The sequence below is a fragment of the Saccostrea cucullata genome, unplaced genomic scaffold (assembly GCF_032062105.1).
Source record: "Saccostrea cucullata isolate Sc308-1 unplaced genomic scaffold, CSIRO_AGI_Scuc_v1 ctg193, whole genome shotgun sequence".
Taxonomy (NCBI): domain Eukaryota; kingdom Metazoa; phylum Mollusca; class Bivalvia; order Ostreida; family Ostreidae; genus Saccostrea; species Saccostrea cuccullata.
Window position 1 is genome coordinate 74,692 of NW_026926125.1, and position 56,980 is coordinate 131,671.

The 56,980-nt window shown below is 33.1% G+C and overlaps 2 protein-coding genes across 11 annotated transcripts; both read right to left on the reverse strand.

Moving 5' to 3' along the window:
• Nucleotides 1-11,095: 11,095 nt before the first annotated feature.
• Nucleotides 11,096-24,382, reverse strand: LOC134270861 (integumentary mucin A.1-like). Of its 2 annotated transcripts, XM_062753105.1 has the most exons (5): nucleotides 24,271-24,382; nucleotides 16,458-16,475; nucleotides 13,384-13,449; nucleotides 12,712-13,047; nucleotides 11,096-11,361 (listed from the first exon to the last, which is right to left on the reverse strand). In XM_062753105.1, the coding sequence occupies exons 3-5, from the start codon at nucleotides 13,439-13,441 to the stop codon at nucleotides 11,276-11,278; spliced, it is 480 nt and encodes a 159-aa protein (XP_062609089.1). In that variant the 5' UTR covers nucleotides 13,442-13,449; nucleotides 16,458-16,475; nucleotides 24,271-24,382; the 3' UTR covers nucleotides 11,096-11,275. The 2 variants fall into 2 exon arrangements, with proteins under 2 accessions (XP_062609089.1, XP_062609090.1); XM_062753106.1 differs by lacking the exon at nucleotides 16,458-16,475 and having other exon boundaries at nucleotides 24,271-24,364.
• Nucleotides 24,383-30,331: 5,949 nt separating this feature from the next.
• LOC134270862 (uncharacterized) lies at nucleotides 30,332-54,185 on the reverse strand. Of its 9 annotated transcripts, XM_062753107.1 has the most exons (5): nucleotides 54,108-54,185; nucleotides 53,853-53,992; nucleotides 52,918-53,166; nucleotides 42,726-42,795; nucleotides 30,332-35,592 (listed from the first exon to the last, which is right to left on the reverse strand). In XM_062753107.1, exon 5 carries the CDS (start codon nucleotides 34,755-34,757, stop codon nucleotides 32,376-32,378), a length of 2,382 nt encoding a protein of 793 aa, XP_062609091.1. In that variant the 5' UTR covers nucleotides 34,758-35,592; nucleotides 42,726-42,795; nucleotides 52,918-53,166; nucleotides 53,853-53,992; nucleotides 54,108-54,185; the 3' UTR covers nucleotides 30,332-32,375. The 9 variants fall into 9 exon arrangements, with proteins under 9 accessions (XP_062609091.1, XP_062609095.1, XP_062609094.1 ...); XM_062753111.1 differs by lacking the exon at nucleotides 42,726-42,795; XM_062753110.1 differs by lacking the exons at nucleotides 52,918-53,166; nucleotides 53,853-53,992; nucleotides 54,108-54,185 and adding an exon at nucleotides 52,282-52,302.
• Between the last annotated feature and the right edge of the window lie 2,795 nt (nucleotides 54,186-56,980).

Genomic DNA, 56,980 nt, shown 5'->3' on the forward strand with positions numbered 1-56,980 from the left:
TAAAAAGTTTGTTTCCTCCATTTTTTTTTTTATTTCTTAATAATTATTTTCTTGCGTATTTGATTGTGTGTTTAAGATTTGCAGAATGATACTTTTGTGTTTTTTTTAAGTTTGTCTTTAATTAACAAACATAAATATTCTTCTTTTAATGATATACATCTACACTTTGCACAAATGCAATCAATCTAGCAAAATTATTCTAAAGTAATGTCACAAATGTTTTAGAATCTTACATGATCGCATGTTGTCAACCATTTTATACAAGCTAATGTCAAAAATCTATTTTAACTTTTGCCTTAGAATTCCATTCAGTTATATTTAATACTTATTAAAACAAGCTAATTCATAGAATTCGTGTCCCCCGCATAGGGAAAAAGTCGGATCCCCCTGACTGAATTTGTAGAATCATTAAATGTATACATGTATACTTAAGCAAATAAAATATGCCAATATGGATATAAAGATTTGATTGCTTATTCTTTTTTATGTGTATAGAAGATTCTTTTTATATGGAATATTTATCACACTGTAATGATGTTTTTATGAGTTTGTACAAGCCAGACCTCATAAAATTTTCATTTCACATGCTGAATACTATCATTTAGTAAAAAAAAAGTATTTCGAAAAAAAAAAAAAATAAATTGGATCGTCCGGGATGCGAACCCGGTGCCCTCTCACATGTGAAGCGAGAGACATACCATCAGACCACGGAATTGCTTTACACTGGCACAAATTATATGCAAACATGAAGTCACATACATGTACGAGGGTTGTCCCGTAAAATCGTGGACAAGTTGTCTATTTTGAAAAATAATCATCACTGCGTTCTGAAATTTTCACCACTTTTTAGTAGATAAATTATGAATATACATAGCAAATTTCAAATAGATATATGCATAGGTAAACAAATTGTGATATTTTATGTTATGTACTGTATCGACCTACGGCGCACGGATGATAACGTCAAAGTGTCTAAAACAGCGTCACGTTTCATCTTTGCTAAACTTAAAGTTGGATAAGGCCCACTTAAATTTAGAAATTTTATTGATTTACATATGTGAGTATCTATAACCAGTTAAGAAACCAATGTGGCACACTCATGCGATCTTCTGAATATTTATTAGCAAGTTACAGACAGTATTCTCACCATCATTCAACTAAAAGAGAATCTCACATCGACGGTCGACAGTGACAGCTTCCTTTGCTATTACAAATGGCAGTCTGTCCATATGTTTTGTACTATCTGGGGACTCGACCACGAAGACTTCACTAAGAAAACTTTCATTTCATTTATATACTAAAGATCTGGGGATATTTTTCATATTTTCTTTCTTCTGTATTCATTTAAAGTCTCTTAAGGCGTCATTACCACATCCTAATCTATCTGAACTGCTCTCCGGTGCGCCGTAACGTCATAAAAACTCGCCATTTTTCGTGCATTGTGTTTATTAGTTTCCCATTTCAAATGCTCGGGAAACTGCTAAAAATCAACCAAATGCCTTGAAATTTTTAAAAAGACGACAGAATTGATTAAGGAATGGAATTAAGATAATTTTCATCCTAATCTTATGTATTGAAAACTTTTATTACGAATTAATTCTTATGTCTTGTCTAATATAACCTTGCTATTTTTACCGTGCGCCGTAGGACCGTACCTTGTGCACATTCAAGCAGAAGAAAATCTTTATTTTTGAATATATATTATCAAAAACATTATGATTCACTTAAATATGATGAATAAACATTTACTGAAAATTTCAGTTTAGTGCGCCCATTACTTTTCGAGAAAAACGCTTTGTCCACGTTTTTATGGGACAACCCTCGTATATATTCACGTTCGATATTGTCAAAATTTTACACAATGAATGGTGTCTAATATTTAACCTTTATTAAACATTTCTAATAGATGTAATAAGAATATAAAGTCCACCGAGAACCTGTTTTATACGTAATAACTCTTCTCATGCCCCAGTGCTAAAAATAGCGACATGTAATACAATACAAACGGGACGGGACACTTTGAGAGGAGTAAGAGAGGTCCTAGGGAGTTTTGGTATAAAATTACATTGCAAAAGCTCAAAATCTTCTTGAAATATCGCCCGGAAAGGATTATAGTGTTTCATACAGACAGAATGTATAAATTTACGACCTTGAACTTTGACCTTTTGACCTCAAAATCAATAGGGGTCTTCCTTAGGCCACAGGGAGTTGTTATGTAAAATTCATTGCAAAAGCTCAAAGGGTTCTCGAGATATCGCGCGGAAACAAAAGTGTTATAACAGACCGAATTTGCGAATTTATGACCTTGACCTTTTGATCTCAAAATCAATAGGATTCTTCCCTAGTCCATAGGGAGTTGCTATGCAAAATTTCATTGCAAAAGCTGAAAGGGTTATCGAGATATCGTGTGGAAACGAAAGCGTTACAGACAGACAGAATGAAGTACGGACGGACGGACAGACAGCTAGACAGACGGACGGACAGACCCAAATTAATATCCCCTACTTTTTAAGCGGGGGACAATAATCAGATAACTATAGAGTTTGGTTTTCTCTATCGCCACACGGAAGAAATGTTACGACATTATGATGTTCCTTTTGTTCTTTGATTACAAGAAGCATACGGCGGATGTGACCGGTCGACAGGGGATTCTTATTCCCCATGGCACCCGATCCCGATTCTATTGATCTTCATTTGGTCCCTGTTTGCTCTGCTCCAAATTAGTATTGTTTTATGGACTTTAAGTTTGAATACTGTTCGTTATCTCCCTATTTATTGAAACAACCATTTATCTTTGAGGTGGACATTCTGTCCCAAAGGATACTTGTCGTTCGGTACATATTCATTCATGAAAAGTACATAGCATAGTGAAAAGATACTGGCAGACACGTGACCGGGTATAAAAAGGCATCACTCGGTCAAGTCTACATTGGAGAGATTGTTAGGGTTCAATAGGTGTTCCTCGGATAATTTTCATGGATATTTAGTCTATATATACCATGTAAGCAATCTTCAGATTCCCAGTTTGATATAAAACTAACAGTTCATACAAAAATGGAATGCTAAATTTCTATTAGAGATATATTTGAGGATTCCTTTTCCGTTTTCATGTGTTTTCCCCTCATATGTTCTACCACAAACTGTAAAACCTGCGACGTTTTGATTACAAACTCTTCGTTTTCTATATCCTACTGCACAGGGCGCCTATATCAAACCTTGGGAAAATCTGAAAAGCAGTAATGTCGTCTACATTATAGAATGTACCCTTCGAGGGCATGTTGGTGGAACCATGGGTTATCTTAATTAAAGAATATTGTTGCACAGATTTCAAATTAACAATAGAGGCCAACACCAAGCTATCCTAAACAAAGAAAGGGTTACCGTCATACTAATAGCCTATCAATGAGTACACCTTTCTGTAGACAACGAGAAGAATACCGGATTAAATAAACTATGCACGGTAGCAATGACAATGCCGGTAGTGTTGGAATCTTCCATGCTCACAAGGCAGCAATATGAATGTAATGTAACTGTACACAAATACGTCAGCATAGACATGGACATTGCTCTTACAATAAACGCCCCGTGGGGATCCGGGTTAGAATAGGTCCTCAGTACCCCTTGCTTGTCGTAAAAGGCGACTAAATGGGGCGGTCCTTCGGATGAGACCGTATAAACCGAGGCCCCGTGTCACAGCAGGTGTGGCACGATAAAGATCCCTCCCTGCTCAAAGGCCCTGAGTGCCGAGCATAGGCCTAAATTTGCAGCCCTTCACCGGCAATGGTGACGTCTCCATATCAGTGAAATATTCTGGAGAGGGACGTTAAACAGTATATAATCAATCAATCATCTTACAATAAACCTATTATACATGATGAGGGTATATATTGCTTAATTAACAATATACCATTTTCATCTGCATATGAGGTTTATGTTTCCAAAATGATTCGATACGCAAGAGCATGCATGTACGATCAATTTTCAAAATGACTTAAGCTGTTACCAACAAATGATGATACAAGGATATCAATAATCTTGTAATCATTTCGCATGTTTTATTGTAGATTCAATGATCTTATCAGCAAATAAAATCTATCATTAGATCAAATGCTGATTCATGTTTTTCATAGTAATAGTTGGGCCATAATATACCCACTGTATTTTCTACAGATTTTTTTTTCGCTCATCCGATTATGACAAGGAGAACATAGCGGGTGCTACTGGTCGATAAGGGATGGTTACTTCTCCATGACATCTGATCCACCTCTGATGTTTTTGGAGGTCTGTGTTTGCTTTGCTCCAGATTTGTTGTATTAAAATGGACTTTGAGATTGAAAACTGTTCGATATATCCATATTTTACTCATTCTCCTTTCATCTGTTAATCTTGAAATAAATTCGTCTTCTTTTATATAATTTTTTGCTATATCTAAGACGTCTTGTTAAATTATGGTTTTTGAGTAATTTTATATTGTCCTAATATTTTTTTCTTTTGCCTAGATCTCTCTATCACCAGATTCAAGATTAGTTGAAATGTTGAAAATATAAGTTGATGTGTTGTAAAGATAATCCGACTCAACGTTCGACTTAACTTTGGAATCATTGGCAACTTATACGGTAAATAATTAACATTATTAATGTAAGAAAGTTGAAAAGTGAAGGATGTGGAGATAACGAACAGTATTCAATATCAAAGTCAATAAAACAAAACAAAATAGGGGCAGAGCAAACAAGGACCTCCAAATTATCAGATGTGGGATCAGGTGTCATGGATGAGTGAGCATCCCCTGCCGACCGGTCACGCCCACACGTGTGTTCCTTGTCATGATCGGGGAACAACGGAAAAAATCCGTCGTCAATTCAGTGTATAAATAATGGACTAACAATTAGTATGAAAATCTTCAGTCAGCATTTGACTCAATGATTGTATTTGCTGACAAGGTCATTATATCGACCATAAAATTTCCGAAATGATGACTTTAAACAAAACTGCTGATATTCTTGTTTCATCAACTTGTTTGTCAATAATTTGCCTCGTTTTAGAAATTGTTCATACGTAGAGCATGTCCTTGCGTATCGAATCAACTGAGATATATAAACTCCCTAGGCAGGTGATGAAGGTATATTGCTGCATAAGTAAGGGAATTTGACGATAGAAAAGTTAAAGTTATCACGTTTATCGTAGAGCTTGGTTAGATTGCCATTAATGTCTTTTTCAAGTTAAATATCCAAGTGTGAAACAGATGTGTCAGACTCTGTGGTATTTTTTACCTCAAGCTCACCAGGATATATCGTATCGACATAGGGATGGAAATTACCATATGTTGTAAATGAAAATACGTCGTCGATATATCGAAATGTCGAGTTGAAGGCCACAGCAAGTGTTTTCTTCTTTTCACGCATAAGATTTTGTACAAATTCTGCTTCATATGAATACAAAAATAGGTTTGCTAATAACAGAGTGCATTTGGTACCCATGGGAATTTCAATAGGTTGTCGGAAGACCTAGTTTCCAAAAACCACATAGATATTCTCAATCAGAAACTCAAGCATCTTTTTGATGTCAACTTCAAAGTACTTGTGTGTGCAATTAGAATGTGTTTTAACAAAATAATTTTGCAAATGACCAGGTAAGTAAATTTCAATTTGTCTGGATATGTGAAGATCCATTCACCAGTTTAACATTTTAAAAGGCAGTCCGGTCAATCCGGATATCGGAAAAGTCCACTGTACTTTAATTTATAGTAAGGAATGGTTGTTTATAAAGTTGAAAAGGCGTAGGTTTTAAGCTGTTGATTTTGATAAAATGTTGTGATTTCAAATTGTCCAAACGTTCTTGGGAATTTTTGAGTATCTACATCTGATTCACATCACTTCTTGAATATATTGTTGAATAGTACTCTTGAAGTTTTTCCTTCACTATTGTCAATATCTTAGTGAGGAGTAAAGAAAGAGGCTTGGTTGAACATTTATTGGAACCCGCAATGTATCTTTGTTTGTAAGGATTCTTATAAAGTTTCGGAATCCAAGATATATATATGGTAGTTCAAATTCATTTTGGTTCTTAAGTATATTATAAATATTCAATACTGACCTATGATTTTGAAGAATTTCTTCCTTAGAAAGGGAACTATGAGTATAAGTTGGAATACCAGTTGTAGAATTAAATCCAAGTTCTTCTAAAATATAATTTATATAATGAGCCTTACAAACAAAGACAATGTTGTTACCTGCTTTGTCAGCAAGGACCAGTACGTACTGATCATATCATATATCTAATTCTTTTTTCACTTCTGGATTATTGAATACAGAATGACAGATGATTTTCATTTTGTCCCTCAATCTTTTAACACGCTATAGATGTTTTCTAATTAAGTAAATGGAGGTCAAAAGATGGACATTTTATTGGGAAAAGAGGTCCGAGGAAAAAAGCCTTTCACGTCACTACCTATGAAGTTAGAGCTAGATCTAAATATACGCACAATGAAATGCAAATGCATTTAGAAAGTTCAAAGAATTTTTAATATAGTTTTAAAGCTAGACAATTCACCAAAAGTTTGGAGTATACCTGAAATAAAACGTTCAAATGAGAAATTTAAAGACTTATGGATAGCCTGGAAATGAGACTGAAAAGTAACATCATAACGTTCGGTGATAGACAAAATCTATTTTCTTATATATATTTTAAAAGTATTGCTTATATCTAAGAGAAATATTTGGACAAAAATTCTAAAAATAATGGTATAAGTACAATAGTTTCCGTTACTTCCCGATCATGACAAGGAGCACACGGCGGGTGTGACCGGCCGACAGGGGATGCTCACCCCTTCATGGCCTCTAATCCCACCTCTGATGTTTTGGAGGTTCGTGTTTGCTCTGCTCCTATTTTGTATTGATTTATAGATTTTTGAGCTTGAATACTGTTCGTTATGTCCATAACATGCATTATTATTATAAGAATTTTTTCTCTCATATGGAGACTCCTTTCAAGTTCGTAAATACAGTCTGTTCGTTATCTCCATATATTTCATAAAAATGCACTATCTCCTGCACTTTTACGTTCGTCATCTTTGTTCTGATTTGAACAAATGTATATATATTTGTTGCACTTTAGCTATTTCTTTATCTGTTGCACTTTTCCAAGTTCCATTTATGAACCGAAAAACAAATAGAAAACGTCAAATAACTGCGTTTTCTTTGCTTTTGGTGTTACAAATACCTTTTCTCTTTGGCATTCTAGGCAGCCGATGGTCAGTTTCTTCCAGCCTATTTCTATATATACTCCCTTATCATAAGTGCAATTGCTAATCAAAATCTCAACTGATGACACAAAATAAAAACAGGACAAACGAAATGACTAGGGGGGTCTCCGCCCAACCTGTCGGAAACTAAAGTCAGATAAGACTGTCTTAATATTCTGATAATGAGAACAGAGTTTTTGTCAATATTTGACAAAAATTTAAACGTGAGTATATGACGCAAATTTTGTCGGCAAACATGAATACCAAGGCCTTTCACACTCTTGGTAGATAAAAGTTAGGTGGAAGATACTGGTGACATAGTATTGCTTTGTACATCTCTTGCTGATGAAATGCGGTATAATTTTATTCTTTAAAAAATGTTAATTTTAAATGATATTTATAAAATGGCATTTTACTAGTATATAACAAATTATTTATTTTTCAGATATTGATATCTTTTTCCTTTCGTCATTTGTATATTAGCGGCATGTGTTGTCAGGTTTCATAACTTGATTTATTATTATCGTACATGTATAAGCTTTTTGACGATTTCTAGAATCCCTTTATTTCTTGTGCAGATTTACGTACTTATTGTTATTTTTTAATTTATACAAAATTTTGTTCACAAATAAAAATTAATTGGATTTTGCAGCAGGCAAAGATATTTTAGTCCTCTCTTTTCAACAAGGTTGAATTTGATTTTTTTTTCTTTCATTAATTAAAATTTCCTTAACTTACAAGGTAAAAGATATAAAACTTATGTGGAGCAAGTTATTTCATTATCGTATTTTATACGTATAAAGAAAAAATATATTTTTAGTTAAAAAGGCTAATAAAAAAGAAAATAATTCGAAAACCATATATGGCGACTGGTGTTTTTTTTATTACGTAGAAGAATTCTTGGTTAACACTACAGGACTTGCACAATACACAGTTATAACGATAAAAAATTCTTGTATTGCTTTGACCTAGCACTGAAAGGACTTTATACGTACAGAAATGATTGACCTCCACAATGCATGTTACTCATTGGAAACCGAAGACAGTTCAGACCCTCTCGTAACCTTCCATATACTTTTGAATTCAACCGTAAGAGATAAAGTTCCATATATAGTTTTCAATGTTAAAGGTGTCATTTACTAGTCCTTACTCTACATGTATATCTCTTCAAAATTGTTTCCTTTTTTTCTCTGATTCCTCGTCTAGTTTATCATAAATTTACCCGGATGATGCTTGCACTTCGTGAAATGTTATGGTTTGTTTTCATTGTGCATGAAAGGGGGAAAACATTACATTTTTTCTATTTAAAATTAGGTAACATTTTATTAATGTTCTACTTTTAGCAGAGCTGAGTGAATCATTTTAATATTTTACGTCGTGAAACTTAAAAAAAAAAAATCATTTCTTTCCAATTCAGCTGTGAGTAATTTTCAAACTTGTAGGTTATAGATTGCATATATATGCCTGATAAATATTACCTACTTTCGCCGATGCACAACTCTGCACCAAACATATGTTAAATTCTCAGACCTTATAAATGACCGAATCTTTTACTGAGCAAAATGAACTTGAAATTTTTAGAAACAGTTAAAGTTTAATAATCATATTTGACAAATGGATCGGATATTTTTAATTATGAAGGTCATGACTTCCATTATCTTGTAGTAGGAGTGACAAACATGTGACTCAAACAAATTAATGTTCGAAACTTTCAACTATTGGACAGGCGTAACTTAAAGAAAGATATGTTATTTACAGGAAAAATTGTTTTGCATTATTTATCTACTCGAATGGTATTTATATGAACGTGACAACAAATAATTAGGGGGGCGGGGGGTTATATGCCCCCATTAATCGTAGTTTAAAATATCGTGGTCTGTGTCTCAACTTATTTGCTACGCGAGAGCTTGCTCTGAATATGATCAATTCTTAAAGCGAGGATTGCTGCTGACTTATAAGTTGATGTTACAGGGTATTCAACAGCCAAATCAGTATATCTCGTAAACGCTTTGGTCGTTATAATAACCTTGTTGTCAGATATAATTTAACACTGGGTCGTATTTCGGCTACATGACTTGTTTTATGCCAATTGTATGGCTTTGTTTTTAAAATGAATTTGAAAACAGGAAGTTCCGTCTACCAGATCAATACATAGGGCGCACGGCAGGTGTGATCGAGCAACAGCGAATGCTTGTAACTCCTCGTAAGCACCTGACCACTTTTGAATAACTATGTCAAAAGTGTTTTAAAATTCATTTAAAAAATATCGCCTCTATTCAACTAGTATTAAAATTGCGACTATTATTGAAATAGCTGCATTGTATTTCAAATGTTAATGTGGTGAATGTAGCATTTCAAAAACAGCTCTACATTACATTCTATCAACTATGGTTATAAGAGTAATTTTAGCTAAACCTTTCAATAGTGGTTACTACCAGTGTTTTGTATTGAAATGCACTCTCGCCCACTATTGAAATAATTATTTCAACAGTGGTCGTATTTCAGTAGTGGTTGCAACAGTGCACAATGACACTATGTAATTAAGAATCTTTGAAAATCTCATTGAATTTCATTCAGTTGTGGATAAGAGGGTGGGCACCCCAAAGCAGAACGGACGGACGTATAGACGGTCGGACATCCCGGTCACTATATACCCTCCCACTTTGCAAGCGGGGGGATAATAATTTCTGCAAAGCTCTCGAAATGATACTTCTGTACGTATCCAGTTCAATAATGTGCAATGTGTTAGTTCTCCTCGGAGAAAAGACCTGGGTAAAAAAATCAATTTATTTACAACAATCAAACCTTTTTTGGGCGTTATCTAAAAACGGTGGAAAGAAAGACGTCATTATAATGAAAATAGAGATTTAATTAATTCCCAATATCTCATACTATATGGTGTAAATCTATGTTTCAAAGTTATGACTTTTGCAGTTATCTTTCTTTCCTCGATAGCTCTAACTTTACTGTCATCCAAAAAATTGGCTGCATGGAAAGATATCTTTTTTTTATATCCCCACTTGAAAAGTGTGAGGGTATACAGTGATCGGTATGACAGTCCGTCTGTTACGCTTTGTGGTACCTAGCTCTTGTCCGCAACTCCTCTTTGCCACTGAACCAAATTTAATGATACTCTTGCAGAATCTTTGTTAAATGGTGCAGTTATGCACCTCCTATTTTACTTTTTGGTTTTCAATGCAAAAGATGGACACAGCCTTCATTCTACAATATTGAAGGGTATCCATCTCATATCCGCAACTCCTCCTTTACCATGGAATAAAATTTTTAATGACATTTTCAGATTCTTCAGTACGTAATGCCATTGTGCACCTCTTAATTTACTTTGTGATCTGACACTTATTTCGATTCTCCCAAAGCAAAAATTAGTATCTTCATATTTTAAATTTGTATATAATTTTCATATAAAAATTTAAATTGAAAAAAAAAAATTGTTAAGTACTTTCAAAAGTGAACGTTTTTCCTCTTCATCCGAGAATTATTTCGTCTCAATTAAAAGTCAACGTATTATCCCTAAATTATTGCAGGATTCTCTCAAATAGCCATGTCATCGTCTCAAGCCACGGTTCGGAGTCCACATATATAATACACGTAGCTCTCCGAAAAAAGACCGTACATCTTGGCCTTCATTTGCGACGAAGATAGCCATGCGTGATTTCATTTTTCCCTTACCTTTTCAGGATTTCCTTGTTTTTCATTGATTGAGTTTAACGAACTACAATTAACGGTTGGAAAATCCTCACTTTTGTCATTTCAAATATCATCAGTATTAAATTTTAATTAAATTTGAAACATTCAAATATTAACCAATTTTTTTTTTTAAAAATAAAATTTATTTTCAAGGAAAAAAATCAAATTGATCAATTTTCAGACTGTACTTTCAAGACAAAAAAAACATTCTTCTCATGTAGAGCAGGCATTTTGAAGAGTTTTACAAAAATCAAAAAGCGAAGAAATTTCATTTTGATAAAGTCAGTTGTAAATAAGTATTTCTGCATTCTTTAATTAAGGATCTCATCAATGGTTGCACATCCAAAGTCTGAGAGCTACAAAAACTGTGGCTAACAGGGGAAAATTCACGTTATATATGCATCCACCATTATCTGAAAAAGAAAAGTTTGAAATATAAGTTAAAACATATAGTCTAGTATACTAGTATAGAAAAAAAATATGATGAATTTCACTGATAATTATAAAAGGTTCTAAAAGAAGACCTGTCACCATTTAAAAAAAATAAATAAAATAAAACAGTCTCTTAGCAACCTGCATGATGACGTGTTGCATTTAAACTTCTTGAAGGAAAAGGAAGTTGAAGGCATGTAAAAAAAAAAAATCCTGTTCGACTTTTTTAGTCTAGTAGAGATATTTTCCACCAATTTTTTTTTCATACTTTTCCCCAAATTGCTCATTGTCCAAAAATTATGTTAGGACCCAAAACGGCGGCCTCTCATTGCCATAAATAAAAAAATCTTGTAATAAAATGCTGCAATCGATACCAAATAAATGTCGAATTGTTTTGTTTCATTGTGAAACATGCATGGGAAATTAAACAGGGATTTTTCTTAAGGAAGTACTGTCTAGTCTGATGGTATGCCAGGGACATCAACGATAGTTGGAAATTTTGGATAATTTATGCATAACGGACAGCCCGTTATGCATAAATTACCCCCACGTTTCCAACTATCGTTGATGCCCCTGGCATACCATCAGACTAGACAGTGATTCCTTATATTTCCAATTCATTGTGAAGTAACATTTATGATTTAGATTTAAACAATGTTGTCTAATAGATTTAAATTACACGAAGCCTTTCATGTCAAATTCAAAAGTCCTGCCCACTGACGTCAGACACAAAGACAGACGCACGAGATCTCAGCTCCTGACATTTCGCTTGGCAAAATTTACATTTTGGTTGAATTATAGAGAAATCAATTCACCTAACTTTCAAAGTTATCACAGAGGAACCAAACAGAGATGGAAATATATCATTTTTAGAGATTAACTTATTGTGACGTTTGAATTGATTCGAAAAGTAATTCATTGAATTTGAAGGTGATCAATGAAAATTTTAAAGAATGGTTATTAAAAGAAAAAATTAATTCTTTCCGATTTTGCGATCATCTTAATTGTGTAAAATTATATCTTCGTTAAATTTGAAATTGCTGTTGCTGCCATGTCAATATACTAAATGTACTTAAACTCGATGGTTCCTATCAAAGCAGAAGATTTGGGGGAAAAGAAAAATCATGGACAAGCTAAAATCAATTTGAACGAATCTAGTGTTAAAGCCCGGAAATTCACGTATTTTAGGTATAAAGCAAAAATGATATCATGGTACTGCGAGACGGAATATAGCAGGTAACTGAAGTTTCAAACAGGTGAATTAGAAGCAAACACACAACCTGAAACCACAAAAGTACTTTTAATATCTAAAAGTCTGTTTCTGTGTTTACCAGGTTGATTTGCAGATGTTCCGTTCCCGCTTGTGGTGCTCTGAACAGCTACGGTTGTCTGAGATGCCTGGGTGATAGCCTGAGCAGTGGTGGATTCCTGAGCAGTGGCCGTGGTAGTTGTTTGAGTGGCAGACTGAGCAGTGGCCGTGGTAGTTGTTTGAGTGGCAGACTGAGCAGTGGTAGGTGGTTCAGTGGTTGTTGTGGGTGTTGTAGTGGTAGATTCAGCAGCCGCTGTTGCTTGTTCAGTGGTAGTGGCAGCAGCGGTCGTGGTGGTGGCTTCTTCAGTGGTACTCGCAACAGTTGTAACAGATTCTGTGGTGGTGCTAGCACACACAACTTTGAAAGAAGAAAAATATTGATTCAGTGAAGATATTCAACGAACGTTGTTTGCGTTTGACTTTATATAACGTGACAAAATAGCTTGTCTCATTGGCACATACATTTCTTGAAATTCTATTCTGAAGTGCATTGTTATTTGAAAATTCTTCAATACTGTTCCAAGCAATAAAATATGAGTAATGTCATTTTTGCGAGTCTGAATTTTTTTTTTCCTGTAAGTGTAAATCAAGTTGACATTAAATAAGTTCTGACAAAGCAAGCAACATTATTGCTATGTTAATTTATTCTGTAATAAGTACAAGAAGTTCTTTTTAAAATTCTAAAATTACTTACATTCGTAGAGCACTAATGAAGAAATTACACAAACAAATAAAATTGGTCGTGGCAACATCTTTGGAACTGAAAAATAATGAAATATATCGGTTAAACTTTTCAAACCGTTAAAAAAACTTCATCGTCTTGTGGCAGCCACGAGTAGACTCATGACCCTTGACGATGTGACAAACACGAGTAGACCCAGGACCCTTGGTGTTGCCACAATCATGTGTAGGCTTATGGTCCCTAATTTTGGGACAGCCACGAGTGGACTCCGAAGTTCTGACGTTGCGATAGCTACGAGTATGCTCGGGATCCTCGACATTTGAGGATGCAAATACATGTAGAGAAATAATTGTTATTTCAGTCCCATACTTGACGCAGAAATGCATCTTTTAAAGTGTTTATTTGTTTAAAATAATGGCAGAACAAAAATTAAAGATTAAACTTCTGTTGCAATGAAAAACTCGTACATGTAACAGTGGCTACATCTTCGCTTATCAAGTGTCCAATTCGTATCCCACCAGTTCCTTCTTGACTGCCAAGTTTCAATGTTCACACGCTGTCGTTTCAGGGCATCCACTCATATGCATGAGACTGATGAGACAAACTCACATGAATTCATTTCTTTGGAAAATATAATATATTTGATTGGCTTAAAGTTGTTGCAAAGAATGATAACTCGATGAATTCGCTATAGATGTATCATAACAAAAATTGCAGTAAATACTGCGTATAAAAATAAAACAGATTTCATGAGTTTGCACTATTCGGCTTAAAGAGATGGCGGATGCAAGATCTGAAGATAAAAATCATCGGAATCAATTTATTTATATTTATTTGTGTATGTAAAGATGTACATGTATTTGGTTAGAAGTAATTACAATGTAAAGAGGCTGACCAATAGAAAGTAAACTTTTAACTTAGACGGTCCCACGAAAAAAATCATGGGAATGCAACTGTTACTTACTTGTTTATGAAGATGTATTTGGTTAAAAGTAATTAAAAATGCTGACCACTATAAGTTAAACTTTTCACTCGGATAATTCCAAGGAATAAATCATTGGGAAGCTAGTTATTTATTTGTTTGTGAAAAGATGGATTTGGTTAGGATTAATTAAAGACGCTGACTACTGGGAATTGAGCTTTGAACCTGGACGGTTAATATGGGTATAAAATGAGCGGACGACGGACATACGCCAGACAAGAGCTGGATTGTGTCTGTCTCTGTTTCATTTTGTACAGGTAAGATTATTTTGTAGACTTGCGCGTTTTTGTAAAATTATTAAGTTTTCAGATAATTTAAGTTATCTACTTTAGTTTATTTACAGGTTTGAATAGTTTTTATTGTGACACAGTAATCTTTATTATAAGGTTTAGTTTTGTGTGTAAAATTATTTATTGTAATCGTAAAATAAACGGATTTTCTATTTAATAAAAGACAAGAGCTGGATTGTGTCTGTCTCTGTTTCATTTTATACAGGTTGGGAATTAGAGCCTGTGAGCCGCTCTGGTCAATAAAGGTCCTCTGGTCAAAAGGAACGGGATATTGAAGATAAAATAAAATAAAGAAAAAAACTGAATTGAGTCGGTCCGACCCAGCTCAAGGATTATTAGAGTTATTTCACTTGGCGTGTCCTCTCACTGAAATAGCCAAGATCTAGGGTGTAAATGAACAAACCTATAATCGGCCCAATGTCATTCGGGACTCTGTCTCCTCAAACTTTGATGGTTGAGGTTTAATAAAAAGGCTTCTTAGAGGCTGGAGTCCAGGATGAGATTGACCTGGTTATAATAGATGGCCGAAAAAATATCAACTTAATCTTTCAAGGTTGGTGGACATGGGTGGATACGAATTTACATGGTAACACCATAATCTTTTCGCAAAAGTACAAACTGATCACTAGTACCTAATCCTAAAAAATGTCGGTTCCCTGGGCAGGGGATTTTGATGTTTTATACTCAGGGGTCCGTTGTTCAAAAGAATTCAAGCTTGCAACAAAGACCCAAAACTTTAGTTGGTTGTAAAATTTTGCAAATTTTGCAACAATAAAAATACCTTAAATTCTTCTTAAAAAGATTAAAACCATTTTCAAATTAATGTAATTACAAAGCAGAATTCAATTTGGTCTCAGTTGTAAGTCCTTTCGTGAAATGGGCTACTGACGTTTATCCACTCAATGCTACAGACATACATGCAGAGGGCAAATAATCTTATTGATAAGGTGTCACTGTGAATTGTGGATTTTGGAAACTACTGATGAAATAATCATATTTTTCTCGGAACCGAAATCTGAATACCAGTACTACATTATGAAATGTCCAGATTCCTAGCAAATATAGAAGAACACGATGTTTCCGAACCCCGTACTTACTCACTCAGTATTACAGATATATGTAATAGGTACAAATATCCAATATTTTGACATGCATTTTTTAAAGATAAATTCAAACATTAAATGTGAAGAAAGAGAAAAAAAAAAGCCTTTTAAATCAAATTTTCAAATTTACTTTTTAACTTTTTAATATCATAATCTTTGGTGCTAAATGATGGCCTCTTTAGGTATGCAACTTCGTATGACACAACATTTTTATAGAATTGGAGAATGTTTCCAACTTCTTAACGATTATTTCAATTTGCATACACCTTTTTGCTTTTTGTTTCAAAAATAAATGTTACTATATATATATATATATATATATATATATATATATATATATATATATATATATATATATATATATATATATATATATATATATATATATATTTACCGAAAACTGACATGGCGAGCTGTCTGTTCGATATAAATAACTAAATGTACCTCTAGCTAGTCGCTACGATCTTGAAAGCAGCTCTGAATTTTCAAACACATATATCAGTACTAATTTAAGTACTTATTCCTAAGTTCGCGAAAATATATTAATATTCAAAATATATTCATATTTATCTGTAGTTTTCACAGAAAACTGCATAAACGTACATCGCTAAAAAAAAAAAACTATAGAAACGTTTTACAAAATTTGAACCACTTATAATCTATTACTCATTGATCAATAAAACATATTTCTAAATACATCAAACATCATACCTGTAAGGCTGCTCTGATCTGAAAAACAAATGACGGTTAATTTTTGTTGAAAAGCATCTTGAGTTTAATTTATGGAAACTTGATACTATTCAGATGTAAATACAGGGGAATCATTTTACATCTAGGCACTAGTACGAAGAAGTACTGGCAACCAAGTATAAACAATAATTCACGATCCAAACAAACTCTATTGTTTAAAGAATTAAAAATTTAACATTTTAATGAATCCGTTAACGTTTCTGTATATAATTTTTAATGTTTCCTCCCAAAGTCAATCAACTTTATTAGTCTGCTTGAGGACAAAGTTTTATGGAGAAAAAAAATTTTCTGTGTATAATTTTTTATACTCTTCTCGTGTACCTTTATAAAGCATCAGGGAACAAAATTTGTTTTGGACTGTTTTGGAAGACTATCATTATGGAATTTTTTAAAAATAATGACCTCTACTAGTATAATATAACTATATTCCACGTGTGATCAAGTTTTATTTGAAATTTTATGAGAAGTAGAAGTTTGAAAGAATTTTTCAGACAGAAATCTCTATCTTCAGTCAGGACAGAACTAGTCATCGAAATATAAAACAGGTAATTAAACAGAATTATGTTCATGTACCTTGTTTTGAAAGAATTTCAAAGAAATTTTCGGTAATCATGAAACCGCAATGGGAATCAAAATCAGCACGTAAATTTTTGCACCTTCTGAAAACAAAGTTCTACTGAAACCGGAACACAACCTTAGAAAGAGTACGTGTTTTGTGTCTTTTCCTTTCGGGAGTGGGGGCGGGGGGTATCTATTTATTTATATATATATATTTTTTAAGAGATAAAAAAGGATAACAGGCACCCTGGGATCAAGATATAGACTGACTGTAGGCTGAATTCAAAAATTAGTTAGAAGATGTGCATTATTTTTTAATTGAAACTTTAATTTTACAGATTGATTGATTGATTCATTTAATTGTATGTTGTTTAACGTCCCTTTCGAGAATTTTTCACTCGTATGGAGACGCCACCATATGCCGGTGTAGAGCTGCAAATTTTTGCCCTATGCTCGGCACTTAGGGCCTTTGAGCAGTGAGGGATCTTTTTCGTGCCAGCACCTATTGCGACATGGGACCTTGGTTTATTTGGTCTCATCCGAAGGACCAGTCTCTACGTCCCACAGTTGGATTCGACCCCGTAACGTAAGAATCAACTCCTTACTTCGCGACTCTGCCAGTCTGGAGCAGTCGCCTTAACCACTGCACCACGTTCGCGGGCAACTAATTTTGCAGATATCAGGAGATTCTTAACATTTTTTTTATTGAAATTTTTTTTTGACTTTTATGGTACCTCATCCCGGGGATAAAGAAGCAAATACTATAGTCACCGTGTATATCCCAACATGCGGGGTGTATACTATGTTGTGCGCGGGGTGTATGCTTCCGAAGCGAGAGAAAGGGGGTCGAGGTACGTTCTTTGTCCGTTTTCTCAACTTACGGATATTTTTCGCCAGAGAGCATGTGCCTACGGAAGAAAGCATTATCTAAGGAGTATATGGATACCTAGGTATCCACTGGACACCTTCTAGTTTTATCAAAAACCTCAACACAATTCCGAGGATCGGAGCAAGATTGACGCTACACTGTGTTTATGATCAAATAAAGCTTTGCTTTATCATTACTTTTATATTATTGTAAAATACATGTTTACAATATAAACATTTGTACAAATTATCTGTAAACAAAAATTATCTGTAAACAAAACAGTTGTATATAAAGATATTGACGAAAAATCAATGTTGTGTCCGGGGTGTATGCAACATGTTGTACGTGGGGTGTATACCCCTTTTCTGTTTACTCTATAGTATCATAGTCTGAAATATTAAAAATTTTACTTAACAATTGATTTTTATGAAAGTTCTATTAATCTTTTAAATTATTCACCAGCTTTGTAATAGCATAACTTCAGGTTCATGAATTCGATTTGCTGGAAAAAATTGATACAGGTTCATCGCACTTTTGGCTTTGCATGCACATGGAAGTAAATATTAGGGATGTCAAAATTGTCAACAATTGATATTCGAATATTCGATAGTACTATTCGAATATTCGATAAAATAAATACATCTTACATTATAATATGTATACATCTTCACTCTTTTGTCAAGCAATATACGTTTTATGTCATTATTTTGGAATAAAATTTCATGCAGTTTTGTAAATGCACTATATTACATGTACGTTCTTAATAAAATACTTTACAGAATATATGAAGAATTTACATCCAAAATATCATAAAAAAAATTACCCCCGAAAATTCAAAAGATTCTTTTAATAAGTTCCAGATTAATTAATCATCTTACCAAAGTGTACACTGATAACCCTACAGATTCATACCACACTGAATAATTATCAAATGGAGAAACATTAAAAGCAATTACTCTAAGCTAATTAATTTCCTGATAATGATTTTAAATGATGTATACATAAACAAGGGATCCATGTGTGTTACTTAAAAAATGTGTCCTTCCAACAATACAAACTAATTCTAAGTACTGGACACTGTTATACCTCTAATTAAATGATCAAATAAATAATTTTTATTATTTTAATAGATACACTCTTCACGCCTTTCAGGTAATCCAAGAGGAGTGTCTTTTAATTTTGTTTTAAATAAAATCTTATTCTTGGTCAACGATAAGAATTTGATTCAATTTCTGATAAAACTTCAGTTTTTGTCAGATTTTTTTCTTTTTGATGCTTGTATACTTAAAATCCGAATATTCGAATCATAAATTTATATTCGAATATCAACTCATCGAATGAATATTCGAATATTCGTTGACATCCCTAGTAAATATACAGGGTACTTTGATTAACTCTTTAATATGATGACCAACAATTCATCACTTCTTTCGATTTAAAGGCACCTTATTCAGATCCTTCCTTAATGAATGCTTCACACATGCATCATTTTGAACATTGACATTTTCTCATAATTTCTTTTTAACTTTTTTAAAATATTCTTTAAATGACGTTAAAAATGGCTTTTTGTAATGTCACAAACACAGCAAAAAATGTTTTCCGTCATGTAGTATTTATATGCTGTGTACTATGCCCCCAGGAGCCCATATTTGGCAGTAAACTATTTGTTTTATATTGAGGCATTTTACTGAGTAAATACTTTCTAGGAATGGGTCCGAAAAGGGTGTGTTTGTGTCTTAATAGGTCATTTTTTTTTTGGGGGGGGGTTACTTTACTACATGTACGTGTATATATATATGATAATAAATTAGAGGAGGGATGAACATTAATTGATATTAATTACACGTAAACGTAAAATTGTTATTGTACCCAAGACAGTATTTTTTCAATTGTGCATGATGCCCTCAGAAAAGTGTCGTCCCTTAATATAAATGTGCATTTTATAGCCGGCTTTACATGTTTATTGTGATTTGTAAAATATAAAATCTTTTCAGATAAGGAAAAATGAGTCCACATATTGCGAAAATTGAAAGGAAAATTAATATATTATACAAACACATAGTATTACTTCCCCCCTTTTTTTGTTCCAGACATAACTTTTCACTATAGAAAATGTTCACCGAAAGACAGGTCCCCCCTTTTTTTTGTTGCAGCATAGTCAAATAATGGTTATGTAGTATGTTTCAGTTAAAAAAAAGGAGAATTGGTACTGAAAAAAGAAAAAAGATGGAACCTACAATCCCATCTGAAATAGGAGTTTTGAGTTCCGATAAGCCCCCCCTTTTTTTTTTATAGCTAGTCAACGTATGTCAAGTTTTTCTTTTTCAGGTACACCCCCCCTTTCAAAAAAGATATGCTGCATCACAGTCATAAATGCTTAAGAATACATAATTGTAATATATAGTATTAATAACATAAATGTTGCAGAAACAAAAAAAAGATTTATTCATAATACACCATTCATGTAGTGTTTCTATTATCTTTAACAGGCGAAATATTTATAGATTAAAACGAGCTGAAGAAAGGACAGTGTCCTCAATGCAGGGGGGGGGAGGGGATTTCTGATTACGTAGATTTAGACCATTGCGCTATCCTACAATGTAGCATTAGTTCAGAGAACAATCACTTCTTGCAAACCTAGTGCCTAATATGTTTAAATATGAACGTTTCTTTTTATTTATCAACACTATATGTCGCTTTTAAACCTGTGTAAATAATATTTCCATTGATACTTCGCACTAACAATCCTAAGAAAAATATGGGGTATATGGGGTATACACCCCATGTACAACATGTTGCATACACCCCGGACACAACACTGATTTTTCGTCAATATCTTTATATACGAACTTTTTTATTTACAGACAGTTTGTACAAACGTTTATATTGTAAACATGTATTTTACAATAATATAAAAGTAATGATAATGCAAAGCTTTGTTCTGATATTTGATCATAAACACAGTGTAGCGTCAATCTTGCTCCGATCCTCGGAATTGTGTTGAGGTGTTTGATAAAACTAGGTGTCCAGTGGATACCTAGGTATCCATATACTCCTTAGATAATGCTTTCTTCCGTAGGCACATGCCCTTTGGCAAAAAAAATATCCGTAAGTTGAGAAAACGAAAAAGAATGTACCTCGACCCCCTTTCTCTCGCTTCGGAAGCATACACCCCGCGCACAACATAGTATACACCCCGCATGTTGGGATATATACACGGTGATAGCATAGATTTAGGTTATAATTTTCTAAAAGTTTATTATAAAAAGAAAACTATATAATAATTTGAAGTGTTTTTAAAATCGTTTCCCTTTCTTGTAAATGTTCTTTATTTTGATTTTCGAGTGTCAGATCATAAATAATACTCATTTTTCAAATGAAATGCCCGAAATTTTGATCTCAGTACGTTAATACTCGGACTCCTATTAATGAATAATTATGATTACCGTACAAGACATGTAATTCAACTAAGAATGCACGTATTTACTGCTAGAATATTCACCAGTATCAGATTATATCTATAGATAATCAATTTTTGTCGTCATGAAAACTAGGTCTTTATCGCTGACAAGAATGACATGGATATCCAAACTCTTGTTATAATTACGGACGGAAACGATTAAAAATCACAGAAAATGTAAATGAATTGAAAAATACTATGGGTTTACGTGCTATTTATGTGACAGTACATCGGTATGTATTCCGTATCGATATCATGCAATTCTTTATACAAAATCATGATGCGACTCAAAATTTAAAGTTCCTACTTAAATTTCATTTTATACCTGTATTTGTTATTGACATTAGATTAGATATGACTGTATATATAAAGTACAAGAATATATACAAACTGAAAGAAATATGCCGTATCCAAACTGATATTTTTCGATGTTTTAGCTGGTGACTGCTGGTCGATTTTTTTTTTTGTGCATGTGTACCAAAATGCATGTACAACTTTCTTTACCAAAAACTTTTTACAAAACGAAGAAACAATTATAGGGGCTTCGGACGCTGGGCTCTGAGTTTATAAGACATTTAGTATATCTACACCCCCCCTCCCTCTGTTTTACACTTAAAGCTGTCGAATTTCTTTTAAATTACTAAGCAAAAACAATTAACATCTTTTAATAGAATTATGCACCTAGTGCATTTCCCGTTTACAAAGCAAAAATCTTCTAAGGCTACAGATAGTTTGTGCACCTCCATTCTTAAACATATTAATTCTCGTTATTATGAAAGTTTGGAATTCACCAACTACCTCCTAATTACGAAAAAACTATGAGTCACTGTCAGTATGTCGAAATTTTATATATGTTTATAACTTCAGTCTTCATATAAATGAAAGGATTTTTTTTCCTTTTAAAAAATGAAATAAATCGTCTTTTCTTAAAAATGTTTTTGGGGCATTTCTTTTAATTAAACTTGTACATACTTGTACGTGTCTTAATTTTTATTCTTTTATTTTAGGTGGTTTAAATGTTAAACATCAGTTTGAGATAAGAAGTGGTGTGCTTCTGATTTGGTGGAGTTTGCACATGTTGGGACAGTATTGAATTTGTTTTTCTTGCAGACTTATTTTATTACACTGTATACTTAACAAGATAATTATTTATATATGACTTAAATTCCAGTGGTGTGGAGGTCGATTTCGATGAATTTATTTATATGCATTTCTGATTTTTTTTTTTAATCTTAAAACATTCCAAACTTTTATAGATTCACAGAGTCTGTGAACTAATAAATGCAAATTAAAGCCATATATGGCGTAACTGATCAAAAAAATATATTTTTGAAAAATACAAAATTAAGTAAAGTAATATAGTTAATACATTTAAATTAAAACTTTCCATACAATTCTGAACACGGAGAACACCTCGTTTCAACTAATAATACGATTTTATATTCTCTTTAATGTGTTATTTAAATCTTTTGTATTTTCTTCCGAGTCGGAGAAAATTCCGAGAATCCGAATTAAATTGTGATATCTTTATAACGCAATTGACTTAGATTTTGTAATTTACGGAAAAGTGCTATCTTTATATAAAGTAATGATACATATAATAAGTTCTTATAATTTTAGTCTAATAATTTTCATTCTACATACGCCATATATGGCTTTAAGTAACACCTAGGACAATCTTTGATTTAAATTAAATATGCAATTTAATTCAGTTGTCAAAGTCATACAGGGTGACTTTGGAGGTGAGGAGCCGAGGTTTAGTATATGCAGAGAATGCAGTACTCCCAGAGAGTGTTGCCAATAGTGAATACTGTGTTTTAATTTAAAGTTGATGATACATCTTTAATCATTCAATTAATTTACGATCACAATTGAAAGAAACTATGCATATCATTCACCCATCATTGAATTTACTCTGTTATCTTGTATAGAATAAACTTCCTTGCCAAAATATAAATTAAAATACATGAAATTTATTTTAATTAGAGTAAGTTCCAGCTACTGTTTGCAGAAACGGACTAGATTTGATTGACTGTAATCTGTCTCACATAGCACCCCGGGGACAGAATAAAGATTCTCAAGGGTTCAAACCCCTTTATTTTCGGATAGAACACAATTATATTTGAGAGATCAGCAAACTTTCACGGAAGATAGTCTTCCAACTCTCTCCAGGAAGACCTTCTCCCAAATTCCTTCACATGCTTAGGTGTATACAACTGTATGTATGTACACAAGGAACAGACCTGTAAAACGGTTTCAAAGGGGGGACTTTACAAAAGTGCATATGTGACAAGCAAAGGTAAAAAGACTAAAAACTTCCAAACACAAAAATTAATCATTTCAGTAAAGGAGGTGGTGTTGGCATTATATAGACTCCTCTCTAACTTTTGTTCTGATCCTCCAAATGACCCCCAACCATCACCGCCACTTTCTACGGGAAGGAAAATGTTGGGTGTGTGAAAACACTGGCCTAAGTGGCCATGTGCAGAACGGTGACTCCTCCCCCTTTTCACAAAATATATCTGGATTCGCCTATGTAACCCAGGCTTACCCAGCCAAGAAACACATAGTGATAGCTGTGAGGTTAACCCTCCATCCCCACCCTACCCCCAACCCCTGAATCGCCACAGGTTATACTCTACTTGATCATTCTCTATCAATAACACTTGGGTCCATATCAATATAAGAACACTTCCATCCCCAAACAAAAATCAATTCAATTACGTTTGCCTATCCTGCAGAATCCGTGCAACAAACCGAATAGTGTGTTTTGAATGAAATGATTGTTAAGCCTAATACGACTTTTGTTGAACTTAAAAATAATATCATCAAATTTTTAAAAGATACCTGCGGATAATTAGAAAAATCAAAGAATCCCGCTAAATCACTTTTTCTGTGTCTGTTTCGTTGTGACGTCACTGAAATTTCAAAGACGTCCCACGTGATAGAATAATCAGCATCACTTGTGGGTTTTGAATATTACGAAAGCCTATTAGGGTCTAAAATAAAAAAAAGGTAATAACGGGGAAAACGCGATGTGAATAGGTGGGTGTTATAAATATAACTCAATAAAGGCGTATTCACGCGAAGTTAAAAGACGTTATTACGGCTTTATAACACAATGTCAACATAGGTACTTGTGGACAGGACCCCCCCCCCCCCCCCGATATTCAACCTCGGGGATAATTTATATTTTTTCACATTTTATTTTGATTACACTTATTCATCATGTTTACAACAGGAAAAAATCGTCAAAACCCCAAAATAATCGCTCCACAAAAATACCCCACTATACATTATTATGTATCATCTAATTGTTCTGAAAAAGATTCTAAACTCTTAAAAGATATACAGGTTGAAGCAGGTAGAATTATTACTGGATTAAGGTGTAACTCTTCTCGTACAAAATTGAATGATGAACTTGGATGGGATCTCCTAAAAACAAGGAGAAAAATTCATAAGTTAATATTATTTTATAAAATTATTAATGGTTATTCTCCACAGTATCTGTATGATCTGATTGAACCTTATCGCCCATCTAGTCATTCGTATAATCTTAGAACTAATAATGCTCAATTTAAAATTCCTAATATTAGAACAACATCCTATATGGAAAGTTTTCTCCCCTCTACAGTCAAACAATGGAATACCTTGCCAAATTATATTAAAAATGCTCCAGGAATATGTTCATTCAAAAGTCTTTTAAAATCTCATTTCTGTAGGAAAAGTATTGAACTTTTTAATTTTGGAAAAAGAAAGTATAATATAATACATTGCCAGATAAGGAATAATGCTAGTAATCTGAAAGCAGATTTATATAATCAACATTTAGCTGAAACTCCAATGTGTGAACATTGTACTGATTGTATTGAAAATGCCTATCATTACTTTACTGTTTATCCTAAATATACAATTCCAAGAGATGTACTCTTTCAATCAACACATGATATTATAAGCTGTGATAATATTCCCGAATGTGATTTATTTTTAAATGGTAGTTCTAACCATGGACTTGACATTAATATACAAATATTTGAAGCTGTACATACATTTATAGCAGCAACAAAACGTTTTATATAAACACTGTCATATCTATATATAGATATAATTTTTATTTGTTAGAAGTACTCCCAAACCGGTACTACTTTGTATTTTGTCTCCCCCTGTAATTTTCCCTTTTTGTTATTTTGTTCATTCTATTTTTCTCTTTTGTTTAATTTTCTACATATGACTTATTTTGTTTTTTTTTTTCTCTGTTACTTTGTTCAATTTTGTTTGTGTTTTTTTTCTTCTTTTGTACATTCTTTTAATATCACTATTTGTTCTGTACCTTGACCTAAATGTAGGGAGAGGGCTAAAATAGGCTGCGCCTGCTGCCCAATCCTATTCACGACAACATCTGTGAATAAAATATTGTTTAAATTTAAATCATTAATCTTTTGTTAGTTGCTACTATCAATTTTGAATTTCTTCTTGTATGTTTTTTTCATTGCCTGTATGCCCTGATGGGCCCCAAATTGGTATTAATAAATCTTATCTTATCTTATAGTGGGGTATTTTTGGGGGATGCGATTATTGTGGGGTTTTGACGATTTTTTCGTGATGTAAACATGATGAATAAGTGTAATCAATATAAAATGTGTAAAAATATAAATTATCCCCGGGGTTGAATATCGGGGGGGGGGGGGGTCCTAACCTTTCAAAGATCAGTAGCAACTTTTTAAAATGTGGGGAAGGGATTTTTATTTGATTCAGTCTTGTTAAAATATTATCTTATTAATTGATATATTTGCAGTACAAATAGTGTCCAGGTTACTTTTATTATACACTCGTTTGAAAAGTGGGGGGGGGGGGGGATAATGTTCGCCTGTCTGACTGTACGTCCGTCTGTTACTCTTTGGGAAACCCATCTATTATCTACAACTCCTCTTATGCCACGGAATGAAACTGAACGAGAATTTTACAGAATCTTTGTGACAAAATGCCATTGTGACATCCTATTTTACTTTTTGATCTGACAAATATTTGAGGTTTCCCATAGCACAATATGAACACTTCCATTCAATTGAAGGGTACCCATCTCTTATCCGCAGCTCCTCCTATACCAGTAAATAAAATCTTGATACTTTCACCTTTTATACTCGCATCTTTTTTTTTTCTTTGATCTTACACTTATTTCGGGGTTTCTCTGAGCGACATGAAAGATCCACCCCTTGCGTATTCTGAATTTCCAGGCTCGATCCTTTAGTTTCAGCAAAGAGGTGTTTAAAATCAGAAAAAAAAACCCAATAACTTTGCCAAATGTTATAATCATATGGGAGGTCAGGTGTTTATTCCATTTAGTGAGCTCAGTGCTCACAGTACCTTCATGTTCAAATCTATAAAAATTTCAAGTGATAATTTTTTCAATTTCTGGAATTAAATGAATTTTGTCTTAACTTTGCTGCAATCAAGCTGTAGTGCGAAATATCTGACGTTTTCCTGGCTTTTTTCACAATTTTGATATTTTACGTTTTCCTGGCAAATATCAAAATCGTGAAAAAAGCCTGGAAAACCAGATATTTTGGACCATGTACAATCAAGCAAGAGTGTATAACCTAATTTTTTTGGGGGGGCCATAGCATTTCGTTTGTCCTGTAACAGCTCATCGTTACAAACCATGGCTTTCATGTATGACCCTCTCCCATGCAGACTCCCGACCGCGAGACTTGAGACCATGGTAACAGCTCTATATACTGTAATGAAATGAATTGTGATAATGATCTGTCCAGTCCTTTTTACCAAATTCAAACTTCCATGGCATGTTCATATTCCCTTTATTGGTCCGTTGAGTGATGGAGAGAAGTTTGTCCCTTACTCCTTTACAATCCCCATCTTCATTTCCTCCTGTTTAAGAAAAGGACTTTCAGAAAATCACCATGTCCTTACTTTGATCAAAAATCTAGTGATAATATTCATTTAAATAGATATAGGAGTTATCGTTCTTCCCCTATGTCAACGATCAAAATATGCTTCCCAAAACATTTTTAAACAATTATAATTTATTTAGATATGTTCTTTATAATAACTAAAATTTACGACGGCGTATTCGTGCCATTTAAACAATGTAGAAATATTTTTTTTAATCGTTTGTACGATTTAATAAATCGTTTGTACGATTTACTAAATCGTTTGTACGATTTAATAAATCGTTTGTACGATTTAATAAATCGTTTGTACGATTTAGTAAATCGTTTGTACGATTTACTAAATCGTTTGTACGATTTAATAAATCGTTTGTACAATTTAGTAAATCGTTTGTACGATTTAATTTAGTAAATCGTACAAACGATTCAGTAAATCCTACAAACGATTTATTAAATCGTACAAACGATTTAGTAAATTGTACAAACGATTTGTTAAATCGTACAAACGATTTAGTAAATCGTACAAACGATTTAGTAAATCGTACAAACGATTTAGTAAATCGTACAAACGATTTAGTAAATCGTACAAACGATTTAATAAAAAAATTTCTACATTGTTAAAATGGCACGAATACGCCGTCGTAAAAATTCCTGGTAACTGGTTGGACTTATTTTTTCTGCTACGTGGGACTTGTTTTAGTAATTACTAACACCCCCCTTTTCGAAAGCTATATATATTACTCGTCATATTGGAAGGTGGAAACGAATAGGTTCGAACGATAAACATCTATGGATAAACTTGAAAGGTTTACTTCATCTCTTTCGTACAGTTATGAATTATGTAACAGGGACGTAGCAACGGGAGGGGGGGGCAAGGGGGGGCCTGTTCATTGAAAGGCTGGTTGGCCCCCCACTTTATACTAAAGTAAAGGAAGATAAAGGAAATATAGAATTTTAAGCTTAAAAATTGGATATGAAAGGAATTGGTAGTGAAAAAAGTTTGCCTCTACCCCCCCCCCCCCCCACGAAATAGGATTTTCGACTTTGGGCTTTTTTCCTTTTTTTTTTTTTTTGCTTGTCAACTTTTTCAGGTAAGTAAAAAAAAAAATTTCTGAGGCTGGCCCCCCACTTTCAAAATCGATGCTACGTGCATGCATCTTAACTCAGGGAGGAAAATTTCGTTTATGAAAGTTGGAAGAGGGGGTCAAAGAAAAAAATCAACTTACCTGAAAAAATATGACAAAAAGTTGGAAAAGAAAAATATCCATGGACAACCTAAAAAAATTCTATTATATTATTACACTGCTTTGTTCGACTATGCTGCAGCAAAACGTGTGTGGGGTGTGTGTTTCAATGAAAATTTTCAATTATAAAAGTTTTGTTTGGAAAAACGTCTCCTCACCGATACTTCCTGTCTGTGTCTTCGTTGAGATCTGGGTCAAATTTATTTTCCACAATAACGTGGAGTTGAAAATTAACTTTTAGACCCCCCCCCCCCGCCACCCGATTTTAGATGCCTAAATGTAATGTTCACCTGTTCTTTTGAAGTAGGATATTTTTCGAATCTGTTTCAAATCGTGGGAAAAATGGGGAGGCAAGGTATACACACCTTCAATCAATGTGCATTTTAAAACTAAATCAAGAGTAAAACTTTACGTTCGGAAAAGAGGGGGAATGGGGGTATCTCCCTCCAAATCGATTGCTGGTACAATGTTATATTTGAAAATTTTCAATCTATTTAAAGTCCAATGTAGAAAAAAATAAATCCTTGTGTTCAACAGGAAAGCCACGTGCAGGTGAACATAACATAATATTTTTCAACAATTTTAGATCTCCTTCAATTTGAGAACTAGGAATAATTCAATGATATAGTAGACGTTTCTTGAATTTTCTTTATGTTTCCTTTTTAGGCGGAACAACCTTCATTATGATAAGTTTAAACACGCGTTCTACATTGGGCACATATTCAAAGATTCAGGAGTGTATAGCTGGTCTATCCGCTGACCATTCATCTTTTTGTCCACAAAAACTTGTCTATTACTTTTCAATGGTTGGTGCTAGAGCTTTTACATTTCAGATATTTACGTCTTTATGACAAGGCCTTTCTTTTGGATATCAACTTATTTGATCTTTGGCCTTAGATTTTATCCTTGCTTGACCATAACTTTTGAACGGTTAGGACTTTTATTACAGATGTTTATATACTTCTTGACCAGACGTTGCCAACATTTTTAACCTTTTGATCTTTACTTTAAAGGTTTACCTAGGCCTAATTCCTGGAAATCTCAACCTTGGACATATAATTTTGAATGTTAATAGATGCAGAGGTATCATGGGTATGCATTTTATACATGTGCATTCTTTGTGACAATATCTTTTCTGGGGTACCAACATTTTTTATCTTCAGATCTTGACCTTTGAGTTGAACTGACTTTGGAAAAAAAATTAACCTTGGCCTTAACTTTTGAACAATGGGTGCTAGGAATTTCTTGTATCAAATGCGCATTCCTGTGACAATTTTTTTTTACTCCTTTCCTTGACCTTTGAGTTTGACCTACATTTGAAAAATATTAAAACTGTCCATAAGTTTTTTTACAGTTTATGTTATTTATGTCATTTTTATTATTTTCCTTGTGACAAGACAGTTGCTTTGGCACCAATATTTTTAACCTCATGAACTTTGATTGTGACCTATATGAACTTTTGTCGAAAAAAATTTAACTTGGACATATTTTCTGAACTTCAAGAACTATGGTTTTCATATATCACTTATTTATTCCTATTGACAAGTCCTTCCTCTGGGTTACGAGTTACATTTTTAAACTCTTGACCTTTAAATTAAAGCTTAACTGCATTTTAAAAACTTTAACCTTGAACTTCGATAAGTTGACGCACAGTGGCATCAATTTTTCCTAGCCATGTCCTATTCTTGAAGTTCTTACAAACAATATGAGAAACATGAAACTATTATACAATTGTATAGCCCATATATCAAATGAACAAAGTATTGACTACCAAAAACAAACAACAACATACATGTATGTATCAGACATACAGTTTATTTTGATTTAGTGACAGTAAATGCTACATGGATAGAATTAAAATACACCTGTACAAGCAGCTTGAGAACACCTTTCTAGTTCAAACTCTTTCAAATGTTCACAGTCTTTTATCACAGAAAATTCGATGTGTTCACAAGTACAAAATATCCTGCAGTTCATGGACATCAAATTAAAAAAAAAAAAAGAATCAAAATCAGGCCACCATTTTAAGTAAATGTACATGTATGAATTATAGGCACCCTCAAATCTATCTTAGAGAGAAAAAAACAACTTCCAAAATATATGTAAAAATTGGTATAACACTACCCTATTATACTTTTTTTACAACCAAATTTTTTTAAACGAATTGAGACAATCATAATACACATTCTGTGCAGCAGTTATGTTTTATTCATCTAAATCTTTTTTTATTTAATTGTATAAACTGTTTTCTTGAAATAATGCCCTAATTTACATTGGAGTAGAAAAAAAACTTAATGTCTCATTTTAGCAGTTTTATATCTTTATCCATAAAAAGAATATCTTGTTATCAAAGACTTGATAAAATATCTAGTTCACATCACCAACCTGTACAATATACATGTACATATTGAGTAAATTATTTTCCAAATGAAATGTTTTGCTATCTGAAATTTTCAAACTATGTTTCCTGATTTTAACTTTTTGAGTATAAACTTTCTGTACTTAAAATGTCAAGGTTTAAATATTGACCGTAATGGTTTAGCCTGAGACATAAACTGAAAACTAAAAAAAACCAAGGGCAGATAACCATACAGTTTACAAAAAAAACAATCTGAAGTTAGGACTAGTATAGCACTATATAAAAACTGATATCATAACTTGACAAAAAAATCAAATGTACATCCTAGCTGATGTGGCCATAAAATTCAACAGAATAAAAGGTTACAAAAGCTGCAAGAATGGCACATTTAAACAAATCATACTTAATACAAGTACATATTCACCAACAATGTATGCAACAATAATTGATTAAAAATTTAGACTAAAAAATTAATGAGTGATGATATTTGGATTAAATTTTTAATACATTGTAATACATCATGTTCTAGTATGTATATAATTTGCATTTTGCATGCATCAAAAGTTTAGGGGGAGACACAGATCCTATACAAAATTCATTCTTCGTTTTTTACAAAGTGGCCTGCACACAAAGCGTTATAGAGCATTAGCTTTGATTATTAAAATCTTAAAATGAATAAAACTTTTAAAATTATAATTTTAAAAATCCCTATGGCAATTTAAAAAAACAATAATTCAAATCATTATAAAGATCTGAAAATGATAATTTACTGGTACTTAACCTGACCTGACATTGATGACTCCAAGATTCAATATCTTAGGTGTCTGAATATTTCTTTCTTTCTTTATAAAACATAAAGTAATGTCTGAAAAACTTACAATAAAAAGTAATTCTTTATTAAATTGACTGCATGTCCCAAAATTAAAAAAAAAACAAAAAAAACACAAGCTTGCCCTTTTTTCAATTCCTGCACAAAATAACATTTAAAATATTGATACCCGTACAAAAATAAATTGCCAAGGCAATGAATACTTTGAAACTTTATCTCTGTGCAAATCAAAATGGATGAAAAAGTAACAAAATATTAACAATACAGTAAATGCTACATGTAAAAAAAAAATGTGCAATATTAAAAATGCAGGTCAATCACTGAATTTATTTAAAACAAAAATGTTTTGTATATCCAGTGCTACAATACATTAATTTTATGAATTGACAAAATTTTTACATGATTATGTATGATTGGTATCTTCAAAGTTTATGGAAATTAGAACATTAAAACAATGATGAATTTATGGAACCCCTGAGAAACTGAATGATTAATTATAAGTTAGTTTGACAAAATGGCAGATAATTTATGACAGTGTTGATAAAAGAGATGATAAAATCATGTTATTGATTACTACATGTATTTCTCAATCAAACATACTGATCAGGAAAGATAACTCTTAAATGCTTGTCAACCATTTAGGAAACCAACTTCTTTACACCAGTGTTGACAACTTTGTGCCTGAAGGAGCAACATGTTTCACAGTTCTAAATGGTTTATCATAAGTACTGCCATTAGGTAGGGCTTCTAAGCCCCTCTTCTCAGCATACCGTCTCAGTGGTCCATCTGGCAAGGTTGAAACATTTGTTCCAGACTTGATAATGGGTTTTTGAGGTGGCACAGTTTGACTTTCTGTACTTGATTTTTTACCTGCTACATCCTGATTTGAACCACTTGATTTGTTCTTCTTTTTACTGAACATTCCTCCGAAAGGATTCCATGAAGATTTAGATTTGGAAGAGACACTTGCTGAGGCTGCCCTTGGTCTTGGTTCATTTGTACTGGCCTGATTTTGAGCATCCACGATCCACTGTTGAGTGCAAGGCATTGCGTGGAAACTATGCCTGCAGGAAGCTGGTCTCTGTAACTGATCACTGATATTGTCCCGAGTTTGAAACAATTTTTGAATGTCTGCAGAACTTGCAAACAGGGGCCTCCTTCCATTTTGAGTTAAATTATCCGAAGACGAAAAGTGCCCTTTTCCTGGCATTCCAGGCAAAGTCAAGTTTTTCGGAACTCGAATATTGTCCATACTCATGTTTGTGAGTTGGTAGAATCGTCCATCAACAGAACCAACCCCAGAACTTGCATTTGATCTATACGAGGAACTCTCTTGTGAACTATAGTCTCGAGAAAGTGACACATTTCGTGGCAGGGATCCAACTGAAGACATGGGTGGTGGACACAGTCTTTCACAGCTCTGATCTCCATACTCCTTCCCATAATATCCTCTGGGGTTATAATAATTATCACTTCCATAATTTTGCTTTAACACTTTGTCTTGGAAGTAGAGCACTTTGGAATCCTCTGTTTTGACATCGAAATCTTTGTCAAATCCATAGTAATTCCTGTAATTGCGATCCATATCGATCATTTTGTCATATAAATCACCTTCAAATTTTTCAAGGTCAGAGGTCACAGATTCCAGAGTGTCGTCTGCACTTGAAACATTTTGAGGAGAATGCCTCATTTTCACACTAGAACTCCTTGATCTTGACACTCTGTCACCACTATTTTCACTAACATCATTGGCTTGAGTATTATCCTCTTCTTCAATAATGGCAAGTTGTCGAAGCTGTTCCTGTAACGAGCTAGATTCTTCTTTGGCTTCGGCCATTTTGGTCCTGCGTCGGACAGCCCAGGTAGTTTTGGAGGAGTTTTGAATTGCACTGTTATCCTGCTGCGTAGTTGAGGTAGCTGTGGCTAACTTAGGTGCCCCATGAACAATAGAAATGTCTGTGTCTGAAATCACATTCAGAGAAGTCAAACTGGAGGATAAAGGAGACGACACTGTGGTTCCTTGACTTGAGTTTGTTCCGTATCCATCATCCGTATCTTCGGATTTTGGAGACAACTGGCTGATGCTCTTGGTGGATTTTTTATCAGCTTCCCGAGGTTCAGTAGGACTTTGAAACTGAATTTGCATATCGTTACTGAATATTGTTTGCTCATCCTTTTGGGTTTTATATTTTTGCATGCTCTGTGTGATTTTGGTCTGGTTCTTTTCCTCCTCTGCAGTTGTCATCATGATCATGGTATCTGCAGAAGAATCACTATGGTCACTCGCAGAATCCAAGACGTCCAGCATGTCAAATTTCTTCCACAGTTCCTCCGTTGACTCTGGTGTGATGTGATTCAGAGGGGGACTTAACACTCCATTCACAGGTTTCTCCTTCTCTTCTTTAGTCCAGATTTGATCATGTTTTGTCACATTAGTCTTTGTAAGTGGCTGAGGATGTGTCCTGACACCATTATGCTTATCAACAGTTTCTTTTCTAATAATTCCATTTGGAGGTGATATTGCCTCCTCTTTAGAAGGATATGATACTGGCCTTTTACGGATGCGAGGAGGCAATTTAGGGGGAGGGGTTTCCCTCCCTTTCTCAGTTTCCTGAAATGTAGAAGTCTCTGTCTTTTTAAGAATTCCTCTCAACTGTTTCACTCCCCCATTCACAGTTTTAGTTTCTTGTGCATAAGAATTCTGTTCGAAATATTTTGTTAAGAAGTTTCGATTTCCGGAATGGAGACTTAGCCTCTCTAATGCAGAAGTTACTTTGCTACCACATTTGGCCCCCCTGGGGGGTAAAGGTGGTGTTTTGTCCCCATCACTTCCCATCTTCCCCTGCTGTGAAGAAATGTCTAATTGGTGTCTATGATGGATATCTTTACTAACCAGGTCTGATTGTCCCTCCTGGGGCTGTGAATATACTGTCCTGCTATGTCCTTGTGCCTGTGTGGAATTTTGACCTGGGGTCACACCAATCACTTGAACCATCCTAGCATGGTAAATATCATTTTGCCCTGCAGTGCTGGTCATTTTTACTATCTCTTTGATATAACAAGATTTCTGTTGATCACTTCAAGTCTGCCTTGTTATTTAACATGTCACACGACTGGTCAGACTTCATAATATCACTGAATTTTGATCCAATTTTAACCACTGTTGTATTTATCTAAGCAGTCTAGTAGAAAACACATAGAAATCGTCTTTGTCACGCCAGCCTTCTCATGCATGATTTATTAATATTCTTGAGGCTTCCTTTATATTTTGAAAAAGTAATTGATCATCATGATATCTTGGTAATAACACACTTGTATTCCTTTTGTTATGTATTTTTGGGGGGCTGAATATATTTTGTGGAAAAAACTTCCTTCACTCAGTAAATCACATTTAAAAATTATGCACACTGATATGAAAATGAAATCCTTGGCAAATTTTCTGAATGTTTTTTGCTGGTTATAAAAATCCTGCCTTGAATATGAAATCACTTCCACACATCAGATAAGACATTAAATAATGCACATTACGCTATTTATCTCTCCTATAAATACAGTAATCTTGTCTACAAGTTTCACTCAGAAGATAATTTTTTGCCTCCTAGAAGATACCTGCCGAATCTTCTATAAACAAAACTAATCGATTTTTGCAGCAGAAATTGCAGCACGATGATTCACACAAGTTATAAAATCCGGAATAAAACAGATGTTGAAATCTAAACTGCAACACCGCTCCAACTCTCCGAAAGAAGTCACGAGAAAAAACTTTTCCAAATTATCCGTTGATGAACTGTTTGCATTGAACCTTGACACCTTTTCCAATTTTTGCAGCTGGTCTTGGAGTTATAAATGGCCCCTGTTCTTTGGTTATTTACCTAAAGAAAATAATCACAAGAGAAAATTAGAGGTCGCTCTCATTAATATTCTTTATGACAAATAAATTTCGTAGGCATAAATTATCTCTCTAAAGTGACATTCAGCTATTTATACATAATATATTGCTATATAAATTTTTCACACCTACACATGCATGCAAGAACAAAACTGGATTTTTTTCTCACAATATGTGTAGAGGTTATCCTAGTTCAAACCATTTTTTCTTATTTACAAAATATTAAAGATTGCTAATATGTACTCCAATAGGCTTATCTTTCAAGATAACAGTAAAAAAAAAAAAGATAATTTTATAAAGCTCTCAATACTAAACATTGAAAAAAAAATAGAGAATATTTAAACAATGTTGGGATGTTGACAAATCACAGGCGATTGGTGCATCACTGATCAATCACCATTATAGATTGATAGATTCAGAGAGATCAAAGGAAGACCTCACGCATCAACCTGTCCAAATTCCACTCCATATGTTCTCCTTAAATAACATGTCAGCACAAATGACAGAGAAAAAAAAAACATAATCTCAATTAGCTAATAAACTAAGCCCAAAGATGTTGAAGTAACTTTTTAAACTGCAGGGTAAAATAACAAAAAACTAAATTCCATTTTTCTAAGAATGTTTTTCCACCAAAAAATTTCACTTTTTCAATTTTGAAATAGATTATCAAGAGATGTATCATCAACAACTTGTGCAAGAATGATAAAGCACAAAAAACTTACTGTACTTGAACAAAACTCTGTGCATCGCCTCAAAGAAGAATAAAAAAAAAATAGTATACAAAAAAATCCACTTGATGAATGTTAGAAGATAGGTGTCTGCTTAACACAAGTAAAATAATCTGGCTCAAGAAGTTTTTGATACAAGTGTGGAAGAATCCCTCTTGTTTACAGAGAAGATCAAACAACCCGTTCCAGACAGACAACTCAACATGTTGCATATGGCCACTTAAACCACAGCAAAATGCTTCTCATTTCATATCCTTTAGTGCAAAGCCTTCTGATTTATTCAATTATACTAAAATAGAAACAGATGAGTCATGAGTGCGCTCCCCTTAAATGCACTGTGATTAATTTATGAAGGCAAAAAGAGAGATAGAGAATCGCCAGAGAGAATCCGCTTGATTTGTATGTTGTGACCGTCAGAAGGAACAAGAAAAATCATGTATCTTACAAAGTAAACACTTGTTCTGAGGGTAATCATTGCAACTTTTACACAGAGGTGTACTGCAAAACTAAAGACACCAAGTCCGAAGGTCAAAACGACTCCCAGACAGGCGAAATGACACATCACAAAATCTGAAATGGCAGGAATATTATGCAATGTGTAGTGACAAGATGTGTTAATTTAGGTGTCAGAAAAAAACATTTACATTTTGTCATTTGTACGCAAAACCATGCAGTACACATAAATGCTAATTCGTAAATCATTAAAAACATATTTTTGTCATGGCAGATTCACTGAGAAAGGACACGTCTTCTTTTTCTCAGGTCTTCTTTTTAAAATACATGTAAGAAGATATGAGTGATAAAACATACATAATTATGTTGAAGACTGAATTATTGTGAACATAATAGAACATCATGTAAAGTAATTGGCCATTCACAGTCGAGTAAATCCAATTTACAGAATTAGGATGAATTGCGTAGGACAAATAGATATACCCCATACTCATAGGATAAAGTTTAATAATGAAGCCTTCTTAATATAGAGCTGTTTATCATGAATTTAAGTTTTTATTCATTAACAAGTAAGTTTTTAAAAGAAAACTTGGTATTCATTTATTATAATAGATGTTATAATCAAAGAAACTATTGATCTGTATAAGGTCTTCCATAATCAGAGTTTTTATTTCACACTTCTAAATGCAGAACTCTTAATAATGATCCTTAACTAGGTCTGTAATGACTACACAATCCATTAGTACATTTTCTTTGCAATGAAGAAATACAAATAACTTGATCAATAAGGAGTTGTTTAGATCATTAACAGGTACTAAAAGGAACACAATCTTTAGTTTCACATAGAAGTGCCATATCTGATTCCGCAAGCCTATTACCTGCATGTAAAATGACCCAAATGAAAGACGGAAACTAAAATGTATTTATTCGGATAAAATATCATTTTCATATTTCCCATAATGACACAGCGCAAAAGTTTGCCCTGAACGTAAAAAAAAATTTTCAATTTCATTGTCTGAAAGAGAGTAATACAGTATTTTTAAACACTGGCCCTCAAACTTGGAGTCTTTCCTATATTTTTAACACCTTTACATAACTAGTAGTCCCACATTAGCACACAATTCACACCCCGCTGGCAGACAGCGTTTTGTTCAAGCCAATTTTTTTTTTAAATGTATATTTTTTTTTCGGAGGGAGAGTGAGTCATAGCCCTCTTCTCTCCTGCAGATTAACCTCCTGTCAGGCGATTTCAGGTAGCATATTACAAAATACCAGACCCCAAGGAAGGAAAAACGCCATATCTTCTCAACACTGTATACCTGCATAAAAAATGTCTTTTTCATTTCATCGTGAAAGCAAACAATAAAAAAATTATATTGAGCCCCGAAAACAAAACTACAAAATAGAAAAATTTTCCATTAACACATTTAAATGTAAGTTGAACAGGTGGGGCAATTTAATCTCAGCCCAGATCAATTCGAGATGTTGGGTATTGAATTCAATCACTGAATGATGCAACAATTCAAGTATGCCCAGATATATATAAATGAAGACAAAATTTATGTGAATGAATTTAAATGATAATGGCTTGCACTGCATCAACCACAAACAAACAAAAATGTAGCTCTTCACCTATAGCTGACTTTTCTACCTTTTTGGCACAGTCTTCATGATATGGATTGCAATAATTGCATCTGCGCTTGACACTCGCAACAGAATAATAATCGACAAACACACCAATGCACACAGGATTTAAACAACTAAGAAAGAAGTCAATAAACTTTCCAGAGCCAAATTCAATCAAGTTTCACAATTCCACACATATAAATATCAATCGTTCATATTTTGATATCGCATTTATTGTCAGAGTACCTTTTCGAGAGATCTTTGACTTTTAATCAATTTGGCAATGTGCACGGCTCCTACAAAGGCATCCAAAAATTAACATTCTTTGATATAATCCCATAAAGAACTCCCTGGGTATTACCTCGAGCAATTTAACTTCCAAGAGATCCGTAACAATGATCTTTTACAAATGTCCTACAATTATAACTTGCTTGGTTTGTCCATTCCTCAGTGTTCATTTACTGCACCCTATTTAAAAAATACCATTCTACAAGTTAATCCTCAAACCATCTCTGTTGCCAAATTCTGTTAAATATTTCAAAGTCTAAACTGTGTTATGCTGTTTTCCATTTGCATGTCAGGTAAACTTTTATGTTTGACAAGATAGGAATGCAACAATCAATGCATTGGACAAATATTTGAGTTCAAGTCCGGTGTACTTATCACTGTGATGACAGCTGACAACATTTTTGTCACCCTCTCTCTCCTATATTTCCCCCCTCCTTTTAGCCGGTGACACAATAATTACCTATCCCCCTGAATCAAAAGTTGAACTCACTGAACTAAACCTATTTTACAGACTAATTCAATGTGATATTGATGATTTTAATTTAAAACATTTCTTTAACTTGGACACTCCTATTCAGTGGTCATTTATAAAACACACGGATCCTTTCAGTCTTGTACCAGATGCCCCCACCTTGAGTTTTTCTACTTTTCTCCTATACGTTAACTCACCCTTTTCCCCCACATTCAGTTTCAATTTCAGAATGATCAATAAATCTATTGACAAACATTATTCATTGTGGGCGGTTTCCTAGTTTTAGAATTGTGGGAATTAGTACCAGAGACTCCATAACAATACCAGCCCTCATTCTCCATTTACCTGTTTCTACTGTTGAGATTAATCAACAGAAATAGAAATTGCTCAGTAAATTGAATTAAACTGATTGATTGAAAACTATCGCATTTAAAAATAGTTTGGAAAGCTCCAACTACAAGCTACTTTAGTCCATTTTTACTCAATACAGTAGAACATGCTTATAAAGAAGTACCAGGGATGGAAAATTTTGCTTCAGTAAAAGTTTTGTTTAAGTTTACAATATATTTCAGTCATGACAAATGAAAATCACTCCACTATAAGTGTCAATATGTTACAAGGGTTTCTGTTGTGTTTTACTGTATAAATATGCCAATCATCAGAAGACATTATAATAATATGTCCATAATATTTGATTTTTCCAAAATTTATATCACTTTTTCTAGCAAATTTTTTCTAGAATATAGAGCAAATCAATTTCTGCCCAGTTATTTCAAGTAGTAAAATTATACTGCACAAAAACATACAGACAATATGTCCATGAATCTTTCATGAAATGATCACAGTCAAGCATGCATACTATTACCCATATATATGTGTCCAGTCAGCAGAAATTCCTTTAACATTCATGATCTTTAGAAAAAATCTACAAGGAATGTGCTCCAAGTCAAAGAATCAGACAGCCAGACTAAATGTTGACTCAATGGAATCCAGGCATGTGTTAAAAGTCACAAAATGTCCTAAAGGCGTAATGTAGTCCTGGTACTCAAACCAAGGCATACCAAAATAAATTAGTCCAGAATTATTTAGAATCTCACTAGTCAAAATAAGAAATAAGACTGGAACAATCCAGCTATTCGATATGAAAAGTCCCCAACCATTAGTGGTCAGCTAGCAGCAAAACTGTTTTAATTAAATCTCACTTGATCTGAGTCTCCCAGATGTATTGGAATACAATATCAAGAGCAATCTGTATAAACTTTTACTCCAACAGAAAAATTCTATACACTCTAAACTCTAAGGAAACTTACTGTATAGAAGCTGTAGCTAATGACAGTTAATATTCAAATACATGTATCTAATGACTTCCAGAAAATGAAAATAAAATATATTGACAACTTCCTCAAAATGGAGGATTAATTATCATTACAATTCATTACAATATAATTAATCATTCAAATAATTTGTAAAATGAAATAACTTCTGTCATAACCATTACCTACAAAGTAAAACATAAAATTATCTTGTAAGTAAAAATACCACACCTGACGCCTGTGAATCTACAAGATTTCCCAAAAGATTGTAAATCCTTTTTGCTTTTTATACATTAATCTTTTACCCTAGTTGAAAAAACAAAATATGAAAGCAGAACTAGGTCACTGTTTTTGCCCCTGACACACTGTCCATCATTTCAATGTTTACCTGCGAAATTCCGCGAATAATTGTTGTGGAGTCAATCCCACCAAATAATGTTCTCTATCCAATACACTGCGGCTCCTTAAGATTCATCCACTGATTTAAATCAACATCCGTTTAAAATTTTAAAAAAAATGAAAACCACCAATTGATAACAAGTTATTTTCTCAAAAAAATACAATCACAAGGTATTAAAGAAAGAATCCTCCAGTAAAAATGTGTGTGTAATTATAAACAGGTAAAACAGTCTTAATCGAGGCCTGTGTGTTGTGATCCCATCCCACAACTTGGAATGGCCATAATGCCTCCAGTCAATATTGACATTATTTGTACTTACAGGTAGGCCCTATTGACAGGCGGGTAAATTTATTACCAGCTACAATCTATGAAAGCTACAGATAAATATTGTTCAAGTTTAAGTACCCTGTATCAATAAAACAGGTAGAAATTATATACCACGAGAAGCATTGTACACTTCACTCCATGAATATTTCTCTCTGTGCCAGAAGCCGCAAGTAAACAGCAATACTGCATAGTCTTTTCTGTGTCAAGAATTTAGTTGTTTGTAGTAGCTGGCAAAGTTGATGTACTCTTATTACAGGGATGTAGATAATTAATGAATGTATACTGCTCAGTTATCTGGAAACTTGTTTTTTATGCTACCGAATGTGTAATAAAGAAAACAGAAGTTATGCCACAAATCCGTAACGTACACTACAAAACACTATCCAAACAAATATATGACAAACATCCAACAAATATAAACATTGTTTACAGATAAAAAAGAAAGAAAGAAATTGAAACCATACCTATCTTAAGTATCCATTTTCTAAATACATGTCCAATCGCCCTGAATACATAATATTCTTATTTCAAATAATAGAAATTCATCCCATTGAATGGACAGCAAAAGAAGACTAGAAACCCTGTAGATTTGTGTAGGTGCCCTCTTGGGCAATAAATAACACTACTGTAAGAATTTGTAAGGTAACTCCCATAAAATAGCCATGACCATCCCTCATAGCAGAGACACACAATGTGTGACAACACGACATAACACTTATATTATTTCCCTGTGTAAACTTAGTTCAAGAACTAGAAAAAAGTTTTCAATTCAAAAAATAAACCTATGTCTTGTGTGAGGTTACAGGATATATGGGGGAGTATTTAATGTACTCTTTCAGTATTTATTCATGTCGATTTTACAAACGATTCACAACGAACTGTGAAGTGTTGCTTTCTATTTAACCAGGCAACACCAAGACAATTTTAGAACATATTGTCTACATGGGATTGTCCTGGGATATGAGAGTACATATATCTTTTCAGGTGAACTGGATGCTTTTTATAAAGTTAAAATTTTTAAAAAAATGCAAAAGAAAAGTAATGAACTTGAACTTATAAGTATTTTAGAAAATGTGCCAACTGAAGTAGAGACGAGATATTCTTGCAAAATCTTGCAGAATCAGAACTCCGTAAAATATGTTTTTAAAAAATTTCCATAATAATCCTTACAATTATCCCCCCCCCAATCCATTAATTATGTGTACCTTTTATCAAAAGGACCATCTTGATTGAATGATTTTACTCAAATTCTAAGTACATGTATGACCAAACAATGAAACAACAATCTCGAAATTTACATTTACAGATTTATATTTCTTTACCTTAAAATCAAATCCCAAACACAATGCAGACTAACTTTGACATTATGTATTACAAAAGTCACTGGTATCAATAAACTTAGAAAAACCTACTATTGTTTTGTATTGTGATAGAAGACAATAGCTTTTCTCTGTACTTTAATCTGCTACCTTCTTGCCTAAAAGTCAGATAAGAGTTTTATCTACTCACCATCCAGAATTTCCAAGGCATTGAACCCAGTTCAACAGCTTAGGAATATTTACTTCTGACATTAATTCCCCTGAAAGAAATTAAAAATCCATTTTTAACTCCTTGACATGACATTCTAGCGTTCTCAAGAACTTTAATATCATACAAATATATCTTATGGCTCCTTTACGAACAGATTAACATTTTTGGAAAAAACCCTCCACTGGGTTGAATGGGCAGAAAATAGGATTATTGCAGCTTTCTATAGCAGCGGTCAAGAGTCTTTGTTCCTGCTAAACCCAAAGTGTAAAAAATGACTGTGAATTAGCAACTATGATGTAAAATGTACCGGTTGGAATGACCATAACTCAAAACATCAGTCAGACAACGGCTTAAGCAGGTTTCCCATGGCTTTAAGAGGATCGAGGCTGTAACAAATCCATTACAAATTACTCTATTTAATGGCCCATACTTGAGGAATAACAAATCTATACACAGAAACAACCCTTTTTGATCAAATACCTTGCAAACTTTTAGCCTTACAAATGTCTTTATATGTAATATTTCGAGGTTAATCTAAAGTTAATGATATTGTACTTTTGTGTCAATTTTGATACACCAGTAGTTTCATGATACATATGTACTCTAAAGACTCAGTAAACAGTTTTAACTAGGCTATCATGAAATCAGCAAGAATAAAACAAGTGAAAATTAGTGCTTGGATATTTTGTGCATATGGCATATCATGCAATATGGCAACAATTCTACTTTAAATTTTTAATATCGTAAATCTGGAAATTTTTACGACGATTTTATTATTGCAGCTTTCTATAGCAGCGGTCAAGAGTCTTTGTTCCTGCTAAACCCAAAGTGTAAAAAATGACTGTGAATTAGCAACTATGATGTAAAATGTACCAGTTGGAATGACCATAACTCAAAACATCAGTCAGACAACGGCTTAAGCAGGTTTCCCATGGCTTTAAGAGGATCGAGGCTGTAACAAATCCATTACAAATTACTCAGATTATTTTGCGAATATGGGTCAAAATGCTGTTGATTAATTTTTACGTTTCAAAATTTTGTGAATGACCACACTAGCTGCTTTGTTAACATTTTCTTATTGGTGATTTATTTTTAAGAAAAATATTTTTGCGAATGCAATGAACTCGCAAATTTGCAAATAATTTATCTACAGCAAAAATTTCCAGATTTACGGTATAATGTATTATAATTATTAACATTATGTCTAATCTTTTAACAATATTTTTTCACAATTTTTGTTTGTTTGTTTCTTATGACCATTGGTATAATAGTATAATATTATGATTTATGATTAAACAAATATAGGAAAAGTAGATCACCTTGACTACCACAAAAACACTAGAACTTGTATGATCTTCATGTAACTATCATAAATGTGACTCCATGTCATAATAGCTCAGTATTAAAACTACAGTTATGAACAAAATTTATAGAAAATAAAGTATTAAAATTAGCAGTGTACTTTGGTTTGTCTTTAAAAACGAGTTTTTGAAAAATCAAAATCAGGAAATTTAATTGTTAAAAACATTTTTAAGACAAATTAAACAAAACCTAATGGCTGCATTGCAGCCAATCTGGCACCTATAAAAATTCTCTAGAAAGGAACACAATTCAGACCACAAGTCAGATCATCTTTGTAAATTTTTAACCCTAATTTATTTTTAATTACAAAAAATGGGAAATAGCTATGTTTTTTCTATAAAATGAAACATAATGGTTATTAATCTAACACTTTAAATACCTATAAAGATCACAAAAAATAAACTGGTTTTTTTCCTTAAAAATATTTTTTGTTTAATAAATGCATCTTATAATAGCTATTTCAACAACTAACTATACAGTTTTCAAATTCCTGGTTACTGGCATTTACATAATAAATGTAAACCACATCATTTGAAACTTTTAGAATTGGCAATATTGCTTGAAATGTAGACTCAATTGTCGAGTAAAACGGGACTTATATTTCCTGTTCACTATTTTAATTTAAATGTAAGTTTCACTAACTTCTACTGGTACAAAATAATTAGCAGTGAATTTATTTTAAGATGACCTGAAACAGATTGAGATCTTGCAAATTTTCAAAATAGATATAGGAAATTTACATTTTTTTTTTCTTTTTCATAACAACTTTCTGACTCTATATTTTTCAATAGCTTCATGAATACATTCCTCTCATAGAGCAACAGAAATATAGTAAATTTTTAAATAATCAATCCAGAATTTCAAAGCAACAATAAACTGAGCCCTCTATATATAATAGGTCAAGTCCACCTTTTTCTCCGATTTATTTCCCGACGAGATGTTTGTGTGACAGAGAGTGGTTTTTCTCTCTAACGGTTCCACTTCATGGTCATGACTTTGATTTCTATCAACCTTAGAACACTGTTTTCCTACTCTGTCTCTCTCTCTCTCTCTCTCCATTAACATGTATAAATATAATAAGTACAAGCCAACCAAAATCTGATCTGAGCTATTTATAAACTTGTATTGTTGACTACACATGTGTTGATAATGGGACTCCATTAAAAGAAGCACCTTAAAATTTTATATGATTTGTAAAAACATGGCATAACAGTAGTGAAATCTGAAAGGAAAAGTTTCCAGGCTAAGTAGTGTTTTTTATTTTTCTTAATCCAATGTGGGTCTCTACTTGACACATTGTTTTCTTTTCCTTGGGGTTAAAACAGATAAAGCCTCACTAAGCAAGGATGGCACAATATGGTGTGTATACCCTTCAGTCAAAATCCTAAAAAGACTTTCTCTTTCGAGATGTCTAACACTAAAACCATGCCTTGAAGTATTAAACTGAAAACAAACATATGGAAAACAGGGGCTAAAGAAAAACCTATGGATTACATAAAAGTACACAAAATGAAAATTTGAACTTATTCATTAAATATTAAAGATGAAACTAAATATGGTTTAGGAATGAATCATAGTGGAAATTTCTGCCCAAATAACAAACAACAGCAGTTTTAATTACAAAATAATCATGTAAGACCATCTCAGTTCATGAAAACTGACCCTTCATTGAAAGAAACCCCTTGAGTATATTATTGAAACTTAAGGTACAAATCACGTTCTTTAAATAATGGCAATATTCAACTAAAACTGGAAATTTCAACACAACATACCTGAAAATATCTAGGAGTCTGTTTTGACATATATAGTATAACAAAAAATGAGCATCGAACTTGACATGGGAAAAGACAAGGAATGCCTACAATGTCTTTGTTACAGCATTAATGTAGGGGATGATGGGTCAATCTGTGAATATACACTAAGTTACCCAGTATAAATGTACTCCATAATATTCATCATCTATCTTACAGTAATGGCAAGGTACCAATCTATGTCATTTATGAGACAGAAAACCTTGTTATGACATATCACATGTTCATGATTTTTTGGACTCTTCCTTTTTGTTGAAAAACATGAAAAGATACTGTATGTTTATACTCTCTTATTCATGGAAAAATTCTTTAAAATGGCTGAACTCAAAAGTTTTGAGAAAAACTGAAGACATGTATCTGACAATTCCAGATACTGAGGTCACAGTAATTCAAGGTGCACATCCTTGCTTGTTTGATGTTGAAAATTCAACTGTATGTATCCCACTTAATGCCATATCATATACAGTAAATCCATTACCGTGGTATATTATACATTGTTTTCAAAAAATAAAGTGGTGCAAAAAATAAAACCATCCATATCACAAACCAGTTCATAAGACAGGGGTAATACTTTTCAAGAAAAATTGAACCTTATCCAATAAAGCAGGTAATTCCATCTAAAACAGCATTCTGTATATGCATCTAAAATAATTTGAACTTCTATTTTGCAACATCTGATATAATGAAATACAGTATCTATTTTGCAACTTATATTCACATAATTGCAAGTTCACAATTTTGGGGCCATCGAGCACATAAAAGTACATGCACTTACTGATATTTCTCTATTTGCGTCATTCTACTGAATGGAACTGACTTTCTGTGAAAAAAGTTTTCATTAACAATGCAAATGATACTTCAGATTAAGAATATTAAACAGTTAATTCACAAAGGCTTGCAATAACTGATTTTTAAAGCTTTCAAAATATTGAAACTCACCATTCATCAATCAACCCCTAGGAATTCCTTCGATCTATTTGTTTTTGAAAATACCTTGATGGAAAATGACCACAACACTGCATAATTTTTTTGTCCTACGTTCACCCAACATCTATAATAGTCAGTTAGAAGATTAACAGTTCTTGGTCCCTTGCTGCGCTCTTTGAAAGAAAAACGTTCAGGGGCATTTAAAGATTTTCTTTAGACTTAATTTAGATGCTTTTGTCCAGCACAATACTCCCGAGCACTTTGGAATAATGCCACTCAAACATTAAAAACTGATAAATACTGAAAATATTTCTTTTCTTCCATATCACTTCTATTGTATTGCTGCTTCAGTAATACGCAAGTTGACCTAGATTTCAGATCTTCACTTGCTGCACACCATACATTATTTTTTTCCCTGCATTACACTTTACACCTTTTCTAAAATTACGTGCTTTGAATTAAATTGAAAAGAGCTACCTTTGTTTGAGAGATCTGTCGACGGAAAACGTTTTTGCGTGCTTAGGTTTATTTATTTCATGGAAACAAAAATGATTTTTCATCAAAATATGACAGTTTAATAATACATACAGATGTCCCATAACCACAATGGCCTGTTTTGAATGGATTATTTTCATATTTATACCTGGCTCTATATATGCTAGCTCCGACAATATGCACAATAGGCATCAATGCAGCAATAATTATAGTTTTGTACTGTGATGCACGGAAGTTTGTTGAGTAATTATGTATTATGTAATTCTGCTTTGAAATTCAATGATCAATATGAATTCAATCAACTCAATATTAGTAATATTCTATACAATCCATCGCAAATTGGTCTGTACAATTTTAAAACAAAGCAAATATACAGGTATGACTGTTTTAATCAAACTGTGCATAAAAATCCCAATTAAATCAAAGGATTATCAAAGCACAATTTGTCTGCACCAGGCTATAAATAGATTTACCAAAAAAAATGTCCCAAAAGTAGCTTGGCATTTTCTAAATCCCTGCAGTCTATAATAGATAACAATAGCCTCTTCTGCAGATCAAGCTATCTGGGTAGATAATAATTCATTGTTAAATCCTCACCACAGGAATACAAAGGTGTATTTACTCAGATCTGACGCACCTGATAAAGGCTATAGCTCTTATCTCGGTGAATACACAACTCATCTTTTGCTGAACTTCTTTAACCCAAAGTTTAGCAGAATCAATCCTACCCTTATGCAGAAGTTTAGATAATGCTTTATACAAGGCACACAGAGAATTGTGCCAAAGAGGTCAACTGTGGCTCCACTCTGATTATGTACAATGAAGTTCATATCATTTAACAATTGTTTTGAAGACCATAAATTAAAACATGGTCACAAATAGTACAAAATATAACTAATGGAAGGGTTGTAATGTAAGGAAAAATCAAGTTTATCTTCTTTAAATTCCATTTCCAAACAGTGATACATACTTGTCTTACACAATACCAAGGAAAGGGAAGATTATGGAAATTGAAAAGGGGGGAGGGGTACTGCAATAAGGCAGATACATTGAACAATCAAGATTAATGGAAAACAATCACAGGTACAGACATTTAGTTAAGGAAATAGGGATACATGTAACAAGGATGGAACAATCTATAGTGAAAATTCCAGCACAAATGAAGCCACAACACACAGGTACCTGTTACACTATATCATAAATAACAGTCCCACAGCTGAGGCTTGATAATCAAGACATAGGATCTACACTTAATAGGTACAACTGACTGAAATTCCAGCACTGATATCATATTCCTACATCATACACCAAAGGATCAGATAGCCGTTAGAAAAAAATCAATGGAGGCTAAGGATACACACTATCAGATACTTTAAAAAGCTGTTTATAGAGACATCAGGTAAAAATATATATGGCAGGTATAAAAAAAACAATAATTACACATAATATACAAGATATACATGACAGGTATATTTCAGGCTGTGACTTATTTCTTAATTATGCAAATTACCAACTCCAAGGGGGTCTCAGAAGAAGAGAGGATCATTATAACTTTTTTAAACCAATCATGTGTCCTTGAGAATAGTAAGAATGCTCCTTATTTAAGTATAATCAGACAAAGACCCTTTCTTTGAAGTTTGGTTTTTTTGTACAATAACGGAATTCCTTCAGCGCTTAATGTAAAATGCAAAAACATTTATCTCCATTGTAAAAATAAGAGGCCTCAGTTGTTTTCATTTTTATATAATTAAATTTCAAGAGTATGATGGATGCAGAGTTGATGACCATAACAGAGAACAAAATCTTAAACTGTATTTTGAGAAGTACATAATTAAAGATATGAAAAAAACAAAAGAAGTCTTTCAAGTGAAGCAAAACTTCAATTGTGCTGGTCTACCTACATGTAATTTACAGGACAAATCACATTTTAATGGTATAAGTGTAGACAGGCCTCCATTTACACTTTCCACCAAGCCAACTTTCTCCCCAACCTTAAAGGCCACTCAGAAAAAGGAATTTGACATGCCCAAAATGACTTTTATGGACCTTTTAAGAGTACGAAAAAGGCATGTCATAATGTGTTTGAAAGCCAAGTATAGAGGCAGGGCTAATAATTGACCGCATTTATTGATCACCTGCTGGTCAGTTGAATGGGGGACAATACTGATCACATGACCTTAGCATGCCACGCATTCTTGGAGCCTTACTCTGGGCCCTCTCCTTTCTGTTTAGAGGGTATTTTCTCTTTTATACTTTACTTTATATTTAATTATATGAAATGACATCATGCAAATATTTACAAGTTGGTTATCTTGAACTCATGGGACCAAGAAAAAACCTCGAGATATCCAAGGATTCTTCGACTAGATATTGAGGGAATAATGCTTAAAGAATAAGTAGTTTGAACTTCCAAATCACTTTGGCATATATTTGTTGACAATTTGGTTACAAGATGCTAAAATAGGTTGAAAAATGAAATGTTGTAATTATTCAAAATGTAAAGTTTATTGGGTAATATATACTAAATGGAGAGGAAAAGTACTAATTAACTTATACGTATGTAAAAAAATTATTGATCAGTCAGTACAGTTGCCAAGATGCAGTGATTAATAAGAAAAATATATGATGAAGCAATCACTACTTAAATGAATTTTCTCATTTACTCTCATGATCTTGTCACTAGAAATCGATTAGAACTACAAACTTGTATTTGTTGAAAATTAGCGCATAGCTGGGCCATATTATTCTGCATAACAATTAACACCCTTCCATAGCGAAAAATCAATAAAGCAATCAAATTGTCAATACACTAATAATGACGCTGCAGATTTGGTATATGACTGGAATAGACAATTAAGAGAGCTATGTATCAATCATATAGACCTAATACAACTCCTTGTCCCTCATAGAAAATTTCCTTGTAATGATGGCTCAAATACTTCCTCTTATTATAATACAGCTGGCAAACTATTTTGCTTAGATAATTAATTGTAACTCCTTGAATTTAACTTTTCTCAAAATGGAAATAGATAACTTTTGATTCAGAACTCAGAAGTGAATAAAATTCTTTGATACTTAAAGAAAATTTCTTGAACTCTACAAAAAATGAAATTATCTTAAAGTATATGTACATGACTGGCACCTTGTTGAGTAAGCCTCTTACATGAAACATGAATGCTTTTCATCATTTTCTTCAAATACTTGTTGCAAATTAAGGGGTAAATAAATTAATGCTTAACCTTGCTTTTACCAATGATTTGTGCCCTTACAGAAGCAATACAAAACATTCCCTGAGATTTGAATTGCAAATAAGTCATAATCTAGTAATCTTTACCCTAAAGTCAAGTGTTCCCAAAATGATCATGAATCCCCTTTCCTTGGCCCAGAGCAAACACAGGTGTTTAAGAATGCAGCACAATATACACAGCCCTCGAGAGATTTTTTCGTGATTTATCCCTCGGAAAAGAATCTTTAAAGGAATTTCGCATTATGTAAATCATATCACTTTAGGAATTCAGAAGAAACCTGAACATGTGCAATTGAAAAAAATACAAATTGTTGGACAAATCCGAGATGGGATTAAGACCTGCATTAAGGGGGCATCAACCCCGGGTGAAATACCCAGAAAACGGTACCCCCTACTTGGACCCGAATAGGATTTAGGCTTATTACGGAGATCAGTTTCACTATCTCTGTGATCTCGCCATGAACTGCAGATAATCCCCCTAAGTATACTCCCTGCTTCTACTATACCTACATCCTGATCCCCCACAAAGTTGGGGGTATCAGTCCATTACTGTTTAAGGCAGGATATTCTTACAGCTTTATAAGCAAATCTGTCCTCTGCGCATACTGACTTGCTGATACACAAGTAAGCTTTTAATTATGGACAGAAAATATTGTCAGCAAAATAATATCTCTTTAGAGCGTAAACAATGAACTTGGTGATTCTTTATAAAAATTTAAAAGTAGAGACTAGGATTTAGATAAAATTAAGTTAGGAATAAAACCCTTAAAAGTTAGGAATAAAACCCTGAAATCGTAGCATAAAACATAAGAATTTAAGAAGCAGGATAGCAATACATTAAAAATTGGTAAAAATGAATCAATCAAATCAGTAAGAAAAGGGAATGTAATAGAGAAATCATTTGAGATTTGCTATACACTTCAACAACACAAGAGCTAGCTGCTCTTGATCTTTACTTGTATGGTGTACGTTGTATAAAAAAACCTGCCAAAACTCTTATTATACACAGAAATTACTTTTTGCTTCATTGCCTCAACTCTTAAGTCAATTAAGAAAATTGCTGTTATTTTGAAGATGGCAAAATCATTACTTGAAATAATTACATTCATTTAAAATTCCTGCGGCTGTTGAAAATGTGTTTAATTGTGACAATGCACTACATGACATATCATTACAGTTCGCTTTTGTGGGAAAAAAAGTTATAAAGATGTGTAACTTGTCCTTGTCTGAAAAATCATTACAATCACATAAAACCTAGCCTATATGAAATTTTTAATTGGTTTGAAAACTAAAATGCTTTTAAGAAATTTAGAGTACCCCATTATTTAGTTTTGTGACAAAGATCTGAAACATTGCAATGTTGAGTAAAAGTTCTTATATATTTGCTGGTAAAAAAAGTTAATTGAATACATGAGATTTAGAACATATCACGTAAACACGGTAAACCAATGAAACCATATGTACATGATATAAGTAGCACAATGAGTAAAAAATTGAAAAACAAACATATGCTACTCATAGAATACAGCTAAAATCAAAGAAAATTTTTCAATTTTGACAAACAGAACTGCAAGATAAACAAAATATACAAGAGAACAAAAAAATACAAACCGCAAATCTACGCATTCTTAGGTTGAGCCAATGCTGCATTAATCAAGACAATATTGTGTGGATACGCACGCCAAGGACTCACCTAATCAAATCTCTCTAACAGTGGTTTGTTTGAATAAAGAAAGTTCTCTTTGTTATCCTAAGATTTGCACAAACATGGCATACGCAATGCCAGGTAATTTTACCTGCATTTCGACCAATGTCGACAGAGTAAATTATACAGGTGTATCTCGGTAATCTACGTGTTGTACCAACATAAGACTCAAATAGCTGGCATGCCGGCCCCTTTAACTCACAGCTCAAGTGTCCCTATCATTCTAACAAAGCATGATTTGGACAAAATAAGTTGATCCGGGAGATGCAATATTGCTGCACGTTATATTTAGGCAGGTGCTCTCCGGTGAGATAATTATATGTTCAGCTGTAAAACTTATTTTCATTTGATTACACAGTTTGCACAGAAAATGAAGGAGGTTAAATTTTAAGTAATCATCACCTCCATTGAATAACAGTCAAGAAAAAAAGTGTTTATCCAGATATGGAAAGATGTGGTGGATTAATTGCCTTCAAGATGGCACCTTGGAGACACCAGATTATCATGCAACTATGCAGCATTAAAAACAACACAGGAAAAACAAGTCCCCTAGCAAAACAAATCAGAGCAGCACATTTTGCACAACACAGGAGCCATGGGGAAAAAACACTGTCTCAAACTCACCTCTTACAAAAACTGCAGGTAACGAAAACTTTGGTCCATACACAATTATTGGATGAAGAGAAAAACTTTTCTCCAAATACGTTATATCAAACTTCCCAATAATTCAGTAATGGCACAGGTACGGCACGGTAGAAAACTTCCAGGTATCCCAGCACCACTATGATTAAGCCGTCAATCAAGCGTACATTTCACTGTCGGTCGTAAAACACATCCCCTGGTGATGTATAGGCTTGTAATTTGTTTGGATACCTAGAAAGAAAATGGATGACTATTACTGAATTTTCAAGACCCCTGATGAAAGGGCACATTATTCGTTAAAGTATCCCCCCAGAAAAACAAACTGACATCTTAGATAAGACATGTTCTGTTCCAAGTTCTGGAACTCACAATAACTGAGGTTATTCCTACATTCTGTTCAGTTATTGATGTTATTTCTTTTACAGTATGGCACATGAACTCATTTAATATTTTAAAAAAATGTTTTTGCTGTCTCATTCTTTGATTTTTTCCTTTGAAAAAGAAAGGTGTAAAAGATCAAAGATCTTTCAATGAAACATAAAGAGTAAACACAGATTTCTTTTTGTCAATGAATGCATAATTCATATATTGCTGAGTTGACATAATTTTGATGGAGCATATATATAGCTGTTGAACTTGAACACTTTCAAATGTCTCTGAATTGGAAATATAAATGCTTACCTTTTTGAAACACTATTCTGTTGATAGAAATTAGTTAATTAAAATGTGTCCATAATAGCTTTGAAATTTCATGAAAAATTTACTTCAATCAAAAATTATGATCTTCTACTCAAGAGCTTGACAATCTTGTTGACAGAAAGAAAACATCACACTAGGACTCAAAACAAAGGTGGCAATGTGAGAAAATTTTCCCACCTGTCCCCACTACCTTCCAGGAATTCTAGTCTCCAACATACCTGGGTTCAAACAAATTGGACTGGGGTCCTTCCTCAGAAGAAAACAGAACACCACACTGCTTTACTGGGTATCTAGCCTGCTCCGCTAGGATTCTTTTTGAAGTACTAATGCTTTACCTCCAAACAAAGGCCTAGCGAACCTGAATGAAAAATTAAAACATCAACAGAAATAGAAAAACAAAAACCTAAGCACGTCTCTGTCAAAATGACAGATGAACATAAAGGAATTGTTACAGATAAGAAATGAATACACACTGATAACGCGGAACTTCAGATTCTGATGTCCCGGCTACACCCAGCCACCAGAGATATCCTGTTTACTTTAATTCACCTGAAGAAGAATGTTCAAAAAATGGGAATAACCTTAGTACAGTTGAACAATTCTTCGGAAACTGACACCATTTTTTTTTCTGTTGGGGCATGTCAACAAAACTCTCTAAAAATTCATGTTAAGAGGAATCTTAGTCTTTTAAAATGAAAGACCAATTAAAGCAGTTTTCCTTACAGATTTTAAAAAATTTTATACACAAAAACTTGTTTACCTTTCAAATACTTCAACAGAATCACATCATAAATGATTAAAAAGGATAAATTTCTTACAGTACTGCACATGCAGCTATGGTTGGGATGAACATGCTGGGAAACAAGATGGATTCATCAATGGAATTTACTCAGGCCTGCAAGGAGTAATAATTCAGAATTAATCAATAAAGATTGACCAAGGGGCAAGCTGCATATGGTGGTGATTTAGGGTGAATTTTCTTAGAAATAATGATCCGCTTAAAAGTCAAAATTCTTGATTATAATTAGAGAATGTAAATTCACACTGAAATAATTCTATACTACCATGGTAATTAAATATAATATGGATTCATGATTACATGTTTTAATCTGTTACAAATATAAATCTATAAACAAAAATTACAGAATATCATAAGAAAGAAAAAAACAAGAGTATTATGCACTCAACCACACTGGACAAATTATCCATTTTCAAAAAAGATATTACCTTAGGAGGTCATCAAAGAGAAAAGAGAAAGGTCACCATCGTCCATCATAACAAACAATACCTGTGTCACCTGCAAACAAAGATGTAACAGATGTTAAAAAGCTCATTTAGGGATCAAAAGCAGAGAAAACTAAACGTTACCTGTGTGAGTTGTAAATGTCACTTAGAGGTGCGAAATACACTGGGGTTTGAAACATGGACCCTCACTGGGAAAGCCATCTGTGAATTTAATCAGTTTGTTCCTCTCCTGACAAATTTTAAGTCTAATTAATCATGGAGTGTTAATTGATTTAATGGCTTTACTGATGACTTTCTTCCTACACGATTTTTGGCTTGAGTCCATAAATGTCACCATCACCCAGAGAGTCTACATTCCGAAATAATAATGACATTGTTATCTCTGGCTAATTCGACTGACATAAAAAGATATCAGAGTTAGAACAAAAACAAATAACTTTCCTTCCCTTGAAGAGATTTTATTGTAACAAGTGGTGCTCAGTTGAGTGTTCTCTGTATTGTTAGCATACTAGGACCCACTATTCTGTACAACACCCAAATTCCAGACAACCCTACATGATAAGCAGATGTGAATTAATAAGTATTGTTTCTGTGGAAGCAATTAATTGTTTCTTAGTGTATGCCAATTCTGTTCCCCTGTAATTTCACACAAATTTTATTTACCATTTGTTTCAGCTTCATACTTCAAGGGGTTTTTATCTTTCCCATATCCAGTCAATCTATCAACACAAAGAGGTGATTTTTTTAGGACCATCAAAATTAATTACTGCTTATATTATGACAACACAAAGGAAATCATTCCAATATTTCAGGGCCTTTTACTATTCAAATTTCATTAGACACTTAAAAAATGTCCACCTAATCTCATTTTGCTTCAAAGCTTTTCTTTCAAGATAAAAACACAGTAGATCAAATATTCCCATTAATCAAATTGTTTTGCTCAAATATGCTCGAAATCGGTGACGCCAAAAAATTTATAGCAAAGCCTAATATAAAACACCAAGTGCCATCTAGCCCCTCTCATGTTCTGGGTCTCAATTTATGGCGACAGTTTATCAATAAATATAAATTCATGATTTCTAGGTAACCTCGTCAAATTTCCCTCCAGAAGATAATAGATTTTAGCTAAGCTTATTTGCCCGCATAAAAAGGGATATAATAAAAGTTATAATAAAATTTCTGTAAATCACCATAGACTTTACTGCACAAAGGTATTAATAAGATTCCCCAGTGTGATAAATGCAGTCAAGGCCAAATAAGAGAGATTATAAACATATTACCCATTGATTCAGTACGTGTTCTTTTATATTTCATACTCTTGTAGATGGTGCGTCTATACCTGAAAAAAATAAAATAAAATAGAAAATATTAACAAATATTGATGAGAATTTTTGTTAATGAATCAATCAACGATTCAGATAAAAAGCCATTACATTTCAAGTGGATAAAAAAGAGAAGATTATTGATTATCTGAATTAAAGAAATATAATCTATTCTTTTGAATAAAAAATGGATAAAAGCACAATAGACCTCATGACCAGATAGCATTATTATATATAAATATATGTAGATTTAAATTTCAAATTATCAAATTTCTTAAAATTTTTTAATCATACAGTGATCTCTTTAATTTGAATGGATATTGAAACATTAATTGTTAAATGTGCAGATACTTTTTAATCATATATCTGTAAATCAAGTTTAATGGTTTTTTTTTAAAATTAAACATATACATGTGCAGCAATTCAAAATTCTTTATCAATTTTATTTTAAAGTTTAAAATGCTCGAAATGCCAGCAGCTAATTTTTCGAGTGCATTATATGTATTGGATGCACCAATACAGTATACTATTTAATTCATACCTTGATTTTATCAACATAAAACTCACGGAAGAATGCTTAAATTACTTTAAACTATTTCTTCAAGATAATATTATCTGAAAGTGAATAGACAAAAAAATGGGTGACATTCCAAAACTGGAAATATATTACACACACCTCTTTGTTCTAAATTGCAACATGCAATATATCCTTTTTGGTTATAAAATGGAATTTTTTACACCATATATCAAAGTTATTGACTGGGTATCAATTTTATTTT

Excerpts from the sequence above, each read along its gene's own strand:
- LOC134270861 (XM_062753105.1), bottom strand. The coding sequence starts at position 13,441 with ATGTTGCCACGACCAATTTTATTTGTTTGTGTAATTTCTTCATTAGTG. Across the intron at positions 13,048-13,383 it reads TTCATTAGTGCTCTACGAAT|TTGTGTGTGCTAGCACCACC; the intron begins GTAAGTAATTTT and ends CTTCTTTCAAAG. Across the intron at positions 11,362-12,711 it reads AACATCTGCAAATCAACCTG|ATAATGGTGGATGCATATAT; the intron begins GTAAACACAGAA and ends TTTCTTTTTCAG.
- LOC134270862 (XM_062753111.1), bottom strand. The coding sequence starts at position 34,757 with ATGACCAGCACTGCAGGGCAAAATGATATTTACCATGCTAGGATGGTT.